Source organism: Peromyscus californicus, unplaced genomic scaffold (genome assembly GCF_007827085.1).
Source record: "Peromyscus californicus insignis strain IS unplaced genomic scaffold, ASM782708v3 Scaffold_10__1_contigs__length_136768540, whole genome shotgun sequence".
NCBI classification, from domain to species: Eukaryota; Metazoa; Chordata; class Mammalia; order Rodentia; family Cricetidae; genus Peromyscus; species Peromyscus californicus.
In genome coordinates this window covers 35,167,391-35,239,479 of record NW_026294391.1, presented here as the reverse complement: position 1 = coordinate 35,239,479, position 72,089 = coordinate 35,167,391, and the positions used below count along the sequence as shown (strand labels likewise).

Here is a 72,089-nt window from a genome sequence, read left to right as displayed (position 1 = left end):
ACGAGGTGTTATGGAATTACTACCTTTTGAATGAACTGGCTGTCTCTTGTTGTAAACTTCTTATGCAATAACAGATATGATTCTCCCCATTTACCATGCATTTCCATGTTATGTGTTCATGTAATCTCACAAATGCACCTCAATCTTGGGCACAACTTTCCCTATACATTTGGGGTAATTGGACAACTGTCCCCAGCTGTGTTTATTTTTCATTAACATATATCTGGCCAGGGCCATTCTCCAGACAAAAATATTTCAGCAAAGATACCTTTTTCCAAGGACAAAACTGCACATAGATAAATATTAGCTCATCTTGTTCACAGATAGAGAAAAGAACCACTAACAATTAAATACTCAACCCCTTACCTTCACCATGGGTTATTTACACAAGACCCTAACTTAAGAGATTTACTGCTCACATTCCTGGGATGAAGTTTTAGCCATTTGCTAGATACTGAGTTAAGGCAGTTACTTCCCACTGACCCAAGGAGATTGCCTACAAGGCCAGGCAGGCAATAGGTGCCAAGCTTCTTTCTTGTGCAAATTAAGTTTTTATTCCTTCTCAGCCAGGTGCTATTCCTAGATTTTCTCCTCAGCAATTACTCTGAGCGAAAGTGCTTTTACTAACCAAATACTACATGCTCTGACATAGGTTGCTTAACCACCTAGCATATGTCCCCCTCCCTATCAGAAAGCATCTGCAGCCAGGACGAGTGAAAAAAGCAGCGCCAAAGACAGTTTATTTTCTTGTGACTTATTGACCCCTAATATTCTACCTAGCCATTTCTAGATTATAGTTTGAGCACATAGGTCCCCTAATTGATCTTAGCCTTTAGTTGACCCTACCAGAGAACTCCCCTTTAGTCACTCCCCTTTTGGGTTGTAATTGGAAGCTGACAATTAATTGCTTTATGTGTGGGTCCTTATCACTTCTCTCTGAGACCCTGAAAACTTCAAGCCTCGCATTGCTTTACCAAAGAATTACTGTGTGGGTATATATACTGGTTCTCTGAGAGCACTGGGAGGATTGATGGAGAAGAACAAAGATGAGGACAGAGAGGGAAAGAACTAGGTAGAATGATGAGAGAACAGCAGAAGGGACTGAAAACAGGAGGGACCCAGAGGAGCTAAGTAAGAGAACAGAAAAGAAACTGTGTACATAGAATCGCCATGGAAGAATAAAATGAATGGACTAAAGAACTCAGTGTGCATAGATTCATTGAATATCGCTCAGATTAGGATCCTCAGCTGGTTGGTAGACTCTTCTGTGGACCCTGGGAGCAAACAATATAGGCTGGACCTATTCCTGTTTGCATTACAGTACAAAGTTCAGCTGTAACGACTCTCCCTAGGAGAAGAGCAGGATTGCCACATCTTGAGGGGAGACCATTCCCCACCACACCCCAGATTCAGGTATAGCCTGACTTCCCAATAAGTCAGGATACCTTTCCCTCCAGAGCTGTCCTGTTACAGCTCCACCCTCCAGAGCTGTCCTATTGCAGCTACAGGTATAGCCTGACTTCCCTCCAGAGCTGTAACACTCACACAGGCTCTGTGAATTATTATTTGGAAGGACATTCCTCACACTAGATCTTATCTTAGACACCAAGACCATTAGGCTACTTAATACATAATAAACCTAGATCATGTCCAGCTACCCCTACAGGAATATGGATATAAGATTATACCCAATCTAAAGTATGAAGCAACAAAGATCGTAGACCCCAGGGACTGGGTCCTTCTAAAAGCCTAGAAAGAATGATCCATTAAACTAGTTAAGAACCAGATAAAAATAGACCTTATCAGATTGACTTGAGCAGCCTCATGGATGTCAAAGTGCTGGGAGTCAGCATTAGGGCTCATATATCGAGATTAAAACCAGAAAGTTCAAACCAGGGAATACAACCTGAAGACCTACAAGAAAATGCCTCTAAGTACTGCCACATGCAGACATATGCTATAGAAACCTTTCATGTCTCTTCACCTAAGTTTTACCCATAGAAGCTAATGGACAAACCTACCTTGCTTATCCAGGAAGACAACTAAAGTATTGTTCTGTGACAGTGTGCTGTATGTTTGTCTCTTCCTGATCTGTTTTCCATAGATGCACCTTTCAGAATTTTCCTCTGGAGCTATGATTCAGTTTCAAATGTTGGGTAAAAGATAGCCATGCTAACATATATAGAAGACCAATCACAGCTCCAGTGACAAGTTAGAGTTTTGTGACATCATGATCCCATTTTCATGAACTGAATACATTTCTAACTGTACTATTTTTAGGCACCTGTAGGTTACATGTGTTTTAGCAATGCATTAAAATCAATTTAAACCTAAATATAAGACCTTCAGAGGATGTTTCATAAATCTAGGATCTCAGAATTTTCTCATTCCTTTTAAATATGTTTTTTTTATGTGTGGAGAGCTGAAACAGTGTCTCAAGTAGTAGGCCAGGATGGTCTTAAACCATATTATTGCCCATGATCTTGGACTCATAGTGATTTTCATGTGTCATTCTCCTGGGTGTTGGGATTACAGGTATTTTCCAATATTCACAGCTTTAATGTATTTCAAAAGGCCATCTACAATGACACACATTTTATCAAAGCGAAAAAAAATAGACATTACTTCATGTGATTTCTGTCAGAGTTTTTGGCATAAACATTTTCGCTGACCTTCAAGGTACAAATGGGTATCAGAAAGAAGGAAGGAAGGAAGAGATTACTCAAAAGCAATAACTCTCTTGACTGTTTTACATGAAAACTCTCCCTTTCTAAGTGCTTTGAAACATGAAGGGATGGAAGAAACATTGAATTTTCCCCTCATTTTCTGTATCAGTGATTTTCAACATGGGGATTTAGGACAGCTTGGACCCTTAGGGGGTATGTGCTGTGATGATTAGTGTTAACTTTCAGTTTGGCAAAATCTAGAATCCCCTTGAAGATGGATCTTTGATTATCTGTGTAGGGAATTACCTTATTATATCAATTGAAGTGGTAAGACCCATTGTCTTAGGCTTCTATTTGCTATGAGAAAATATTATAACCAAAAGCAAGTTAGGGAGGAAAGGGTTTATTTCATCTTATAGGTTGCATGTAGTCCATCATCCAGGGAAGTCAGGGAAGGTACTCAAGCAGGGCAGAAACTCTGAGGCTGGAAATGATGCAGAGGCAATGGAGGAATACTGATTACTGTTTGCTCCCCATGGCTTGTTTACCTTGATTTTTTATAGGACCTAAGACAAGCAATCTCAAAGTGGATGCAACCACAATAGCATGGACCCTCCCATATCAGTAATTAATCAAAAAATGCACCATTGGCTTGAACATAGGCCAATAAGATGGAGGATTTTTCCTCAACAGAGGTTTCCTCTAGCTTATGTCAAGTTGACATAAAACTATCCATCACAGCTACAAACATGGATGGCATCTTTTTATAGGCAGGGAATACTGAACAATATAAAATGGAGAGAGGAACATAGGCAGTAGCATGCATATATTCATTGCTCTCTTCTTTTTCTTTCATGAGTCTTAGTTTTTATTTCACATACTTTTGATATATTTTTATTTCTTTTTTGTTGGAAATACATGCTTCTCTCCTGCAGTACATCCCAACCACAGTTTTCCCTCCCTCCACTCCTTGCAGATACCGCTCCCAGCTCCCCTGTACCCCAGATCCACTACTCCCCTGTTTCCATTCAGGAAGGAGCAGGTCTCCAAGAAACAACAACCAAACATGACAAAACAAGATACAGTAAGACAAGACAAAGGCCCTCATATTGAGGCTGGACAAGGCAACCCAATAGGAGGAAAAGAGTCTCAAGAGGAGGCAAAAGAATCAGAGACATACCCGCTCCCACTGTAGGAGTCCTATGAAAACACTGAGCTAGCAGTCACAATATATGCACAGAGAACCTGGTGCAGACCCATGCAGGCCCCATGTTGGCTTCTTCAGTTTGTGAGCCCATGTGAGCCCTGCTTACTTGTTTCAGTGGGCATGTTCTGCTGGTGTCCTCCATGTCCTCTGACTCCTACAATCTTTCCTCACCCTCTTCCACAAGGTCAGAGGGGAGGGACCCAATGGAGACCTCTAATTTAGACTCTCTCTCTCTCTCTCTCTCTCTCTCTCTCTCTCTCTCTCTCTCTCTTTCTCTGCATGTCTGGCTGTGGGTCTCTGAACTCACTCCCATCTGCTGCTAGAGGAGTCCTGTCTAATGACAACTGGACAAGACACTGATCTATGAACATAGCAGAATATCATTAGTAATCATTTAATTGATTCTCTCTCTCTCTCTCTCTCTCTCTCTCTCTCTCTCTCTCTCTCTCTCTCTCTCTTTCTCACCAGTTGTGTTTAGTTCTACCCTAGGTATCTTGGCTCTCCAGTCTCTAGTTCCTGGCCATCCAGACAATGACATAAGGCTTGGATTCCCTCTTGTGGCATGGGCCTCAAGTTCAACCAGTCATTGGTTGGTCATTCCAAGTTCTGTACATCTTGCAGGCAGGACAGATGGTAGGTCAAAAGTTTTGTGGCTGGATTGATGTCCAGGTTCCTCTTTTGGTAATCTGTAGAGTATCTTCCCACATCAAAGAAACTAGAATTTAGGGGTGAAGGCTACATGCAGTCACCACCTGGACCTTTCTACATTCAATGGGCTGTGTGGAAATTGTCCTCGTCAATGGGGCCCCCTGTCAGTTTTGGGGGAGCAACCCTCTGTCCTAGCATCAGCATGGGTTGTTTGTGGATCTCCATAGGACCCCTTCAACCAACAACTCAACCTAGCATAATGTCTGCCCACCACTGGAAGCCTAGCCTAGCTACAAAAGATTGTCAGTTCAGACTCTGTATTCTTCATTACTAGGGGTCTTCACTAGAGTCACTCTCACAGATTTCAGGAAGTTTCTACTGCACTAGGTTTCCACATTGACACCCAAATGCCCCACCCAATTTCAGTTGTCTTTCCCTGCACCATCTCCTTCTGTCTCTACCCCCACCTGATCCCTCCAGCTCTTGTTCCCACCTGCTCCAAGTCCTCTCCTTATGAGGGTGAACTTAATGTGAATGACTGCTTCAAGCTCCTATCTCTATTTCTTCCCTGATGTAAGGAATTGTACCTTGAATTGTAGTCCTAAATAAATCCTTTCTCCCTTAATTTGCATTGGACTGAGTATTCTATCAAATCACACAAAATTAAGATAGACATTGTTAGAATGAAGTAGGACCATTGTGATAAGCCTACAATGTGGATCTTAGGACTTTGGAACTGTTTTTTTTAATAGAATTTTGAATAATTTGGTACTTTGGGCTAGGGAGGCTGTTAAAGGTTGGAAACAGAGCTTAATGAGCCATTCTGGTGGGAATCTCAGAAGACAGGAATGCTGAGAAATGTAGACATTGGAGGCCAGGGTTCTGAGGTTTCAGAAGGAAAGAACTATTTCACCATCTCAGTGACTATTTTCAGGAATGTGGTGGTTTGAATAAAAGTGACTGCCATAGGCTTATATATTCGAATTCTTAGTCATCAGGGAGTGGTACTGCTTGAAAAGGATTAGAAGGTGTGGCTTTGATGGAATAGGTATAGTTACTTCATAGTTTAGAGGAAGTGTGACACTGGGTGTGGGCTTTGAGGTTTCAGAAGCCCAAGCCAGGCCCAGTGTCTTGCTCTTCCCACTGCCTGTGCATCAGAATGTAAAACTCTCAGCTTATTTCTCCAGCTATGTGCCACCACACTCCCTGCCATGATAATAATGGACTAAATTTCTGAAACTGTAAGCAAGCCCTAATTAAATTCTTTCCTTTATAAGAGTTGCCTTGGTTATGTTGTCTCTTCACAGCAATAGAACACCAACTAAGACAGGTTTGATACTGTGACTTAATTAGTCAGAGTAACTGAACATATAGACTGAATGTATATATCATATATATGATATATATAGTGGAGATATATATTTATATGTACTATATATAAACAATATATATATATGTATATATATATATATATATATATATATATATATATATATTTCAAACCAAGAAAAAATTTCTCACAGGTGTGCCCTCCATTTCTGGATTGTAGTTTATTCCAGATGTAGTCAAGTCAAAAACCAATAGCCATCACAGTGGCCAAGAAGCTGGTAGGCTAACTACAAATTTTCACCTCTCCCTCTCTGCTCCTCTAAGACCTGGTGTCATTCTCTTGATGAGAGCTGTTTGACTCTTCTGGTAAGTGTCTAGCTTTCATTCTTTGTCACTCTATCTGAGGCTAGAACTTTCACATTCTCTGGGTCCGATGCCCTCATGCACCCACCTGTCATTTTCACATTCTTAGTGCCTGTAGTTTCAGACCTTTTCCTTTCCTTGACATCCATCTTGTCAGTTTCACTGAATGATCTCAGTGGATTACCTAGATTACCATCCTCACCCCAATCCTTTAACATTGATGAGAGCATTTCTGGGATGTGAAGTCTCCCTCAATAGGATGTGAACACCGCTCACTAGGACTTGAAAATTAACACTTAAGATTGACTGAAAATCTTTATGGAGGGCTTGGGAATGAAAGTGATCTTCTGGTGTCCCAAGAAACCTCCTAGAGCAGTAGTTCTCAAACTTCCTAATGCTGCACCCATTTAATACAGTTGCTGTGACTATTTAATACAGTTCCTCATGTTGTGGTGCCCTCCAACCATAAATTTACTTCATTGCAACTTCATAAGTGTAATTTTGCTACTGTTACGAATTGTAATGTAAATATCTAACATGCAGGATATCTGAACTGTGACCTTCAAAAAGGTTGTGACCCCACAAGCTGAGAACCACTGTCCTAGAGTGAGAGAAACCTCAGGTTGCATTTAGAATAGCTGACTTCCCAGAGTGCCTCCTGTCAACTTTTTTTAAGGGGGCAGCTATGAAGAATATGGGTCGTAATATTTGGGAACAAGTAGCTTTGACCTCACACAGGCAAGTGAATATTTCCTTCCAATAATCAGACTGAAACTAGGATGGGGGTTTGTTTATACTACTACTCCCAAGAAAAGAGACATTGCCTCCTGTCCTTGAAGAAAAGGCCACACCCTCAGGTAGAACAGTTTTTATCCTAGCCCTAAAATGCATGGCTGACCTCTTTTTCTCCATGATGATTGCCAACTTTCTTTATGCAAGAGTGAGTAAAGTCCATGAAAAATGTACAACTCATTTGTTGAACATTGAGTACCCCACCAAAACCCTCACAAATGCCCTTGCTGCAGTTCCTTATACTCTTGGTTCATTCCTCATTATCAGCTAATCCTTTTCCAGACTGTTTCTTTCTCATTTAGGCCTCCACATCTTTCACCAGCCTTACTTCTTTTCAATGCAACCAAAAGAATGAAGACACAATGGGGTTATTACGGTAGCTGATAAAACTCTAACAGGTATTCATTAAAGCTGACTGGAAACAGTTGTTTCTGATAGGCTCTTGGAATATGGAAATTTCCTTTTCCAACTGGACAGCTCAGGGACCAGAGACTTACCCAACTTTCTCTTTCTCCGGGCAATCTTCTGCCAGATTAGTATTTATCACCTTCTATTACCACCTGTAGTCTTTTTTTCTGAAAAATCAGAAAATCTTTTGTTATGAGGGATGGTGCTACCAGGCATTGTTGCAAAAAGAGGAATGTTTCAGTTGGTTGTTTTTCCCCTTAACACAAGCTAGTAAGAATAAACTTCAATTGAGAAAATGTTTCCCATGAGATTGACCAGGAACTTTCTTGATTAATGACTGACTTTGGAGGGCTCAGCCTAAAGTAGGTAGTGGTACCTGGCTACACTGTTGGTGGGAGGTATAAGAAAAGTAGACGAATGAGAACCTGAAGACCTGATAAGTAGCATTCTTCTATGGTCACTGCTTTAGTTCCTAATACCAGGTTCATATCCTAACTTTAATGCATAATGAGCTGTCTACTAGAAGCTCTTATATTCCTTTCTGAAGAACAAAAACACTTTGCAGGGTATTAGAATGAAAATGGAAGGCCACACCTTTGTTTTTAAGGTTCCTTGCTATCTAAAATAAAAAAAAAACATGAAAAGGAAATAGGTAGGGAGCTTCACTGAAAACCTGAACTATTATTTATAGGCTTCCCAACAACTAAACACCCTCTATGACTAACTTGGAGAGATGTTATGCTAATTATAGACCATACTTCAACCTCAGTGGAGAAACAGATGGCAATAGAAAAAGCAATTGCCATAGATTAAAACTTCCTTGGGAAAAAATCCCAATGCAATAAACCCTACCGGTGCATAATTAGTATACCTAGTTAGACCTTTTTGGAATAACTCAGATCAGGTAGAGGCACAGAATAGGAATCATTTTATCTATTATATATTATAGATCCAATGATAGAGAAGAATGAAGGCCTTCAACTATTTCCAGCTTCCTGCTGTCTCCATAGGAAGTAGGAACCCCTCCTTATTTTCCTCCAGAGACTTAAGGATGCAATTAGAAATCACACTAATGTGGTCCCAGGGGCTTTGGTGGTAGAGGTTTACACAAGAGATAAATTCCTGACTCACTCTGCCCTGGATATCATCAGAAAACTGTAAGAGCTTGTGGATAAACCAGGCAAGAAATTGTACCAATTGGTCCAGACAACTACCTTGATGTATTATAACTGAAACCTAAAAAAGAAAAGAAAAATGAACAAATATTATCATGACCTAACTGGCCATTATGAGAGTCACTCAGAGAGACTCTCCTGAGAGGGTCCTCTGAGAAATATTTCCTTGGTAAACAGCTGGGGTGGAGTGATGCAATACTTTCTCATTGGAACTGTCAGCTCCCCAATAATAGCATGGAGACATTATTAATTATGAAAACTTGGCCTTAGCTTAGGCTAATCCCACTAGCTCTTATAACAAATTAACCTGTTTCTATTAATCTACATTTTGTCATATGGCTTTTTACCTTTCTTTCATTCCAACTTCCTCTATGTCCTGTTGTTGTCTCTCCCATTCTTCTTCCCAGAGTCCTCTCTGTCCCCAGAAGTTCTGCCTCACCTCTTCCTGCATAACTATTGGCCATTCAGCTCATTATTTAACCAATCAGAAGGCACCTTAGGCAGAGACACATCTTTACAGTGTAAACAAATATTATGCAAAATTTCTGTTTTTTTGCCTAATTAAAAAAGAAAGTTTTAACTCTAACATAGTAAAACTATATACAATAAGAAAAATAACAGGTAAGAACTACATTTATAATGTCCAGTCCATATGTACTTGGCAAATTTGGGGTAACTAATCTATTGTCTATCCAATCTTAGTGAGTTAAAAGTTTTATACTTCAACCACTTTCTGTCATAACTTGTATTATCATCCTAAAAATATCTTTTTAGACCTTAAGCCATCTTCTTATCTAAACAACTTAAGCTTTTATGTTTTTCAGCCTTATAAACTTTACATCTCTTACATAAATTTCTTTTTCTGAATTTGGTAACAAGGAAAACTGTAAAACTATATCTATTTTTCAACCCCATCAGAGACTCAATAAGGATCTAGTATTACCTGAGTAAACAGGAAGTATAGAACAAACAACTTCCAAAACTATAGAAATGACAGAGGCATTTGGCAACATGAATAGTCATCCAAGGTTCCTCTGGAATGTTGGGACATCTGTCTTTGGCCTACAGGCCTAGAATATCTGGCAGACTTTTCTCTGAAGCAGAAATTTTGAAGGACTGCCTTACCTTGTTTTGTCAAAGTTAAGCAGACACCTTCTTTTGTGTCCTGCTTGTCCAATTTGGACAGCATACTGTCAGCAGTTGAGGCAAGGGCAGTTTCTTGCCCAAATGGCTAACTTTGCCACAATAAAAGCAAACTCTATATGGAGGTTCTTTGATGCCCATCATACTTTTCTGAAGCAAATTGGTGCTGCCAGGAGTAGACATGTCTCACTGTCATGAAAAGCCTTGTTATTAAAACATTTTGAATGTCATATTCTGTAAATATTTGAAGTGTTTGAAGTCCATCTATTTATTTAAAATATGTCTCTGTTTGACCTTGAAAACATACCTAACATGACTATAAGTTTGATTGTTATAGATGACTAACTACTAACCTGTCTTTCTTTATTATCATAAATAACTTTCAAGAACTAAAACTTTACATTTTTAAATGAACTTCATAGGTACAATACCTTAAGTGAGAATAAAAACATATATACAGCATAACAAAAATAACATTAAATTTTTATCAATATACAAAAATCCAAACTAATGTAAAATATTTAAGTCCAATAGTTGCTTTTTTGGTTTAAAAGTAGATTCAATAATCTACCCTTTTATCCTATCATTCCTATATCCCCTTTTTCTTTTCAGAACAAGATCCCTGAATTTAATCTCCTTTGTTTAGTTTCCTCCCTGACCATGACCAATAACAACTTGCAAATAATCCTGCTAAATGATGACAAACAATTATAACTCAATGAATAACCAAAAATCAACCACCCCACATCTTTGGAATGTGGGCGTTGTGTTCTTAAAGTTACCTCCTGTTTGGGATCGGCATCTGTCCCTGGTGCATGGGCAGGCTTTTGGGAATCTGATGCCTGTAGTGTGACACCTTGTGCAGCTGTGGTGCAGTGGGATGGGGCTTGGAACTGCCTAGGCTCAGTGTGCTAGGCTCTGCTGACTCCCCATAGGAGACCTTGATTTGGGGGATGTGGGGACGTGGGATGACTTGGGAGGGAGGGCTGGGAGGTGGGAAGAGGAAGGAGGTGGGATCTGTGGGTAGTATGTAGAGAGAGTAGAAAATTTCTTAATAAAGAAAAATGAAAAACAAGTTACCTCCTGTTGTCTGGGGGTGAAGATATCTTTAGGGGACCCTGAGAAAATTGAGATAATGGTCAAGTCCTCTCAGCTAACAGCTTTGACATTGTCCTGTGCAGTTTGTAGTCCAAAGCTGATCTTTGGATGGTGTTTGTCAGCTTAATGGCATTATCAAAGTCTAAGTGTTGTGGGACCCTATCATTTTTTGGAGACTTCAAAGGTTGCTGCTAGGAATGGTTATAGTTCACTGCAAAAAACTTAAACATTTTAAATGTTATATGCAGCAGATCATGGAGAGGTTAAAGGACCACAATCTATTAAGTATATCTGGGGTACACAAACTTAATTCCTAGTTACCTATTTCAGACTCAAGCCCAAAATCACATACAGGAAGCTGGATGATGCTTATTTCTAGCTAGTACTCTGTGTGGCCATTAATATTACAACAGGATATATATATATATATATATATATATATATATATATATATATATATATATATATATATTCTTATAAAATTTGAGGTAATATTAATACCTTAAGAAATGTTCTAAAGAGTCAAAATAAAACCAAAAGATTATGAGATTAGTGACAATAGAATAGTCCCTTAATTTTGATTTTCTTCTGTTCCACATCACTGGAGCACTTCCATAAAGAATCACCCTAGAAGTAGAGGTTCACCATGAAATGTCTCTTTGTCCCCACACAAGCCTTTGCTTAATTGCAGAGTTAGTCACTGGAAGGACCGATGTTCCCAGATTTTTAAAGGCCTGAAATCATCTCAATCTCCAGTATATTAACTGTTCACAGGGCTTCCACTACAGGCTCCATAAATATCAGTCCAATTCTATGAACCCTGGATGACCCTACAAATAAGATGACATATTTTCAATTTCTTTGTCAATCCTGGTGCCTGATTTTCTATATTACCTTTTTCTATTGACCTAAGGTCCAGCCACACCACAACCTTACAGAACACATTAGAATATCCTCCAAATGGTATTTTGTATAACATCTTGCCCACCAATATGGGAGCTTCCTCTTCCAACACTCATTCCTCAAATTACCAGAGACTCATGTCCATCTACTCTGGAGAGATATCCTTTACTAATACCTGATCTAGGTGGTATTGCACAGGGTGTAAATTATGTCTCTTGTGGACTGATGTACATCCATTCATGCAGTAAGATGGAGAAACTATAGTCTGGGCTACAACTGCCCCACAATTCCTGATATATTTAAAGGGTCCCTCATATTTTTCCCATCAAAAATACTACCTACTCAAACTTAAAATCATAAAGCCTATTATTCTGTCCCTAAAAATGTGGGGATTCTTCAGAACATGGTCCAGTCCCTATACTTCTCCTATTTTTAGAGTTCAGAAGGACATAACAAATGGAGGTTCATGCAGAACCTCTTACTAATAAACGAGTCTGTGGTCTCTTTGAAGATCCAACTGCAAAAGGACAAGCTGCTTACGTGTCCTATCTACATAGATTCAGATATAGCCATAATTTATTTGGATTAGCCTTAGCCCAAGACCTCACAGACTAGTCAATTCTTTGTATGACCTTACTCCAATGTGAAGATAACTTATTATTTTGTGTGCATCCAAAGGGAAAATTTCCTGAAGAATTTAACCCTCTTTAACTTCCTAGTTTAAAGGTAATATAAGATCTGTCAGGAAAAGGCTTGACTATTCCAGTCTTGCTTCACATACCTAGTAATGATATTAGAAACACCAGAGCTCCAAGACCTAATAGTTTTAAGTGAACACCTAGTAGATAGTGCTCCAATGTTGTAGGATTTAGGATGGAAAGAATGTTTCCTGTTGTGTGGGAATATTCCCTGTATCCCATTAAAGTCCCTATTATACTATATTTGAAAGAGGCTAAGTCAGGGTTGACAAATGGACCATTACAGTCTGTGGCTTCTTCATTTTCTACACTGTAAAGTTTGAAAATTTCTCCATCAAATGTATCACATGAGAATGTAAAATTCTATTTAACTGGTTAAAAGAATGTTTATAGGGAAAGGAATATCAGAAACTATGACCCAAATAGTTAGGAGATGTGAAGTCTGACAAAAGACTAATCTCTTTAACAGTCATCTGCTTCCCTCTGGCATGTAACAATGGGAGAGATATACAAGAGAAGATTGGAAAATTTGACAGCCCACATAATAGGATGTGGAAGAAGGAAGCTTTTGCTGTTTACCTGTTTTCCCCCACTCTCACTGGCAAGTCCATCTATCCTGCTACTGGAGCATTGCTCCGTTGATATTGGAACCTACTTTTTGGGATTCCAACATAGACTGAAGATTAACTGAAGCATCCAGCTAGTGTACTGAACAACTACTAGATTCTGCCCTTTCCATTAGGAGACAACCATTGTTGGACTAGCAAGAAGACAGCCCATGAACCACTCTAATAAATTCTTTCTTAGTATATGTAGATTCATTCTTTCACTACTGTTCTTCTAGAGAACCAGGCGTAATATAGATTTCAGTACCAGGAGTGATGCCAGAGTGACAGAATTATAGAAATGAATTTTTTTTTTTGGTTTTTCGAGACAGGGTTTCTCTGTATAGCTTTGCGCCTTTCCTGGAACTCACTTGGTAGCCCAGGCTGGCCTCGAACTCACAGAGATCCGCCTGGCTCTGCCTCCCGAGTGCTGGGATTAAAGGCATGCGCCACCACTGCCCTAGAAATGAATTTTTTAGTATCTGGAACACTGTTGGCAATTTACTGATATCTATAGTTGCCAAAGACTCCCCTGGTTACATGGAGAACACTGAAAGCCCATTGTAAGAAATAATTGATGAGTTTGCTGCAAAGATAAGAGACCTATATATGAAACTTTTGACAGTTTGTGCATGAGTAAGGAAAATAATGATGCCTGACTGGTAGCTCCTAAAAACTCTTGGTAAATTGCAAAAGGAAAAGCACAAGCTCATAGAAAAAAAAATGACCAGCTTTAAATTTGCATAAATGATTTGAATATTTCTAAGTGTTTCCTGTAAGAGTTTCTTCTCTCCAGCAGCCATAGAGCTCAATTCTGGGAAATTAACCCATACTCTCATTTTAAGGTGTAATAACCTACAGTGAAAATTCAAACCCCAACATTGGAGGGTATTTGTAGTTAAAGTAAGGTAACCTATTGTCAAGGAATGGGATTCTGTATCTTAGGATGGAGATGGGTGGGAGGACCCTAATGAAGCTTTGATCTTGGAACCCTCAGATTCTGAAAGACTTTGCCATACCTGAGAAAAATTATCTCTATACTTAACAAAGGTTGCAAACCTTTCCTATCCATTGAAGCATTTCCAGTTCTGATTTTCTTAGGGGAAAATAATCCTTCTTTACCTTCTGAATAATCAGTGACATTCCCTGAGGGAGAGATCATTCAAGATAATACTGATGTCCCTCAGGACCTCTAGATACTTGGATCTAGAGGAAGCCATACCCAAGTTCATAGACTTATGACTTGGCAGTCCCCTATTGAGGTGATAGATCTTGCAGTTCATGAGGAGGTGTGTGATACCACTAATGAGCTTAATGAGTTTTCTATTTCATTCAAGCAGAATTCTGGGGTTATCTGTGGGAATGGGTTTTAACAGTGTGAGATAATAAGAGAAGGCACATAAAACTGCATAGTTATGAGTTTATTGATATGAGTGAATAGAGTGGAGAATCTAGGTTTAAAATGGAAGCTAATGCAGTTTAAAATCAGTGTCAACAATTTTGTTTGATTGGTACACTGAAGCATTTATTAAAATAAGGACTCCTGAAAAGGAGCTGGAGATGCCTGATATCCCTTGGCTTAGTGTTGATGAATGGATTATAAGACTCATAGAAATTGTATTGCTGCAGAGCAAATGCTGTGTAAAACCTAATCTTACACGTTTTGATGGCCTAAAAATGAGGCTCTTCATAATTTTTTTGAGACAGGGTTTCTCTGTGTAGCCCTGGCTGTCCTGGAACTTGGTCTGTAGATCATGCTAGACTTGAACTCAGAAATCCACCTACCTCTCCCTCCTGAGTGCTGGGATGAAAGGCGTGTATCACCACCACCTGGCCACAAATTCTAAAAGATGCAAAATGCTGAGATTTGCACCTGTACTTTTGAAGAGCTTTCTCTTTACTCTTTCCCTTGTACTGGACCTTCAGTTTATAGATGCTGTTGTTCAGTTGGATGAGTTAAATGCAGTGGGCTTAATTGGGCCTCAGAGAAGCAGAAGTCAAGTGGATGCACTGAATTCATCAATGGCAAAGTGAATCTAGTTATCACAATAGGCAACAAAGGCAAAGCCACGTTCATAAAGGCATAAGCAATCATGGGAAGCACGAAACAATTTTATAGTGGCATGACTTTTAAGGACCCTAGTTATTGTCTAAGCAATCTGGTGTTTCTAGAAAGGAAATAGAGAGGAAGCCTACTATGCTTTTGTTTGAGCAGCATAGTACAAAAAATTCTAAAAAAAATGAAGAAAGATTACATGGAATATTAGGAATACGGGATAAATTTACAGACTTGAGCTAGTTAACAAAGCCAGAAACCCCTGAATGAAGGAATAGTCAGATAGTTTAGAAAAAAAGACCTTGCTAAAATATCGAAGTTTTACTGTTTTCCTTTCTCCTATCATTCCCCAGAGACATCTGTGGTCTTTTACAAGGGTGCCTTGGCAGAAAAAACAATCAGACTTTTAACAGTATATTGGGTACTCTGAATCAACAATGTTTCCAGTATATCTCAAGCAGAACTGTTGCCTTCCAGAAAAGGAGGGGCTTATAGAGGTCAGGTGATTAATGGAATTTTGGCTGACATTCAACACACAATGAGTCCATTGTTCCCCAGAACTCATCTTGCTGTTATTTATCCAGATAGACTTAGAATTTGGCAGTTACCACATTGGTTCCCCAACCTGTGAAGTGAGAGCTATATTGGTTTGAAAATATGCCAAATGGAAACTATTGAAGTTGTCTCTAAGAGAGAAAATAGTGAACCCTAACCAATACTGAATATCTTGAAGAAATATAGAAATTATTGCCACCATTAAAGTCCTGAAAAATGTGAGGGTGGTGTTTCCCACCATACCTCATTTAAATTCTCCTATTTGGCCTGTGAAAAATACAGATGGATAGTGGAGAATAACACTTGTTTATTGAAAGCTTAATCAATTAGTGACTACAAATGTAGCTGCTGTACCAGATATGATGTCCTTACTTGAGCAGATGAACACATGTAATGGTTTATGGTAAATAGGTATTGATCTGGAAAAATATTTTTCTTCATAACTGTCCATAAGGATAATCAAAAGCAAATTATTTTCATCTGGCACTCTCAGAACTGTAATTTCACAATATAGCTCAAGGGTATATTAACTCTCCAGCCACATGGCATAACTTAGTTTAAAGGGATCTTGGATGTCTTTGTACCTTCCACAAAATGTCACATTGGTTCACAATATTATGCTGATTTGATCAAGTGTACTATAGATACCAACCACATTGGATTTGTGGGTATCACAGGTGCATCAAAGTATAGGGAATGAATCTGATCATATATTAAGTGCCTGCTACCTCAGTGAGATTTATGAGTCCAGTGGTGTGTCATGCAGTGATATCCCTTCAAAGCTGAAGAATAAATAAGTACACCTGGCCTCTCCCACCATTGTTTGGATTCTGGAGACAGCACATTCATCACTTGAGTGTGTTACTCAGGACCATATTGCAAGCAGCTTGGGAGTTGTGAACTTTTAAAGGAGACTGGAACAGAAGAAAGCTCTTCAACATGTCCAGAATTCTGTGCAGGCTTCTTTACCACATGAACCATATGATCCAGAATACCTAATGGTAATTGAGGTATCACTGGCTGAGAGTGATGCTGTTTGGGACATGTGTCAGGGCCCCTATAGGTGAATCATAGAAGATAGCATTGGAATTTTGGAGCAAGACTCTACCATCATCTGCAGACAATTATTATCTCATTGTGGGACGTATCTTGGCTTGTTTGGCCAAGTGGAAATGGAGTGTTTGAAAATGGACCACAAAGTTACCATGTGAAGTGAGTTGCCTATAATGAGCTGGGAATTATCTGACCAAAAATATCATAAGTTGGGCTACCACAGCAGCAATCCATTATCAAATGGATTAGTATATAGGTGATTGGGCCCAAGCAGTTCCTGAGGGCATGATCAAGTTACATGAAGGAGCTTCCCACTTGTAAAAGTGCATTGCGTTGCCCGTGCATCCATTACTATGCCTTCTACCACCAAGCATGCAATAAAATCTCTATTGTCTGCCCTATGATCACTTGACTTAGGAAGAGAAGACTAGAGACTTGTTTACTGATCATTCTGAATGTTATTCAAGAACCACCAAAAAGTGTGCAACTGTAGAATTACAACCCCTTTCTAGGACAATACTAAAAGAAAAGAAAAGAACTTCTGGCTCTACACATATTGTTTCTAAGTTGAAATGTTCATCTGTGCAATACTTCACTGATTTATGTACAATAGGGAATATATTGGCTGGATGGTCAGGGGCTTGGAAAGAACATTATTTAAAATTGGTGAGAAATACATCTGAGAAATAAATCTATACATATATATCTCCTAATGGGAAATGCTGTGAAGATGATATTTGTGTCCCATGTAATTGCTCAGTGGAGGACTTCAATAGTTAATTACATAAGAAGAACTGATAGGTAGAGAGTCACTATAATTGCCTAATGGACCCACAAGCAACGTGGCTATGGTGGCAGAGATGGAGGTTATGCCTAAACTCAGTGATATGGACTTCCATTACCAAGGCTGACCTCAGTACAGATATTGCTGACAGACAAATATGCAACTGCAGAGACCAACACTGAGCTCTTGATTTTGCACTGCTCCCCTGTGTAAACAGTCAGCAAACTAGTGGCATGTTAACTACAATGTACCACTTACTTTCTGGAAAGACCATGCTTTGGTCTTATTGGAGTAGACATTTATTCTGGTTATGGATTTGCTTTTCCTGTGCACAATGATTCTGCCAAAACTACCTTTCATGGACTTTCAGAATGTCTTATTCATTGTTATGGTGTTCCACATAGCATTACTTCTGACCAAAGAGTTCATGTCACAGCCAGAGAAATGAGACATTTGGCCTGCAGTCATGGACTACTCCTAGAAGGCTGCAAAAAAGTTCTCCAGAAGGTGATACATGCTGTGAGTTGGTGACAATATATTGTATGGTTTCTCCCACTTCCAGGATTCACTGATACAGAAATCTAAGGGTGGAGCTGCTCACTACAATCTCTAGTGACCCAGTAAGAAACTTTGTTTCCCATTCACACCACCTTTTGTTATGATGTACTAGAAGTTTTGGTTCCAGATGTGATAGTGTTCCTACTAATAGGCACAACAAACATTCCATTGAACTGGAAGCTCAGCTGTCACCTGGCAAGTTGGAGTTTCTGATGGCCCTAAGCCAACAGGCTAAGGAAATAATAATAGTGTTTGTAGGGGTGATTGATCTGGACTACCACAGGAAATTTGATTGTTTTTTACAAATGGAGGTAGAAAAAATACATGGTCTACTCAAAAGACACTCCACTAAATTGAAGCAGGAGGATTAAAGTCCCTGAAAACAATTATTTCAAATAGCTTTGGTACAGTTCAGGAATACCCAAGGGCTTTTGGGATTAACTCCTTTTGTGACTTTGTTTTCCAGAGGTCTGCTGCATGACTCCAATACTATGTAGCTGGTACCTGCCTTCACACTTATAGCCAGGTTCCACCAAATCCTCTCAGAGTTTTGTCTGGGAGCTTCTGAAGGGAGAGAGATGGGGCCTCCTCAATTTTGTTCAGGAGATCCAGTCCTGATCAATATTCTCAAGTAGATCCTACCCTGAGTCCTAATTTAATGGGTCTGAAATCTTGTCATTCTATCTACAACAATGACCATCAAAATAGCTGTCATGAATTTATCATACCAGAGTTAAGTTCAATTCTCATCACATACAGATTAGGACATCTCTTCAACAGCTGAGTCCTAGTCTTGTGAGACACTGAAGGCACTCAAACTACTATTCATGTGAGAGATAGTTAGATTGCTTCATATATCTATACTTGTTCTACTCCTGTCCCTTCTTCTTGGCAGCTCTGTCAGTAGAAATATTCTCTGCTGCACCATAAGCTGGACCTTATACAATTAACTGCCACTTTGAGTTTCCTACATAGGAATTCTGCTATAGGGATTATTTCTTGCAAAACCAATAGTATCTTAGAGAATCCAAAATCCTTCCTGGAATCCAGAGTTGGTCCAGCCAGATTCCCAGGAATAAACAGATAAGAGTGTTATCTACTGAACTACCACTGATATAGGTGCTGTTAAGGTCTATATTCCAGTACATGGTAAACAGCGTGTACCATTTCATCACCTTATCCATCATTCTTTGGAAAAGCCTCTCATTCTGAAATGCTTTGCACCTGTTAAAAGGGGAATCTTTCTCAGGAATGTTCTCCTATCTTGGCTTGAGCCCCAATAAGAGCATTCCTTTCTGTCTTTTATGAGACACCTGTATTAAAAATAAGTCATCAGATTCATACCTGAACTGACATTTGTATGATAAGTGCTCCTAGCCTAGAATGACTGAGATTGTAAAGTCCACATCCAGTCAGCTATGTAAACTTTATTTTAAGATAGAACACTGTCCCCCAAAGTTCTTGGCCTGCATCTATGGCATACACACACACACACACACACACACACACACACACACACACACACACACACACACACATATGTGTGTGTGTGTGTGTGTGTATATATATATATATATATATATATATATATATATATATATATATATGTAATTGTCTATTAGACAAATTCAACTGGTGAATCCACCTATGTTCCAAGCATTCCCAGAACAATATCATTTTTCAGGTCTGATTGAGCAAGATATACATTACCAGGAACTGGTTACATCTTTTTGAGTTGTTGAACAAAGGAATCCAATAAGCCCCCTATAGATTAGAGGATACTGCCAATCCTATTGGCTATCCTACTGCTGAAGATGCCATATACTTATGTCATAGAATATGAAGCAATCAAGCTAGAACTTGGCTATATGTTTCATCCCTACAAACTAGTTTTTGTAGTGATAGAAATTGCTACAAAAACTGCTAGTAGAGAAAATTGATTATCAGTCTCACCCAGCTACAAATCCTGAGAGCTATAATAAAGATCTGCCTTCAAGATATGCCCATTGTTACATTTTTTAGAATTGGATTTAAGGCCTGTTCCTTGAGATATAGCCTATACACGACATTGTTAAAGAGTTCAATAATCTGAGATTAAACAGATCATGGGGCCTAGAGTAAAACATATTACTGTTTTTCTGCTAAAAGAACATAGCAACATCCCTAATGACATATTGCTCTACACATAGACCAGTTCATTGCTCAGTCCTCATCAGAGAAGCTTCTTCTTGCAGTATATGATCAGTTATAGAGAGAACCACAACTGGACAATGTGCAGACTGAGATAACTTGTAGCATTCGGCCTGAAATAGGATGTTATTATCACCTCCTGCAAGACTAAGGAATCAATGCTAAAGCGGAGGTAGGAAGATTATTAGTGCCAGAGTAGGTGGACAGCCTCAAGGAAAATGTTTTCCTGATGTGACAAGGCAGATGCACATATGAACTCAGACAGTCTGTGACAGCATACACAAGAACTACAGAAGCTCAAGGCAGGCAAAATCCCAGAATGGACAAAGTGACACTCCTAACCAAGAAGCTATTTGCAATTGATAGCTCTTGGGAGAGGGAAAATAACTTTCTTCAATGGAGAAGCATTGGGTCTATCAACTATACTCTAGGGCAGGCCCCATGCTCAGGAGTAGTTGGCCAAGAAAATTCAAAGACCATGTTTTTTAAGCTTTTAAATTGTGTGTGTTTTTTGTGTTTGTTGTTTTAAGATGGAGAAAGAACAGGATGCTACATGAACATGTAGGTTGTAGAGGATGTAGAAGGATTTGGGAGATTTGAAATAATATAACCAAAATACATGAAATTCTCAAAAATAAAAATAAAAGAAGAGACATCTCCATTAACATAATATCATAATGTTTTCCATGAGTTGGTAATAGAGGGGACCCAGTGATCTGAAGTGAGATTCTAATTAGTCTTAAAAATAAAAACCTAGAGTCAGATAAAGAGGGTGAAAGCTGAAAGATCAGAGAAGCAGACCATCCAGTCACCAGACACTTCTTACCTCTATGAAATCTAAGACCAAATTGGGGGATTCTGTTTCTACAAATCCTCAGACTAAATGGGGCTGAGGTCTTGTGTCCACCCACTTTATATTCCTGTCTCTACCTCCCTAGTGTTTGGATGAAAGGCCTGAGCCTCCTATGTGCTAGAATCAAAGGCATGATCCTCCCAAGTGCTGGAATTAGAAGTGTGCACCACCAACACCCAGCTTTGTTTCTCTTTTAGACTGGTTCAATCTCCCAGAGCACAGGTGACCTTGAACTCCAGATCTTCCTGCTTCTTCCTCCCAAGTCCTGGGATTAAAGGTGTATACAACCACTGTCTGGCCTCTATAATTAACTAGTGGCTAGTTCCTTCCTCTGATTTCCAGGCAAACTTTATTTGTCAGAACACAAACAGAATATCATACAACAGTGACCCACTTCTGAACTTGAGTTGATGTATGAGAAACTTCTCAGTTACTTGCAAAAACTAGGGGCTTTCTCCAGTGTACATTTTGCAATGAACAAAAATGACATGGAAATCATCATCCTCACTGACACATATGACAAAGCAGGCACAGGTTTGGGGGATGATTTTCTTGTGAGTTATCTTTCTCTAGTAAGTACAAAGCAGCTCCAATTCTATTTTACCTGTGTTTACAATAGAAGTTATGGTTACTCTTAAGTCTTTGTGTGCTAGAGATGTTACCTCACCCACACAGCACACTATTATTGAAGGGATGTCAGGTGCCCTAGATCTATTCAGTTAGATAAGTATCCTCTGGATCAGCCCTAAAGACCAACTTCTTTGGGGCCTCCTCTCAGTGATAGTCCATGCTAAAACACCACTCAGGCTCCGCAGTATGGGGACAGAGCTTTAATTGCACATACCCCCAAAGGAGCCAGTGTCCATCTCTGAGAAAGGGACTGAAGAAGGGTTGTATGAACTTGGGATTATTAGGAAAAGAGCAATGGACCTCTTTTAGTAGGGCTGGGTCTTGCTCTCAGAAGTGTCATCCTGCCCCACCAGACTTTGGAACTCTTTTATAAATTACTGCAACCGTTACAAACTGCTAATGGCAGGGAGTGGGGACAGTAGCTGGGAGGATATGGTGGGAGGTAGGACCAATCAAGAAGATCTTGAAGTTACAGGCACAGTGAACTACCCTGCAGGTTCTGGGAGTCAAACCTAGGTCCTCAATAAGAGAAACAAGTGCTCTTTACCTTCTGAGCCTTCCAATCAGCCGAAGACTAAGTTTTATTTTATTATTATTATTTTTGTGTGTGTGGTTATAAGGATCAAACCCAGGGCCATTCCCACAGATGTAAACCTCTACCACTGAGCTATAGTTCTAAAACACTGATTTTTGCCTCTATTTTTTATTACTAAAACAGGTTCTGGCTATGTAGCACAGGCCTGCTGAGAAAATGTGAACCTTCTGGTTCAAATTGAATGCTAGGATTATAGGCTTCCACTACCTGCCACATACCTGGTTCAATTTTTTGTTGAAGTATGGTATTTGTTTGAGTGTGGCGGGGGGGGGGGGGGTTGATAATGTATGTCAAGACCAATGATTGATCAGGTTTTCTTGTTCACTCTCCACCTTAGAAATTGATGCAGTCTCTTTATTGAACTCAGATCTTGCTAAGTTGGGTAGTCTACCGGCCAGCTTTCTCTGGAGATTACCACGTCTCTCTCTCTTCTGAGTCCTGAGATTACATTCAGGCCTCTACAACTCAGCAGAAATTACCTGCATGCTAAAAATCTGAATTCAAGTCTTTACACTTGCAAAGCAAGGATTCTACTCAGTGAGCCACCTCACAAGCCCATAAGCATTAATTTTAAAGGAGAAAACTAACAAAAAATATTTAACTGTGTGTGTTGGTTAATGTGTAGCTAGAGTTTTCCTGCCTGGCCCACAGTCAGGACAAATCTCTGACACCCGCCAGTCCCACAGCCATTCAGACCCAACCAAGTAAACACAGAGACTTATATTGGTTACAAACTGTATGGCCGTGGCAGGCTTCTTGCTAACTGTTCTTACAGCTTAAATTAATCCATTTTTATTAATCTATACCTTGCCACATGGCTCATGGCTTACCGGCATCTTCACATGCGGCTTGTCATGGTGGCGGCTGGCAGTGTCTCTTTGACTCAGCCTTCCACTTCCCAGCTCTATTCTCCTCCTTGTCCCGCCTATACTTCCTGCCTGGCCACGGGCCAATCAGTGATTTATTTATTGACCAATCAGCAACACATTTGACATACAGACCATCCCACAGCACTTCCCCTTTTCTTTTCTTAAAAAGGAAGGTTTTAACCTTTACACATCTCCAAAGTCAGCTTGTTATATTTGGGAATTTGGGCGTAGCTTCTCTTACTACTTCCTGCTGGAGGGGGGCACTGTATCTTATGGGGACACAAAGAATATTTTAGGATTATGGAGTAGTCCATGAGGGTGTATCGTCTGAGCCAGTTGCCTTGAAACGGTTCTGGATGTTGGATCATCTGGGCCATGGTGTCATCAGAGACCTTTCAGGTGGTCTTGGCTGGTCAAACCTGATGTGTCTTAATCTGGAACAAATCCATAGCCTCTGGCTTTTTGGGGAAACAAAAGCAGAATCTCCTTTCCAAAGCAACATATCCTTATATCCAAATTTTGAAGTCAAGGTACCTTTAAAATATACATTTTGGCATAACTCAACAGCTTTTACAATCAAATGTTTTTCTGCAGTTAAAAATCCCAAAAACAACACAATCCAGATTCTCTGTGTAATATTCATCTTCACGTGGCTTATTTTTTATATTAATTTTACTGTCTCTTTAAAGACTTTATTTTTTAAAACTATGTATTTGTTTCTATAACTGTATATATCACCTTTTTTGTCTCTTTCAAGCCTACGTATATTTTACACACATTCTAAACTATTACATCTGAATATGTCTTATTGTGAGTCTATTGCTTTAAACTGTAGCAGCCGTGGCTGCTGGCTCCGCCCATCTCAGCTTCCCAACATGGCGGCGGTATTACTGCCAGCTCTGGGAGCCATCGTGGGTCCATGCCTTTATCCAAGCAGCGTGCAGCCCAAAATACTCTTTTTTTTGTTTTCTGCTAGCAAAGTCTAAATCCACCATGCAGCTTAATGTGCCACTTGCAGAGGCCTCATTCCCGCCATATGGCAGCAGGCCGAGCGCGCACGCTAGGAACCCGCCAGTAGCTCAAACCGGCAGCGGCCGCTCATTTGAGAGAGACAATTAGGAAGCTGTTTTTAGCTCCGTTTTAGAATCTTTTTTCTCAGTTTTTAGGTGGAAACTCTTGTCCCACATTGGGCGCCATTTGTAGCTAGACTTTTCCTGCCTGGCCCACAGTCAGGACAAATCTCTGACACCCGCCAGTCCCACAGCCATTTAGACCCAACCAAGTAAACACAGAGACTTATATTGGTTACAAACTGTATGGCCGTGGCAGGCTTCTTGCTAACTGTTCTTACAGCTTAAATTAATCCATTTTTATTAATCTATACCTTGCCACATGGCTCGTGGCTTACCGGCATCTTCACATGCGGCTTGTCATGGTGGTGGCTGGCAGTGTCTCTTTGACTCAGCCTTCCACTTCCCAGCTCTATTCTCCTCCTTGTCCCGCCTATACTTCCTGCCTGGCCACGGGCCAATCAGTGATTTATTTATTGACCAATCAGCAACACATTTGACATACAGACCATTCCACAGCATTAATGTCTGAAATCCTAGGGCTTAGGTGGCTGAAGAAAGAAGACTTTCACTCATTTGAGGCTATCCTGGGCTATATATGCAATTCCATGCCAGCCATAGGTAGATAGTCACATCCTATCTCAAAAATTTATATATATAAATTTTCATATATATATATATATATATATATATATATATATATATATATGAAAATAAGAAGGAACTGTACTGAGTATAGTACTGCATCACTGTAATCTTGACTTCTTGGGAGGCTCAGGCAAGAGAATCAATCATTTGAGGCCTGCCTGGTTTACAGAGGAAGTTCAAGGGCAGCCTGAGATACATAGGAAAATCCTTTTGAAAATTCAAAGATAAATAAATAGAAATCAAAAAAAGGGGCTGGAAGATGGTTTAGTGGACAAACTGCATGCTATGTTAGCTTAATGACCTACATTTGAATTTATAATGTACACAAATAAGTGCTGTAGGATAATGCTTTTGTACACTGGTTTAATAAAATGCCAATTGGCCATTAGCCAGGCAGGAAGTATAGTTGGGTTAAGCAGACAAGGAGAATTCTGGGAAGAAGAAGGCTGAGTGAGGAGATGCCAGCCCATTGTTCAGGGAGCAGCATGTAATGACATACAGGTAAATCCTTGGAACATGTGGCAACCTATAGATTAACAGAAATGGCCTGAGTTTAAATGTAAGGGCTAGTCAATGATAGGCCTGAGCAGTTTTAATCAATATAAGCCTCTGTGTGTTTACTTGTGTCTGAGTGGCTATAGACCAGATGGGACATAGGAAAACTTCCAGTTACATTTGGCACACCAACGCAGGGCTCTCAGATTTACATAAGACCTAAAAGAGTTTAAAAGGTTTTCTAAAAAAAAACAATGGAGCTAAAAATAGTTTTCTACTTCATGTCTCATGTGGGTCAAGATATAGAGATGCCAAGGTACAGAGATGCTGTGGCATGCTGACTTGAGCTACAGTATGGCAGGTTCACAGTGTATGGGCTTGAGTGCAGCATGGTGGATTCCTGCCACTGAACACAGTGGCATTTCCAAGCCACACATTGTGCTGCTTGGTGGATTTAGCCTTTGCTAGTATAGACCCCCCTATGGTGATATTTTATTTGTATTAAAATGTTATTTGTTTTTGGTAAGATTGCCATTTTTACTATGTTAGTCCTGCCTATCCATGAGCATGGGAGATCTTTCCATTTTCTGACATCTTCTTCAATTTCTTTTTTCAGGGACTTAAAGTTCTTGTCATATAGGTCCTTCACTTGCTTGGTTAGTGTTACCCCAAGGTATTTTATGTCATTTGTGGCTATAGTAAAGGGTGATGTATCTCTGATTTCCTTCTCCGCTTCTTTGTCCATTGTATATAGGAGGGCTACTGATTTTTTTGAGTTGATCTTGTATCCTGCTATGTTGCTGAAGGTGTTTATAAGCTGTATCAGTTCCTTGGTGGAATCTTTGGGGTTGCTCAAGTATACTATCATGTCATCTGCAAATAGGGAAAGCTTGACTTCTTCCTTTCCAATTTGTATCCCCTTAATCTCCTTATGTTGTCTTATTGCTCTGGCTAGAACTTCAAGTACTATATTGAATAAGTATGGGGAGAGTGGACAGCCTTGCCTCGTTCCTGATTTTAGTGGAATTGCTTTGAGTTTCTCTCCATTTAATTTGATGTTGGCTGTTGGCTTGCTGTAAATTGCCTTTATTATGTTTAGGTATGTTCCCTGTATTCCTGATCGCCCAATACCTTTATCATGAAGGGGTGTTGGATTTTGTCAAATGCCTTTTCTGCATCCAGTGAGATGATCATATGTTTTTTTTCTTTGAGTTTGTTTATATGGTGTATTACATTGACGGACTTTCGTATGTTGAACCACCCTTGCATCCCTGGAATGAATCCTACTTGATCATGGTGGATAATTGTTTTGATGTGTTCTTGGAGTCTGTTTGCCAGTATTTTATTGAGTATTTTTGCATCAATGTTCATGAGGGAGATCGGTCTGTAGTTCTCTTTCTTTGTTGTATCCTTGTTTGGTTTAGGAATTAGGGTAATTGTAGCCTCGTAGAAGGAGTTTGGTAATGTTCCTTCTGTTTCTATTGTGTGGAACAATTTAGAGAGTATTGGTATTAACTCTTCTTTGAAGATCTGGTAGAATTCAGGACCCCAAGAAAGACACAGGGATCACCCAATGACAGAGAAATGGAATGAGATCTACATGAACAGCTTGGACATGAGTGGGGGTAATGAAAGGCGAGGGTTGAGGGAAAGAGAGCTTGGGGGAGCAGGAGATCCCAGCTGGATCAACAACAGAGAGGGAGAACAAGGAATAGGAGACCATGGTAAATGAAGACCACATGAGAATAGGAAGAAGCAAAGTGCTAGAGAGGCCCACAGAAATCCACAAAGATACCCCCACAACAGACTGCTGGCAATGGTCGAGAGACAGCCCGAACTGACCTACTCTGGTGATGGGATGGCCAAACACCCTAACTGTTGTGCTAGAAACCTCATCCAACTACTGAGGGATCTGGATGCAGAGATCCATGACTAGGTCCCGGGTGGATCTCTGGGAGTCCAATTAGCGAGAATGAGGAGGGTTTATATGAGCGAGAATTGTTGAGACCAAGGTTGGATAAAGCACAGGGACAAATAGCCAAATGAATGGAAACACATGAACTATGAACCAATGGCTGAGGGGTCCCCACTGGATCAGGCCCTCTGAATGGGTGAGACAGTTGATTGGCTTGATCTGTTTGGGAGGCATCCAGGCATTGGGACCAGATCTTGTGCTCATTGCATGAGTTGGCTGTTTGAAACCTGGGGCCTATGCAGGATTGTTTGGCTCGGCCTGGGAGGAGGGGACTAGACCTACCTGGACTGAGTCTACCAGGTTGACCTCAGTCTGTGGGGAAGGCTTTGCCCTGGAGGAGATGGGAATCGGGGGGGGGGGGATTGGGGGGAAGGTGAGGGGGACGGGAGGGGGGGAGAACAAGGGAATCCGTGGCTGATATGTAGAACTGAATTGTATTGCAAAATAAATTTAAAAAAAATGTTATTTGTATGTTAATAAATAAAGTTGCCCGGGGGTCAGAGCTATTAGCAAGCCATAGGAAAGCAGGGCAGTGGTGGCGTATGCTTGTAATTCCAGCACTTGGTAGGCAGAGCTGGGTAAGTCTCTGTGTGTTCAGGGATACAGCCATTATTGGATACACATGCCTTTAATCTTAATACCAATCATGGCAAACCTGGAGGCCTATACAGACAGGGCGTGAGGAGGCGGTCATGTGGTTGGGTTTACAACCAATGAGAAGGCAGGACAGGAACTCTATATAAAGACTTTAACACAGGGGTAGCTCTGGTTCGGAGAGGTAGGACCACTGCAGGAGGAAGGGTAAGGTTTTAGCTCTTAGCTCTGACCTCTTGGCTTTCTTCTTTGCATTGGTTCTGTGTTTCTTATTTAGTAAGAAGGTTGGATACATCTACATTTGGCGCCCAACGTGACAAGAATTCATTAAAAACCGCTTGGCTTGGCTTGGCGGCAGGTCCGGTTTCCGGCCTGGGTGGCCTGGCTGCCTAGCTTGGGTCCAGGCCTGACTGACCCGCAGCTGGAGTTACTTGCAACTGCTACAAGCAACTCAGGCCTGCCCTGCCGAACAGGGCCCCTGCCTGTAAAGCCAAGGCTTGACTCGGCTCAAGCAGCTACTCTCTCTCTCTCTCTCTCTCTCTCTCTCTCTCTCTCTCTCTCTCTCTCGCTGGATTCACACCTCGAACACCAGGTGGCTGTGAAATTCCCTGGGATTCTACTGTTCTACCCAGACTTGGTAAGTCAATTAACATATCTATTTAAAAGAGAATTTTTTTCTACATTAAAAAAAATGGGCTTTATGTGTACATTGGAAGAAAATTGGGCTTTGTTTGAAATTTTAGGAACTCTGACAATGGAACAACTATATGAAAAGATTAATATTGAACGAATTATTCAGTTTATTACTTTTCTTATCCTCATTTTACTATTTAAAAAGATCGTCAACTTAAGTGCCAGGATAACAGTCTTAGAAAAACTTGTTAAACCGGTAAAAATGAATTATAGAGAAACTCAAATTCAGACAGAAGAAATAAATAGTGAAGTTGTTTCAAAATTGAATCATAAGGTTACAGAAAGAAAGCCAGTTTTCACACAATCACCCTTATTTTATCCAGTAGCCATACAGCAGCTACCTGATGAAGAGAATGAACAAAATACTTGGGTTCCAGTTGAAATGTTAGACTTACGAAGATTTAAGGAGGCAATAGCATCTTATGGCATGCACACCCCATATGTAAAGCAAATGTTAAACACCTGATCAACTTGTAATAGGACTCTACCAAAGGACTGGCGGGAATTGGCACAGGCTGTTCTTGAACCCAGACAAAATCTCCAGTGGAAAATGTGGTTCAATAATGAGGCTAAAAATATAGAAAGACAATGGAGGGATAGCGGAATACAAGTCTGCCAGGATCAGCTTATTGGAGAAGGCCAATATGCTTCAGTACAAACACAATGTTCATATGATGTCCAAACCCTAGTTCTATGTCGAACGGCAGCTTTGAATGCATGGGACAGAGTTGAAGAACCAGGAAAAAAACTGAGTCATTTACAAAGGTTATACAGGGCCCCAAAGAATCTTTCACAGATTTCTTACAAAGATTGACTTCAGCAGTACAAAAAATGGTCCCGAATTCAGAGGCTAGTCAGATAATAATTGAATCTTTAGCCTTTGAGAATGCAAATGCAGCGTGCAAAAGAATAATCAGGCCGTTAAAGGCAAGATCTGCACCTTTGGAAGATTGGATTAGAGATACAGTTAATGTAGAGGCTTATGACCATGATGATATGTGGGTAGGAAAAGCAATTTCAAAAGGTTTGAGCAATGTTAGATGTTTTGGATGTGGAAAGCAAGGACATTTGAAAAGGGATTGTAAACAGGTCATTCCTAGAAATAATGTTTCTTCAAGGAACACTGGCAACAGAATGCCCCTTCCTTCTGGAGTATGCAGAAGGTGTGGTAAGGGAAAACACTGGACCAATGAATGTAGATCAACAAGGGACAGACAGGGTAACCCTCTGCCTCGAGCTTCGGGAAACTCCCAGAGGGGCCTCAGGCAGGCCCCCATGGTAAATCCAGTTCAAACCTTTCCTGCAGTTGTAGAGGAAACCCCTACTCAAAGCAACTAAATAACCAAATGTCTATTGGAATAAATCATGTTAGTCGAGATGATGAAACAGAGAAAATAGGAAATACAGGAAAAAACATAAAGAAACTTTTTGGCAAACTTCTATTAATGAACAAAGACCAAAACTAACAATAAAAATAAATGGTGTTTTGTTGTCTGGTCTGGTAGATACAGGTACTGACATTACCATAATTGCACCAGAATTTTGGCATCCAACTTGGCCTCTTCAGGAGGTAAACATTCAACTCTTAGGAATTGGGACATTATCTAGAGTGAAACAAAGTGCAAGATGGCTTGAATGTATAGGTCCAGAAGGACAGAAAGGAAAATTAAAACCATATATGGCTAACATAGCTATGAACCTGTGGGGTCGAGACTTGTTACAACAATGGAATACTCAGATTAATATCCCTCCAATCTCAGAAACAAATCATAAATTAGTACATGTTTCTGAGAGAAATATTAAAAGATATTATTCTAATGAGTGCTCACCAGCCATGCATGTCATACAAGAACAGGGCACAACAACTGATAATCTTCCAAAAACACTAACAGCTCTACCTTTAAAATGGTCAACAGATAAGCCTGTATGGGTTCAGCAATGGCCTTTAACAACAGAGAAACTCCAGGCTTTACAAGAGCTGGTGGAAGAACAGTTAAATGCTCATCATATTGAAGAATCAACCAGCCCTTGGAATTCTCCTGTATTTGTTATAAAAAAAAATCTGGTAAATGGAGAATGGTAACAGACCTTAGAGCAATTAACAAAGTAATTCAGCCAATGGGCTCTTTACAATCTGGAATTCCTTTGCCTACTCTGTTACCAAAAGGATGGCCTCTCATAGTTATTGATTTAAAAGACTGTTTCTTTTCAATACCCTTACAAGAAAAAGACAGAGAAAGATTTGCTTTCACAGTGCCTAATTATAATAATTTTCAACCGGTTAAAAGATTTCAATGGAGGGTTCTCCCACAGGGAATGTTGAATAGCCCAACTTTGTGCCAATATTTTGTAAAAGAGCCATTAGAAGTGGTACGTAAAAAATTTCCTGAATCTATAATTTATCATTATATGGATGACATTTTATTAGCTGATTCAAATGCAGATACTTTAGAAAGAATGTTTGAAAAAGTAAAGAAAATTTTGCCTTGCTGGGGATTACAAATTGCTTCAGAAAAGGTACAAAGAGGAGATTCTATTAATTATTTAGTATATAAATTAGAACTTCAAAAAATTAGACCTCAAAAGGTGCAAATTAGGAGAGATCGACTACAGACTCTTAATGACTTTCACAAATTATTTGGAGACATTTCTCATCTAAGAACTATTGTTGGGGTAAAAAATGATGAACTGAATAATTTGTTTAAAACCTTAGAACGTGATAAGGACTTAAATAGTCCAAGAGAATTATCACCTGAAGTTGAGAAAGAATTGGCCTTGGTAGAAAAAGAAAGTACATGAAGGGCACGTAGATCGTATTGATCCAAAGCTGGATTGCCTTTTGGTTATTTTACCTTCTAGGCATTCCCCAACAGGAATATTAATGCAAAGGGAAGATATTATATTGGAATGGATATTTTTACCAAATAAACCAAATAAAAAATTAAAAACTTATGTGGAAAAAATCTCTGACTTGATTTGGAAAGGAAAATTGAGACTTCGTCAATTAGCAGGGATAGACCCAGCAGAAACTGTCATACTTTTAACTAAGGAGGACATTGAAAAATTATGGATAGAAAATGAAGCTTGGCAAAAAGCTTGTAGTAATTTTTTGGGAGAAATTAACAGCAAATATCCCAAAAGCAATAGAATTGATCTTATAAAGAGAGCTGATTGGATCTTGCCTCAAATTGTGAGGAAAAAACCCATATCTGGAGTTCGTACATTTTATACAGATGCCAACAAACAAGGAAAGGCAGGTTACAAATCAGAAAATTTAAGTAAAGTGGTTCAAAGTCCTTATAATTCAGTTCAAAAATCAGAATTGTATGCTATTCTGTTGGTATTGATGGATTTTTCAGAACCTCTCAATATAGTAACTGACTCTCAGTATGCTGAAAGAGTAGTATTACATATTGAGACTGCAGAATTTATCCATGATGCTTCAGAATTAACTTCATTATTTATTCAATTACAAGATACAATCAGAAAAAGGAGTCATCCTTTATATATAACTCACATCCGATCCCATACTGGTCTGCCAGGCCCTCTAGCACAAGGCAATGATGAGATTGATAAATTATTGATAGGAAATGTGCTGGAGGCCTCAGAATTTCATAAAAAACATCATGTAAATAGTAAAGGTTTAAAAAAAGGATTTTTCCATAACCTGGCAACAAGCCAAAGAAATAGTGAAGAAATGTCCTACTTGTTCCTTCTACAATCAAACACCATTACCAGCAGGATGTAACCCAAAGGGTACTCAGAGGAATGAAATCTGGCAGATGGACGTGTTTCACTTTGCAGAATTTGGAAAACTGAAATATGTACACCACACTATCTATACTTATTCAGGATTTCAATGGGCAACTGCTTTGAGTTCTGAAAAAGCTGATTCTGTAATCACTCATTTGCTAGAAGTTATGGCCATTATGGGTATACCTGCACAAATCAAAACTGATAATGCTCCATCATATGTCTCTGTTAAAATGAAACAGTTTTTTGCTTATTATAATATAAACCATGTTACAGGTATACCACATAATCCTACAGGTCAAACAGTTATAGAAAGATCAAACAGAACCCTAAAGGATATGCTAAATAAACAAAAAGGAGTAACAAAACCCCCCAGAAATAGACTACATAATGCTCTATTAACTTTGAATTTTCTCAATGCCAATGAGAAAGGAACAACAGCTGCAGAGAGACATTGGATAATAGAAAAAACTACAGAATTAAATCAACCTATATACTTTAAGGATGTGCTGACCTCAGAATGGAAACCAGGATATGTGTTACATTGGGGACGAGGTTTTGCTTTTATTTCTACAGGAGAAGATAAGCTGTGGGTACCATCAAAATTGATAAAGGTTCGATTTGAACAAGAGAGACCTCTTAATTAGAGGAGGTGATAGTTCATCAACTATCGTAAACATCCAATTTAAACTAACTTACACCAGTAACACATGCCTTTTCATTTAATCAGATAACTTGTCAAAAAGGAACATCCCCCAAAAAAAACCTTGGGGAAGGTTTTTGTTTTTGTCTTTTAGGAGAATGAAGGTTAAGAAATCTGAAGAACACTCAACAAATGAGACAACTGAAGAAAAGGGACAAATCATCTATCCTAAGAAACAGAGTGAAATGGCGTATGGGTATGTTATCTAAAAATGTTTGTTTCTGCTTTTCTTTAAAGATTTAACACTATTTAACTTCTAATAGTCCCAGTTCAATTAAAATTTGAAGCTGACTTTGGAGTTGGAGAATGGCTCTCTCCTTCTTTAAACTCAAGCATGTTGTTAAAAGGAAAATGCAAACTCCCTGTATCATGCCAGAAGAAAAGAGCCATCTTCTGCTATGGGACAGGAGAAAAGCCAAATTAATTAAGGGACTATTCTATTACTAATCTCAACTCTTTGATTCTATTCTGATTCTTTAAACTTTTCTTAAAGTATGAATTTTATATCAAAATTTACAAGATTAATATATATATATAGATATATATATATATACATTTTAAACTTTGTTAAGATATAAATGGTCATATAGAGTACTAACTAATTCTAAAAAGTCGCATATATAGTCTTTGTGTTCGAGTCTCTTATCAGTTTTTTGCAGGAAATCACGGTCAGGCCTAACATCAACTGAAGTTTCCAGGAAGAAGATGGGGCCCCACAACAACAATAATTCCACGTGGACAATAATAACATCACTAAGCTGACAAACATCATCTACAGATCAGCTTTGAACTACAAAGTGCTCAGAGCAATTTTGAGAGAGCTAGCTGAGATGATCCAGTCTCAAAGACTACTTGAATAAGGATTTGAGATAAACCCTGAATTTTGGCATTATACACAGACTGGATAACGAAGGATATATTTACCTTTCCTAGAATTTGACAATTAACCTAAAATTTTTCTTTCAGGATAAAGATACCTTCGCCCATACCCAGCAGGAAGCAATTTCAAGAATACGACGCCCACATTCCCAAAGAGGTGGTGTGGGGCGGTTGGTTTTTTTGGTCTTTTAATGGGTTTTGGGTCTGGGATAATTTTCATTGATTAGGGGGGTTGGTTACAAGTTGTTGTCAAGGGTTAGGAAAAAGGCTAAGCAAAGGAGATTAGATTTAAGGTTCTTATTAAAAAAAAAGAAAGAAAAGAAAAATGTAAATACTTTACATTGGATTGGATTGTTTTATATTGTATACAAATTATATATATTGAAATTGATATTGTTAGAAAATGTTATATATATTTTTCTAATTTTACCGCTCATCTAACAATGTAATGCAATTTTCTAATCCTTGAATGTTATTACCAACTATTAGGATATAAAGAAATGAAAGTTAGTAGTTAGACATTATAATAGAACTTGTAGTTATATTAGGTATGTTTTCAAGATTGAGTAGATATATTTTAGATAGACAGGTTATCTTCAAACCCTTCAGAGATCTACAGAATATGGCATTTAAAATGTTTTAATAACTTAGAAAATTTTTCTTTTTTGTTATGACTATGAGACATGTCGGCTCCTGGCAGTACCAATCTACTTCAGAGAAAATATGGGCATTGAAGAAACTGCATATGGAGTTAACTTTCATTGTGGCAAAAGTTAGCCACTGGACAACAAAGTATCCTCGAATCAACAGGACAAAATGGACAGACAGGACATAAAACAAAGGACTATTGATTCTTGCCAAAACAAGTGTGGTTATGGCTTTATCAAAAGGCATCTTCAGAGGCCAGGACAATATGGCACCATCCCTGAAGTGGCCTTCACAATTTGGAAAAGGTACAGTGCCCTTTTCTTCGAAGGCAGCTGAACAGGCAGTGGGCCGATGGCCTCTGATGTGCAATGGAACAGCAGCTGAAACAGTTATTCTTGAAGAGTAACTAAGCTCACGCCTCTCAATAGTAGACTGGCATTTGATAGAGGGATGTGGAGAAGAATGGGATGCTGAGATGAAGCCATATATACACAGCCAAGAAGAATGGACAGCTGAATTAAAAAACCATCAACAATTTCCAGAATTTAAAATCCTGAATCATGACATGACACTAGTGGAATTCAGGTGTTTCTGGTACATGGACTACTCTCACTCAATGTGAGGTTGAACTATTGACCTTGTGTACATCCTACTTCACAAATGAGTCTGTCAGATATGCTAAGCCTATAGGCAAGATGATGCCCCAGCACTGCGGAGAAACCTCAGGTGACTGTTCAGACAGCTGGCTGTTTCTGTCAACTCACAAATTTTTTGGAAGTTGCTTGCATGCACTTCCTGTTTTTATTTTTGTTAGCTAATATTATTTCCTTCTTGGGTCTCTGAGGGAGTTGAAGATTAGTTAGTTATAGTTGAAGGTTAGTTAGTTATAGTTGAAGATTAATTAGGATACATTTTGGACTTACCAAAATAGGATAGATAATGAAATTATTTTCTCTGAATTTGTCAAATACAAATGGACTAGACATTGTTTAGGTATTTATTACTTGTATATATTGTATATAGTTATTGTACTTTTGTATATAGTTTTCCTTATATTAGTTATAAGCTTTTTCTTTTTTTTTCCTTTTTATTAAAATAGAAAAGGGGAAATATGGTGATATTTTATTTGTATTAAAATGTTATTTGTAGGTTAATAAATAAAGTTGCCCGGGGGTCAGAGCTATTAGCAAGCCATAGGAAAGCAGGGCAGTGGTGGCGTATGCTTGTAATTCCAGCACTTGGTAGGCAGAGCTGGGTAAGTCTCTGTGTGTTCAGGGATACAGCCATTATTGGATACACATGCCTTTAATCTTAATACCAATCATGGAAAACCTGGAGGCCTATACAGACAGGCTGTGAGGAGGCGGTCATGTGGTTGGGTTTACAACCAATGAGAAGGCAGGACAGGAATGCTATATAAAGACTTTAACACAGGGGTAGCTCTGGTTCGGAGAGGTAGGACCACCGCAGGAGGAAGGGTAAGGATTTAGCTCTTAGCTCTGACCTCTTGGCTTTCTTCTTTGCATTGGTTCTGTGTTTCTTATTTAATAAGAAGGTTGGATACATCTACACCCCCCCCCAAAAAAAAAAACAAAAAAACCGAGGTTTCTGCACTACATGCTGCTTTGATAGAAGCATAGACCCATTGCCTCCCCAGAGTCAGTGGAGAGCATGGCTCCCAGAGCTGGCAGTGAATTATCTCCACTATGTTGAAAAGCTGAGGTGGGCAGAGTCAGCAGCCAAGGCTGCTACTTCTGTACTAACCACTACAATTTAAAGCAATAGATTCACAGTAAGGCAGATTCAGATGGAATAAGACTTTAAATGGTTTACAGTGTATGTAAAAATGTATGTAGGCTTGGAAGAGAAAAGAAAATGAATATAGACAATTATATAAAGAAATAGTTTTAAAAAATAAAGTCTTTAAAGAGACAGTAAAGGTAGTATATAAATAATCCCCATAAAGATGGATATTACACAGAGAATCTGTATTATATTGTCTTTGGGATTTTTAACTGCAGAAAGACATTTGATTGTAAAAGCTGCTGAGCTAAACCATGTTTTAAAGGTATCTTGACTTCAAAGTTTGGATCTAAGGATATGTTGCTTTGGAAAGGAGGCTTTGCTTTTGTTTCCACAGGAAGCAAGAGGCTATGGATTTGTTCCAGATTAAGATACATTATGTTTGATCAGCCAAGACCTCCTGAAATGTCTCCAATGACACCATGGCCCAGATCATCCAATATCCAAAATCAACATAAAGGCAACTGGCTCAGAGAATACAGCATTACAGACTACTTGAGTAAGGACTTGACCATAATCCTAAAATTTTCTTTGTGTCCTCATAAGATTACCAGCACCCTCTGTCAGCAGGAAGTAGCCTAGAACACTACCCCTACATCCCCAAAATATGGATTATGGATGTTTGTCTTTGTTTAGATTGTTGGTTACAAATTGTTGTTGGTCATAGTCAACCTCTTTCTAAAAGAGGAAAGGGAGATATGATATAGAAATATAGGATAAATATTTTGCATTGCTGTAGATTTTAGTTTATTGATACAAATTTAGAGTTGATTTTGTTACACTAAATATATATATATATATATATATATATATATATATATATATATATATGTATTTACTCTCGTTTAAGGTATTATGTTTATGTAACTCATTTAAGTTGTAATGGATAATTAAGAAATACAGATTAATAGTTAATCATCTATGATAACCAAACTTGTAGTCATGTTAGTTAAGTTTTCTAGATATACATAGATATATTTCAATTAAGTACGTAATCTTCAAACACTTCAAAGACCTACAGAATATGGCATTTAAAATGTTATAAGAACTTTGACTTTCTGGACATTGAGACATGTCTGCACCTGGAGTCACCAATCTACTTCAGAGAAGATAATGGGCATTGAAGATATTCATTACGGAGTTTGCTTTCTTTGTGACAAAAGTTAGCCACTGGGCAAAAAAAGTGCCCTTATGTCGACTGCTTGATAAAATGTTGTATAAACTGGACATGCAGGACCCATAGGAAGGTGACCACTGAACTTTACAAGGTGAAATTGTCTTTCAGGTTCCTGCTTTGCAGAAGAGACTGCCAGACATTCTACAGGACACAGAGAAAAAATGACTGAGAAACTAGGCCTATGGCCTGAAGACGGATGCCCCAATGTTGCAGAGGAACTTTGGGTGACTGTCCAGGCAGCCAGCTGTCTCTGTCATTTTCAGAATTTTGGAAGTTTCTTACAATGCTCTTCCTGTTTACTTGGATAATATTATATCCTTCTGAGGTCTTTGATGTAGTTGAAGACTAGATAGTTATACTTTTCCTTGGTTATGATAAGAAATAAGGTAGATAGAAAACTTAGAGTCAGAAATATAAGATAGATAGGATATCTTCTTTAATTTTTCCAAATACAAATAGACTAGATAATTGTAATTGTAATTCTTGTTTGATAACTGTTCTATTATATGTAACTTTACTATGTTAAAGTTAAAACTCCAAAGGGACATCAGCTTCATTGATGGATGCCCAGTGTTCACTGACAATAGATCCACTCAAATGACACCAGAAATAGTCAGGTGCCAATGTTACTGTTGACGTGGCAGATAACATTTTTAAGATTATTTTTATTTTGAACATTTTTTTTGTTTAACTGATAACCCAAGATGCCGTTCAAATAAACACATGCATTAAGTAGCATTAATAGAAACTCCAAAAACTAAATTAGTGCTTGTCAAGCCCTTCCTTGGCATTCACTCAACATGTGACAGAAAGACAATACATATTATTAGAAATGCTCACTTAAAAGGCCCAGCCATGAAGTACTTAAAATAATCATGATGTTTAGAAACTTCAATAGCTTAAAATAATGCATTGAAAATATGTTACTTCTTTCTCTGTATTTTTAAAGTGATAATTTGCTATTAATGACAAATGTATACAGTAACATTTTTAATATTAATATTGAAATTATGATATAATTACACTTTCCCCTTCCCTTTCCTCCCTCTAAACCTTCCCATATACCTGTCTCTACTGTCTTTCAAATTCATGGCCTCTTTTTGAACTATTAGTTGTTACATGTGTATGTGTATGCATATATTTTTTTCTGAATATAACTTGCTTAGTCTGTATAATTTTTAAAAAATATTTTATGGTAAAAATAGAAAAAAATGATTCAAGAATATGGCTTGCAGGGCTGAAGAGATATAGTTCAGCATTTAAGAGTGCTTTTGGCTCTTGAAGACCTGAATTCAGTTCCCACTACCCACATGATGACTCACAGCCATCTGTAACTCCAGTTCCAGAAGATTTGACACTTTCTTATGAACTAAGCAGAAAGAAGTTATGTACATGGTGCACATACATACATGAAGGCCAAACACTCATGAACATACTATTAAGTTGATGGAATCTGTATTAAGTGAGTAAATAAAATCATTGTGACTTATCATAACTTTAGTCATGTCACACTTACTGATTTTAGTTGCCTGCAGCATGTAACTTGGCCAAATGAAAACCAGTCAAAACCCCAGAAAAAATTAGGAAAGGCCCCTTTAAATTTCTAGGTGTATGTATTTTGCAAATGGCTTTGCACTCCTGAGTGCCTATGTCATCTTTATAATTGGAGATAAACTGTAGTTAAAAGAGTGAATGGGCAGATGGTCTTGGAACCACAGCCTGATAAAGACAGTGAGTCTAATCTGTAGGTACAGTTGTTCCCTTGTTTACAAGCATGCAGTCTAGGACACAATGACTACTGCAAACCCCACATAGTATTTCAAATGTAGGGGGAAAATTCATGTGTCAGTGTTATTCTTTCTATTCTTATGGGTATCGAATAGTTATGACCAAAATATAGGTCAATATATTATAGAATATTTAAAAACAAATACAATGGTGATTAATCTCACAATAAAATGTTAAATACTTATGAATGTTGAAAAAAGTTATGGTGGATCCCTGACTTTAAGCTCTACTATAGAGTTAGAGTAATAAAAACAGGTCAGTATTTGCATAAAAAGAGATATGATTTGAAGATCCTGACAGTAATCCAAATACCTATGAACACCTGATTTTTAACAAAGAAGCTAAAATTATATAATGAAAAAAGAAAGTATCTTCAACAAATGATGCTTGCATAATTGGATGCAGCATGTAGAAGAATACAAATAGATCCATATTTATCCCCATGTACAAAACTCAAGTCCAAATGGATCAAAGACCACAATATAAATTCAACTACACTGAACCTGATAGAAGAGAAAGAGGGAAGTAGCCTTGAATGCACTGGCACAGCAGACTACTTCCTCAATATAACACCAGTAGCACAGATAATGAGAGCAATAATTAATAAATGGGACCTCCTGAAACTGAGACGTTCCTGTAAGGCAAAAGACATGGTCAACAAGACAAAAACAACAGCCTACAGAGTGGGAAAAGATCTTCACCAACCCCACATTTCACAGAGGGCTGATCTCCAAAATATATAAAGAACTCAAGAAACTAGAAATCAGAATGCCAAATAATCCAATTAAAAAATGGGGTACAGATCTAAACAGAGAATTCTCAACAGAAGAATCTCAAATGGCTGAAAAACATTTAAGGAATGGTTCAACATCCTTAGCCATCAGGGAAATGCAAATCAAAATGACTCTGAGATACCATCTTATATACCATCTGAGATACCATCAGAATGGCTAAGATCAAAACCACTGAAGACAGCTTATGTTGGAGAGGATGTGGAGCAAGGGGAACACTCCTCCACTGTTGGTGTGAATGCAAACTTGTACAGCCACTTTGGAAATCAGTATTGCAGTTTCTCAGAAAATTGGGAATCAGTAAGTCTTCCTCAAGACCCAGCTATACCACTCTTGGGCATATACCCAGAAGATGCTCGATCATACCACAAGGTCACTTGCTCAATTGTGTTAATAGCAGCATTATTCATAATAGCTAGAACCTGTAAACAACCTAGATACCCCTCAAGCAAAGAATGGATAAGAAAAATGTGGTACATATACACAATGGAGTATTACTGAGCAATAAAACAATGGCATCATGAAATTTTAAGGGAAATGGATGGAACTAGAAAGAATCAACCTGAGTGAGGTAACCAAGACACAAAAAGACAAACATGGTATGTACTCACTCTTAAATGGGTATAAGACACAAAGCAAAGTATAATCAGACTATAATCCAGAACCCCAGAGAAGCTATGTAAAAGTAAGGACCCTAAGAGAGATACACATGGAGGGCTCCATGAAGGGAAAAAAGTTAAAATCTCGTGGGTAAACTGGGAGGGTGGGGGATAAGGGAGGGGAATGGGGATGGGAAAAGGAAGGACTGAGATGGCCGAGTGGAGGGAGGGACCAAAAGGGAGAGCAATGAAAGAGATATCTTGGTAGAGGGAACCATTAAGGAGTTAGGGAGAAACATAGTACTAGGGAAATCCCCAGGAATACACAAGGATGACACTAGCTAAGACTCCTAGCAATAATGGAGAGGGTGCCTAAATTCACCTTCCCCTATAATCAGATTGGTGACTACCCTAATTGTCATCATAGAACCTACATCCAATAACTGATAGAAGCAGATGCAGTGATCCACCAGCAAGCACTGGGCTGAGCTCCTAGACTTCAGTTGGAGAGACAGAGGAGAGATCAAAGGAGCAAGTGAGGTCAAGATTATAATGGGGAAAATCACAGAGAGCTGACCCAAGGTGGTGGGAGCTCGTGGACTCTGGCCTGTCAGTGGGGGAACATGCATGGTCCCAAACTAGGCTCTCTGAATATGAGTGACAGTTATGTGGCTAGATCTGCTTGGAAAGCCCCTGGAAGTGGGACCAGGACTTATCCCAGGTGCATGAAATACCTTTTTGGAACACAGTCCCTAGAGTGGGATACCTTGCTCAGCCTTGATGCATGGGGGAGGGACTTGGTTCTGCCTCAGTTTAGAATGCCAGACTTTGTTGACTCCCCAAGGCAGGCCATACCCTCTTTGGGGAGTGAATAGGGGTGGATGGGGAGAGATGGGTGCTCGGGATGTCTTTCTGTATGCTGTGAATGCGTGTTGCTCTGATTTGGTTGATAAATAAAACACTGATTAGCCAGTAGCCAGGCAGGAAGTAGAGTATAGGCGGGATAAGCAGAGAGGAAAATTCTGGGAAGAGGAAGGCTGAGTCAGGAGTTGCCAGACAGACACAAAGGAAGCAAGATGTGAAGGCAGAACTGAGAAAAGGTACCAAGCCATGTGGCTAAACATAAAGAAGAATTATGGGTTAGTTTAAATGTAAGAGCTAGTCAGTGGTAGGCCTGAGCTAAAGGCTGAGCAGGTTTGATTAATATAAGCCTGTGTGTGTTTACTTAGGTCTGAGCATCTGTGGACCAGGTGGGACATAGGAAAACTCCAGCTACAGATGGGGGGACAGGAAAGGGGAAGGAGGGGGAAGTGGGGTTGGTATGTAAAATGAAAAAAACTTCTTTAAAATTAAATAAGTTAAAAAAAAAGAATATGATGGGACATGCCTAAAACCCCTGCCTTCTGCAGTGGAGTAAGGAATGTCACATCCTCAAGCTATATGGTGAGAATGCCTCAAAAATCATGAACAAAGACAAAGAAAACATTATATTGCTATTTAATCCATCACTTTATATCAACCTTTACATCATTTTCTACCTGCATCTCTTCTTTATGGTAAAATTAAAAACATGGTTATACTAATGTGACATTTTTTTTAAAGAATAACATTTAAAAATATATTTTTCTTTGCATTGTTCTGTTGACTGTATGCGTATCTACGCACCACATATCCAGACACCCCTGAGGGCCAGACGAGGGCATTGGCTCATATAGTCGGACTTTCTTAGGACTGCCAGCTCCTAAGTAATGACAGAGATTTTTTATTAATTATGAAATCTTAGTTTTAGTTTAGTATTCTTCCCATCAAGCTCTTAAAACTTAAATTAACCCATTTATATTAATCTATGTTCTGTCATGTGGCTCATTACCTCTCCTCAGTACCATATGTCCAACTTTCTTGGCATCTGGCTGGCAAAACTCCCCTCCTCAGATTCTCTCCCCGAGTTCCTATCTCTGTTCAGAAGTTCTACCTATCCTCTTCCTGCCTAGCTATTGGCCATTCAGCTCTTTATTGAACCAATTAGAACCTTAGGCAGGTGAGGCAAAACAGAGACACATCTTCACAATGTGCAAAAAGATTATCCCAAAAGGATCCCCTTGAAATGAAGGTACAGATATTGATATGCCTTGTCAGTGTTAGGAATAGAAACCAGATACCAAGGAAAGCAGATGCTATTAACCTCTAAGATACTTCTCTAGCCCCTAAAATTTTAAAGTTATGTGTAGGTATGTGTGTTGATGTGGGTATATGCCATGTATGTGGATATACCTTCAGAGACCTGAGGAGAGAGTTGGGTATCCAAGAGCAGGAGTTAGAGGTAGTTGTGAGCCATGTGACATGGGAGTTTAGAACTCAAATCACATCCTCTAGAAGAGAGGCAAATGCTCCTAATCTCTAAGCTATCTCTCCAGCCCCAAATAGACACATTTTGAATATCTACATTTCACTAAGCAATATGAAAAACTTTCTTCCAGTATATTTCTTTTTTTAATTTTGAAACTTTTTTTATTAATTTCAAGTAACAATAATTTAAAACGTATAAACTATCTCATAGTACAAAACAATAATGAAAGGGGACCAGGGATCAAACAGCTGATACGCATCAGTTAACAAACACACTTGCTTTCGCTGTTTTGATGTAAGACAATTCCACTTATGTACCCCTAACCAGCCTCTCAAACTCACTAGGTGAATTCTAGATTATTCCCTAAACACAAAACAGATCAATGCACATAAAAGCAGATTAATTTGCACTAGCTGTTAGCTGCATTTACTGGTCTGCATTTCAGCCTGACAATCTGAGTGGAACACACATTAACAGCCCATGTAGTACTGGTTTCTGGTGTTTAGGAATTCCCCAAGTAAAGCCAGGTATGGTGGCACAAACCTTAATCCCGGTGTTTGGGAGACTTAGGCAAGTTTAAGAGACTAACATAGTCTACACAGCAAGTTCCAGGCCTAGTCAGTTAATAAGTGGATTAAATTTCAACAGTACCTGTTCACACAATCAAAAGTCTCCTGGATCTTTTAGGATAGCCGATTTCAGTCACAGCTTTACTACTGACAAAAACCAAGAGTGTGTGTGGGTCACTATTGAAAATCCTACCTATAAAGCCCTTTCAGTACTCCATACTAAACAGAAATGGGGCAAAGTATAACTTGTAAAAAGAAAGATACTGCTTTTCACACAAATGAAGACCAGGACAAGGCACCAGCAAGTGTCCCAAATCATGCCTAAGTTTCTAGTGACTCAAAGTTGGACGTTCTATGAAGCAGATGTCCTGGTCTCTGGGATAACATACACCCTGTACATGACTAGCACCAGCAGGCTAATGCCTAGATCTCACAGGATTGACTTCAAAGCTGATGAAAAATCATTTGAAGTCACTGAAGAACACAAAGCTTGGAAATGACATGCTTACCCAACACTAACTTCTTAGTCACTTTTTTTTTTTTTTTTTTGGTTTTTCGAGACAGGGTTTCTCTGTGTAGCTTTGCGCCTTTCCTGGAACTCACTTGGTAGCCCAGGCTGGCCTCGAACTCACAGAGATCCGCCTGGCTCTGCCTCCCGAGTGCTGGGATTAAAGGCGTGCGCCACCACCGCCCGGCCTTAGTCACTTTTTAATCAGCTGTAATCAGTGGTAAATAGAACACTTGGTGCTTGGTCTAGAAACCAAATAAACCAGGCTTTCCCCCTTGACTGTGTGAAAAATGCCAGGTTTATTTACAAACTTAAGTAAACTCTATAGAGTCCGCAGGAAGCAGTGAATGAGGCTGACAACTTTAAATGGCCTTGTGGCAACTAAATGTTTAAATCGTGCTTGCCTAGATCAATGCTGGTAGTGCTTTGAGGCTAAAGGTGACCAAGTACAGGATCTCCCCTAAGAATTCAAGTACCTTTTGTTGATAAACATCCTTTCTTCTTCTAGTGACCCAACTAGCAAAAAAAGCACCGACTGAGGTAGCCACACAGTTTTTGGACACCGGTTAACAAATTTAATGACAATTTATGGTGTAGCCAGTTGATTGTCTTTTTGCTGATTTTTTTTATGACATGGGGAGGAAAATCAGCAAAGAGCACAGTCAGTTTACTTAGAAATCAGTATCCAAGGTAAAAGAATTCTCTGTTGAATTTGACATCACCCTCATCCTCTGGTACTCGCTCTCTCGCTTCACAAAGAAGTTTGTCTTTCCTTCTAGTGAAATATTTTCCATGAATTCAAATGGATATTCTACTTCGAAAATCTTGTTAAACCCCAGCTCCAGCATCAGCCTGTCCACCACAAATTCAATGTACTGCTTCATCAGATTGTGGTTCATCCCGATGAGCTTCACAGGCAAGGCCTCCGTGAGGAACTCCTGCTCTATCCTCATGGCGTTGGTAATTATTTCTCTTATTCTCTGCTCCGATGGCTTGTGTACCAGGTGCTTGAACATCAGGCAGGCAAAGTCACAATGTAATCCCTCATCTCTGCTGATAAGTTCATTGCAAAATGTAAGGCTGGGCATCAGTCCCTGCTTCTTCAGCCAGAATATTGATGCGAAAGAACCAGAAAAGACGATGCCTTCCATGGCGGCAAAGGCCACAACACGTTCTCCATATGTAGCCTCTTTGTCCCCAGTCCAACGCAAGGCCCAGTCGGCCTTCTTCAAACAAGGCATCGTTTCAATAGCATTGAAGAGATACTCCCTCTCCTTGGAATCTTTAATGTAAGTGTCAATAAGGAGACTGTACATTTCAGAATGTATGTTTTCTATGGCAGTTTGGAAGCCATAGAAACAGTGGGCCTCTGTAACTTGAACCTCTTGGCTAAATTGTTTCACCACGTTCTCATTGACTATACCATCACTCGCTGCAAAGAAAGCCAGAACGTGAGATATAAAATGTCTCTCATTGGGTTTCAGAGCTTCCCAGTACTGAATATCCTTGGGAAAGTCTACCTCCTCAGCAGTCCAAAAGGAGGCCTCAGCTTTCTTGTACATCTGCCAGATATCATGGTATTTGATGGGAAAGATGACGAAGCGGTGGGGGTTTTCTTTCAACGGCTCATCCTCAATGCTGGGGTGAGTAGATACATTTTCAGTTCGGCTGGGTCCTGTAAGACACTCCTCACAACCTTGCTGTCCAGGACGCAGGTCTCGCTGAGGATCAGGGAAATGTTCTCCTTGTCAGCCAGGCTGAGTTACTTCAATGGCAACACCTTCAGCTGATGCTGGTTCGTGATGGTGGCGAGCAAGACATGGACAGAGAGCATGGCAAGCAAGAGCAGAGGCTGAGGCAACGAGAGGAGAGCAAGGCAGCTGGAACCCGGGGCCCCAGTATATTTCAATGCAGTGCAAAGTTGCTCTATAATACTTTGTACCACAAACTATAATTGTTTATTCATTGTAATTTGTAAAGGTATTTGAGGAGTTTTTCCCTTTCATTGCAGCTATAATCTCATTGGCTATAGAATTCACCTGGACCTTTCTGCACATCTCTGATGTATTAGCTGGGTGCTTTCTTTGACTGTTGATACCAAGTCTGTTATTCCAATAACTAGGGACAAAGCATTAATACATATGAGCCTATGGTGGCCATTCTCATTCACACCACTGCATTCCACTCCCTGACCTCCATAAGCTTTGCAACAATATAATGAGGCAAAATACATTGCATCCAATTTCAAAAGTCCCTGGAGACCTTTACAGTCTCAACAGGGTCTCAAAGATCATAGCCTTTCCTGATTTTCAAGGGAATCTCCTAACTGTAACCCAATGTACATTCAGAAAGCAAATCACATATTTCCAACATAAAATGCATCTCTAAGTGGCAATGAATTTTCTAAAGTATCACCTCTTCCAATGACAGGGGATAGAAACTATTCTTCAAAGAGGGAGAAAGGGAAAGCAACTGACGATAGGTCTGAATCAGTCAGGTATATAAAGACCACGAAGAGGGAATCCCATTGGTAAACACCAAATCCTGCAAATGTTGACAAGAAAGTACATCACAAAAGAGAGCACAGACAATGCCACAGTCTCCCCCCACCCCACCAACAGTGTCAAGACTCAAACATTAGTGACAGCAAACAGGTAGGTGAGATCAAGTGAGGCTTGGAATTTGATGACACAATAGAATTCTTAGAACTAGAAGTAGCCAATAAAAGGCCAAGAGCCCAGAGCTCACTGTGAAGTCAGCAAGGAGCCTCAAAAGACAAATGAGAGGAGCAGATTCCTTGCCAGCTCCACTGGTCTATATAGCTGGCTGTCCTGTTACATCACCTACCATCAGTTCACTTGACGACAGCATCTCTGGTTAGTAGAGCTTCCATCTATCTTTATTGTATACTCTAAATAATGAGGTTAAAATTTCATTCCTATCAAAATTCACCACTGACCATTTTCTGTATATAGTTCCACAACAGAAAGATCATACACTGCTGTGTTGGGGAACCATCACAACTTTCTATCTTCTCTAGCTAAATTCTAGAATTATCAAGTGTCACCTCTTATTTCTCCATGCTCTGGGCCCTAGCAACCATCATTATGTTTTTTTGACTCTGTGGGGTTGAACCCCCTAGACTTCCTTAGCAGAATCCCATGGTATTTGAGATAACTTCTGTCTTATTTACTGTTCTATTACTGTGGAGATATATTGGTAAAGGCAACTCTTATGAATGTAAACATTTAATTGGAGACTTGCCTACAGTTTTAGAGGGTTAGTCTGTAATATCATGGTAGCAAGCAATGAATCCATAGCAGAGAACTCACACCTGATCCACAAATTGCAGGCAGAGAGAGAGGGAAAGGGAGAGAGAGAGAGAATGAATGAGCAAAAGAGAGAAAAAGAGAGAGGGAAAGGGAGAGAGAGGGAGCCTGGGCCTTGTATGGGCTTTTAAAACTTCAAAGTCCACCACAGTGACACACTGCCTTCAACAAGGTCACACCTTCTAATCCTTCTCAAACAATTCCACTATCTAGTGACAAAGCATTCATACATATGAACCTAAGAGGGTACTTCTGTTTCACATCACTACACTAATTCCCTGGCCTCCATAGGCTTTGTAGCATTCTCAAAATGCAAAATGCATTCCATTCAGCTTCCAAAGTTCCTGTAGTCCTTCCCCAGGCTCAATACTGTCTCAAAGTCCAAAGTCTCTCCTGAGACTCAAGACAATTTCTTAACTGAAACCACATATAAAAATCAAAAATCAAATCACATAATTCCAATATACAGTGGCATAGAATATGCATTACCATTCCAAATTAGAAGTAAAAGGGCACAGTGGGGAAATACTGGACCAATCCAAGACAAAAAACCATCAGGATAATTCCAAGTCATGTCTCTCTATGCACTATGGCAGAGGATATAGATGACTCCTCCTTTCCAGCTTTATTGTCTGCAACTCAGGTCTCTGTCTTGGGCTGGCTTTCTACCTTGTCTGCAGTTCTTGGCAGTTATCCCATGGCTTTTCATCTCCAACATGTTGGGGTCTCCAATGCATGCCAGGTTTCATTTTTACAGCTTCACAAAGTGGCCCCTCTGGAGCTCCATGCAGGGATACTTCTGCCACAGAACATGCCTTGCTGGCTTTTCTTCACCACGTAGGAGATTCCACAACCCCTTTCCTTTATCTCTCTTGACTCTAAATCCAAAACGATGTGTCTGGTATTTCCAAGTTTTGCTGGTTGTTGGGGGTTGAGCTAGGTCCAGTCCTTGAATTACATTTTCATAAGATTTCAATTGCTTATGGCTTTCTTTTCTTGTTAAGCTTCCCTTTAATTCCTTTCTAAAATTGGGATCTCAGCTGGATGGAGTCTTTCCCTGAGGTAAACATTCCTTTTATTCAATTTTTGATCAGGTTTTTCTTTAAACTTCTCATATGCTTGAGAATATGACTTGGATCCAACCATGTATTTTCTGATTCTTTTTTCCCATCTAACTGCACAGTCTGTATTTCTATTTTTCCTGTCTTTTTCATTGTAGATCTGCACAACCATGATCACCAATAACCATATTTTTAAATCAATATTAGGCTGTCATAAATCTCCTCTTTCAAAGACATTAATCCAAAAGTCTTCAGTTTAGCCTCTGGCAAATTTTTAGAAGGGCAAAAAGAAGCCACATTCTTTTTTTTGAAATCATTTGTTCATTTATTCATTAATATGTTGTCAAATTCAGTATTCTATACACTATGATGTTTATTCCATTTTTGTTGTATTAGAGTACATATTTATAAAAATATCCAACTTATTTTTATGAAGATATTAAATATTTTTGAAAAAGAATCATTTTATTACTGCTCTCTAGCAACAACCCTGAAAACACTCTTTCCAATTAAGTAGCTACTTCAGCACATTTGCTCAGTGCCAACTTCTAAAGTCTAAGTTTACATGGTTCTCTTCCACAGAACACCACTTCACTGTTACATGGGATGCAAACAACATTTTTGTAATAAATATGTTTCTCTTTGATATAGAACCTTTTTTTACCCTTCCCAGCAATCACGCAAATAGATTAAAAATGCAACCTTCAAAAGGCACACAAATTTACACTTTTAATTTTTTATTGTCTTAAAATTGTACAGGTCCTTTACAGTACACTATTTTATTATTTAAATGACCTCTAAACATTAATGTACAATGAATATCTATTTGGAAGTTCAACCATGAATTCAGAGTTCATTAAACACTGGTATCTATTCAGCTAATATTTATTAACAGGCAATTGATGAGGCTAGTCACAAGCCACAGTGCAGGCTTTGCCCTTGGAGAACATTAACTAGTTTGGTCTACATTTCTAGTTATTTGGGTGGAAAAAAAAAAACAAAACCATTTTGATTCAATCAAGAATTTCGATGAATTTATTGTTCCTAAGATGTATCCACTTAAAAGGTAAGTGCAGTCCACCAATGAAGCATACTGTCATGTTGACTTTTGTAAAAAAGAATGGCTGATTGTTTTGGAGTGATTTATTAGCACTAGAGGACAAATCAGAAAATGGTATCAGATTTAGATTTCTTCTGTGACTATACTTTCTTATTCCAGGACACAGCTTTCACTCTGTAAAACTTTGTCCCCAAAGGAAATTTAAATCTGTTTTGTGCCTTTTTAGCTTGACAATATTCCTTTTCCATTACTTTTCCAAGGACCCAGGGTCTTCTAGATGCGCCTGGAGCTCCCTCACCTGGTTTGAGGTCCAGAGCAGGAAGAGACTCTGAATACAGGAAATACAAAGTAGGACTAACAGTAAATAATTGTCATGCCACTCATCTAGGATTATGAGAACCAAATCTCCCACCTGAAAATCTCGAATGGCTATATTTTCAGAATGCCGTGAAGACATTGAGGACATGCTCTGAGACATCAGTCTTTGATTTAACCACTTGTTTTCTTCTTCTTTCAACTGCAATGTCCATTCTAGAAGCATGATCCTCTGTTTTTCTTCAGATAGCTTGCTTTCTTGGACAGACATCATGCTTGTCTCCATTGCCAAGCCCACTTTTCCTTCATCTGCTGTCCCCACGGCTGATCTCTCTGTCTCACCTAGGAGCTCAGGTGCACAAGCTCCATAAAGCTCTGGGGCTGCAACCAGAGGTGCCGAGGGAATAAAACTGCTAGTACACAGTTTACTCACTTCTTCAAGTTTTTTTTTTCTTCAAGCAAACGAGCTCGATCTTCATAAAGTGACTCTATCAAGTCTTTATCATGCTCTTGTTGTTGCATTGTACTTTTTAACATATCACTAAGATCATTTATAATGTTTTCTTTCCTCATTTTCTCTCTTGTTAAAACAGTGTTAACATTGGTCTGTTGTTCAGCAATCAAAGTTGTTCAAACATTTTACCTTTCTTCATTCTTTCTTTTTTCTTATTCTTCAAGCTGTTCTAAAACCTTAGCTTTTTCTTCCTGAAGCTTCTCTTGAAGTTCAGAAACTAAGCTTGAAGAATCTTCTCTGGATCATTCAAAGGCAGGACTTTTGGCTATTTGATTCTCAAGATATTTAATTTTTTCTAATAACTCTTTCTCAACAAGTTCTCCCTCCAATTTAAATTCATCTAGCGCAGTTTGAACAGCTTCATCTTTTTCACAAGTAAGCTTCTGAATTAGCTGTTCTTTGTCTTGTTCGTGGCTCGTGATCAATTTCTCTTTTTCTCACACCACATCCAAGTCAGCAGATCTTCAGGCCAAGGCCCACTCTGTCAAACATAATGCTTTTCTCCAAGTATTGTAAACCCGAGTACACTGTCCTTATCTTGAATAACTGTCTTCGTCTTGTCTTGTATATCTTTGCAGTTCTCGAGTATTCGCTGTCATCATCATGTTGAAAAACTACAATCACCAAATGGGAGGTTTTGCTTTGACCATGGTCGCCTGGCTACTTTGCTGCATCTCCATGAGGCTCCCTCAGTGGCAAGTATGGCACTATGAAGATCCTATGACTTTCAAGCCTACAGTAGCTTTTGTGGGCATATGGAGAGCCTGTGTTTTCCACAATGGCAGCAACTCCAGCAACATCAGAATATGTCATCAATACAACTACCGTGACTCCTTTGTTCCACTGTATATTCGAATAAACCAGCACCTGTTGCTGGTGTCTAGCTTGCTTGGGCTCTTTGGGAAAATCACCACCATTATTGCTCTTTGGACCATGTGTATGGGAAGAGTACGGCGGAATGCCATCTGCAATCCATTCAGCCTTTCAGGGATTCTGAACATGATCGCTAGCAGCTTACTTTACCTTGCTGTTTTATTAAATTACGTATCCACCATTCGCAAGTGGGGGGTTGCCTTCCCACCATCTTTCAATATGCCTTCCCACCCTGACACTCAGAAGATTGGCAGTGCCATGGCTCTGGTAATTATAGCTGCTGTTTTCTTTCTATTCAGTGGCACAATTTTCCTTTCTTCGAATTTAGCCATAGGCAAGACACCCCATTCCAAAATTTAAAAGTAAATTGCTGTCTTATACCACCTTGAAACTCCAGCAAAGATAACATTCATCATGTGTTTACATAAGTTTTCAAAGAACTCAAAATGATGCCAAATGTGGCCTGTGGGAAAACAAATGGTCAAGTTGACCTCATATTTTTGTCTTTTTTTGTTTCCTTAATTCATTATTTGATATGGGCTTTCATTAAAAATCTTATTTGAATTGTCATATAAAAATCTGTGTTTTATTTACTGTCAACAAAAGTAAATAATAAGCTTAATCCATATTGAAGTGAGTGTCAGAGTACATTAATCTCTCACATTGCTCTTGAATCCAAGGCTCAAAAAAGAACCTGGACTGTTTCCCCCTTCCCTCTTATCCATCTATATCTGTCTACTCTAAGACTCTTTCCTAGGGAAATTCACCTCCCCTCCCTGGTCCAATACTCTGTAGCTAACCTCTGTGGTTCTATGGATTGTAGTCTTCTTAATGAAGAATTAAAAGCTAATATCTACATAAGCAAATATACTCATTCATAAAATGTTAGTCTTTCTGTGTCCGGGTCACCTTACATTGATTATTTTCTAGTTCCATCCATTTACCAGAAAATTTAATCATTCCATTTTTTTAACAGCCGAGTAATATCCCATTCTGTAAGTTTTTTTTCCACATTTTCTTTTTCCACTCACCCATTGACAGACATCTAGATTATTTCCAATTAATGGATATTATGAATAGAGCAACAATGAACTTGTTTGAGCAAGTGTCTTCTTGAGTAGTGGTTCAGAAGGGTGGAACAATTCTTTGTCCTTCTCTTCTGGCACTTTCTTTGGAATGCTGACCCCAGCCTACGTATGCTTTCACCCCCTCGTACTGTGGACTTCCTGACTCTCTGAAGTTCCCCTCTTCACTGTCCCTGCCTGCTGCCCTTTGACTGTGCTAGTCTCACCTCAAACTGCATATTTTATTTTGTTCCCTTCTCTTCTTCACTCTCCTCCTCTGGACAGTTCCCAGATTTATACCTTGCCTACACCTGTATAATGTTCTGAATTATAGTTATTTGTCTTTGAGTTTGAATTTGAGTCTGCTTTTGTTCTGGCTAGTTTTATGTCAACTTGACACAAACTAGTATCATCAAAGAGGAGGGAGCCTTGATTGAGAAAATACCTCCATATGATCCAGATATAGGCAATTCTGTAGGGCATTCTCTTAATTAGTGACCAATGGGGGAGGACCCATCCCATTGTGAGTGGTGCTATCCCTGGGCGGTAGTCCTGGGTTATGTAAAAATGCAGGTTGAATAAGCTGTGAAAGCAAGCCAGTAAGTAGCACCCTTCATAACCTCTGCATCAGCTTCTGCCTACAGGATTCTACCCTGTTTGAGTTCCTGTCTTGACTTCCTTTGATGATGAACTATGATGTGGACTTATTAAGATGAACAAACCCTTTGCTTCCCAAGTTGCTTTGTTCATGGTGTTTCATTGCAGCAATAGTACCACTACAGCAGTCCTTAAATCATTTTACTAATGAGTCTAAAAACCACAAGGGAGAATTTCCTTAGTGATGTATGTTGGTTCTATTGGGGTACTCCATGATTCCCAAAACATTCCTTTTCTATTTTTTATTTCTGTAATGAGAGGAGAAAATAATCTGTCCCTGTGCTGCTAGATAGTGTCACGTTGGGACACATCCTGGGTTTTATTGGAGAAGCTGCTCAATGGATCCTTCAAACTGAGATTGTAACTTCTCCAACAATTTTCAATGTTTTTGAAAGCATATCTTGGGTTCATTGCTCTCTAGTCTACACTTAAAGATCAAAGAAAAAAACACAGAATGGATGTTCTTGTGACCTCAAGGACATTCTAATACTTTGATTTGAACATTAAAACAACCTTCTGTTCTGTCTTCCATGCCTACAGCTTATTATTCTAATAACTATTACCATGACATCTATCTCACCTCTGTGTCTACACATAGGCTATGAATATCCTTTACCTCTTACACCTGGCTGTTATACAAATGGAACTGCCAGTGTAATTTTGGGTCTTCTACTAAGGACTACTGAATGGGTAACCCAGGTACCACATCAATTACTCCACTCATCAGTAAGATGTCATCTTCAGTCATTGCCCTAAGTCCCTGAATGGCAGTTGGGGTTACCTCTTGAGAAGTGGGGAATGTTTAGGACATGAGATAGACATAAGACAGGCAGCTCGGGGGAAGGAATCTAAAATCTGCAGTTCCAGAAATGTGCCTGGTTCTGAGCCCTGCAATTGCCAGAAGGGAACTCTAGTTTCTTGTCACCTCCTTGTCTAAGGGCTGTAAGTGAGAGTAGGGTCTGAAATTCAGTTCAGACATCGACCTGTTTTGCTGATCATTGGAACTGGATCACTAGATTTTCAGGGTATAAATGAGTTGTATCTAATCTCTAGTTTTATTCCATGTTCTAAATAATTTTAAGGTCACCTCTTTAGATAGAGGACTCTCATAGGAAAGAATAGACTCTAACTCTAGGTGGAGGCATGCTTTTTTCCCTCTCTGAATAGTTTATCTAGATGGGCAGGTCAAGCACATGGTTAAGGGAACATTTCTAGAGGAGCAGGTTCACCTGGAGATAAGGTGATTTTCCTTCTCAGAATACCTAGTGCCCAGTGTAGTCCCTATGAGCCACCATGAGGTTCGGTGGCTCTACCAGCCTTTCTGGATTCAAAGACATAGTCTTTTTACTTTTCATTTGGATGTTTTCCTGAGCCTAAAGATGCTTTGTGCTCCCTGGTACTTTTAGGCTTCCTGACTCTTTCTCTAAATCTCCCCATCACACCATGCAGCTGCCTGCTGTCATGTGGCTGACCTCAATGCAAGCTTATCTGAAAAGGAATGTTTTTTTCCCTCCTTCTCATCTCCATTCTACACAGTTGCCATATTATACTTTACTTGCATTGTGTATTTTTTTGAACTCTGATACATTGTTCCTCAGCTTATAAAAAGAGGAGGCATTTTCTTTGTATACTATACCTTTAAAATGTAGCAATTATCCTTTTAAAAGATTTGTATATTTATTTTGTAAGTATAGGAACACTGCATGAGGTATGTATTTGCACTACTTACATCTTTTATAAGTATAGGCCAGAAGAGAATAATAGATCTTCTGGGACTGTAGTTACGTAGAGTTGTTAGCTACCCTTTTAGTGCTGGCTATAGAACCTGGGTCCTCTGCAATAGTAACACGGGCTCTTAAACACAGAGCCTTTTATCTAGCCCCCTAGCAATTTTTCTTTGACATCAAATCCTCATAATGTTTCAAGCTCCATCACCATGTCTAGTAAATTGTATTTGTTTTTTTCTTGATTTTTGTTTTCCTTATTTCTTTGTGAATACCTGATTATTACCTGATGCTGCACTTATATGATTACAAAAGTAGAGCTGGTGCATATACAGAGCCTTCACACCTACAGGCTATTGTTAATGGTACTGGAAGTTACTCTGCATACTACCAAAGGAGTAACATAAACACCAATCCAATTAGAAACCTTTGTTCTACAATAGAGTCCAGCCAGCAAAAAAAAAAAAAAAAAAAAAAAAAAAGGCAATGCAATGTTGGCATAAAGCCTATGGGAGTAACCAAGCAATATCTGATTTGATTTAAGGCACACTCATGAGGTGGTACTCATATCTGACACTCCTTGAATGACCAAGAACCTGAGTCTACATAGCCTAGGGACTAAGGGAAAAACCAAATATTACTGTTCTACTAAAGGAACTTAGCAATAAAATTACATTCCGTTATGCTCATAGATCAATTCCTTGATAAGTCATCATCAGAAAGCTTCCTCCTGCAGCAGATGGGTAGAAATAGAGAAACTTACATCTGACAAAAGCCAGAGTGAGAGATATCAGATTACTCAGCCCTAAATGAGATGTCTCCATCAAATCCCCCACTTTAGGGCTCTGGGAACCCTACAGAAGAGGAAAAAGGAAGTGTAATAGCCAGAGGTGATGAAGGACACCAATAAATGAAGGCCTTCTAAACACAACAGAATCAACACACACATAAGCTCATAGACTGAGCATGCAAAGGGCCTGCACAGGTCTGCACCAGGTGGAGTCCTAGAGCTGAAAGGAGAAGTGATACAATGTCCCCATCACTAACATGGGAGTTACTTCCTACTGATAACTGCTTGCAAATGAAAATCTAATTTTTGTCAAGGGAGTCTCCATGAGGGAAACAGTACTTTTAAGAGTATATCACATATCCACCAGTAGATGGCCAATAGAAAATGAATTCATCTGCATCTTTGGAGGCTCCTTGTCTCATAATATCAAGTCAGAGCTCGATCTTTTTTTTCTTTTCCTTCCTTCTTTCCTTCCCTCCCTCCCTCCTCCCTCCCTCCCTCCCTCCCTTTCCTTCCTTCTTTCCTTTCTCTCTCATTCTTGTGTTTTATTTTTATTTTTTGCAGGTCTTTTGAATATTATTACTTCCAGTTTTGTGATTTTATGATATTTCTGAGTATGCAAACAAGTGGGTCTCTGTGTCTATATCTGTTTTTTTTTTGTGTCTTTTCTTGGTTTCTTCTATTTTGTTTATCCTATTCTTATTTTTATGTTTTTGTTTTATCTTATTTTGTTATTATCCCTTTGATGCTTGTTTGTTTTTTATTGAGAGAAATAAAGTGGGCTCATCTGGACAGGAGGGGAAGTTGGGGAGGAACTGAGAGGAGTCAAAGGAGAGAAAGAAAAATATATTGTATGAAATATTTATTATCGATTACAAATTAATTTCTCATATGAATGTTTATATATTTATAACAGGTGGAGAAATAAAAATTAAAAATTATAAGAGCCTCACTCCAGGATGAACTACTTCAACTGATAATACAGTAAAAAATAAAATAATTATATGAATCATTTTATTTCATGTATGTACGTGCACCAAAAGCATGCTTGACGCCCACAGAGGTTTTCATCCCCTGGAACTGAAATGGTTATAAGCTGCCATATAAGTGCTGAGAACAAGATCCATGCTCTCTGCAAGAGGAGCGAGTGCTGATCCATTTTTCTAGACCAAAGACAGAAGAAGTAAAGCACAGAAACATTTTTAGTTTGCATTGTAACAGTAACTAGGTACAGAATTATCAGAAAAGAACTTGGCATTATCTAGTAATATTGATAATAATAATACTCATATCTACCATGTTTTCCACAAAGCTGCACAACCTGTGTTTGATCCCTGGAACCTATATGGTGGAAGGAGAGAACTAACTCTCACAAAGTATTCTCTCCCTACGCATATGTGTTTTGACATAGCTGTGCTTCTGACTCATCTCCCACATATAGTTACACAGGTGACTTGAATCCTTTCACTGATTTTTTTCCACTGTTTGTTAGTGTTTACATTAATTTCTTTAAAGGATTTATTTGTTTCTTCTTTAAGGACTTCTATCACATTCACAAAGGCTATTTCAAGGTCTTTTCCTTGTGATTCAGCTGTGTTGAAATATCCAGGGCCTGCTGTATTAAGACTGCTGGTCTCTAGTGGAGACATTTTGTCCTGGCTATTATTGATTGTATTTTTATGCTGACATCTAGACATCTAGGATTGGGAAGATTGTAATTCTAGATGCTGATGTCTGGTCTTGTCTTTGTTGGGTGGGTGTTTTGTTTCTTTGTTTCTGTTTTCTCTCTTGTTCTTAGTAGAGTATGGTGGCTGTGTGTTGCCTGGTATGAAATTCTTCTGGAGTCCCGATAGGTATGGCCCCTGGGTTTTCAGTTAAAATGTGTTTCTGGGTATTGGGAGCTGATATTGAGGAATGGGGATGGGCTAGTAGTGGAGCTGAAGGGGTTCCCAGGAGGGAAGAGAGCAAAGTGGTCCACTAGGATTTGTTCAGTCTCCTGGGAATTTGGGCGGAGGGAGGAGAGGCCACAACAGATAGTTTGCTACAGAGCTGGGCATGAAAGTAGGGAACTAGACTAGAAGGAGAAGAGGGAAAGGTCCAGAGCTGCAGTCAACCTAACTGCTTACCTTGCCAGGGAGATCTGAGGATTCCTAGGTTATGCCAACTTGAGTTGAGGGCTGAAATAAAGTAACGAGTGAGTGGAGGTAGGAAACTTAGGATGGAAAGATCTGCATGAGCCACTGGAGATGGTGACAGTTGGAGATAGAGAGCACAGTAGGTGGTCTCCATATCTGGGGATGTGACTGAGAATTTGGATTTGGAGGAGCAGAGGAAAAGGTGAAGATCTGCAGTTAGCCTGCCTGGTTCCCTGGCCGGGGTGCTGGTTTTTGTTTGGTTGCTTTTTGGTTGTTGGGTTTTTTTTCTTGAGAGGGGGGAGACAACAGAAATATGGATAATTAGGAAGGTGGGGGAGGTTATGTGAGAAGTTGGGGAGTTATAAGAAAATGATCAAATATATGAAATTTTTAAAAGCATCAAAGAAGTGATATCTATGTTAATGTTATATCTTAGTGTTCTTCCTGAGTTGGTTATAGAAGATACCTAGTGGCCCACCTCTGAGCTTGAGTAGATTATTGACAATTTTCTATAATTTCTTGTGAAACCAAGGGTCTTCTCCCTGGTATACACTTCACAATGGACAAAAAGGTAGTAAGAAAATCATCAGCCTCACTGACGCTCGGTGACAAAGCAATCGTAAGTTTTTCTTTCGATTTTCTTGCATGTTCTCTTTCTCAGATAAGGGCGAAGTGGTTCTTTATTTTAATCATGTTTTCAATGATGGTTAGTTATTTTCATTATTCATATGTTACAGATGTTACTTCACCCACATTGTACACTATTACTGAAGGACTGACAGTCCGTCAGGTACTTGTGGTCTATTCAGTCAGGTAAATTTTACCAGTTACCTCTGGGTCAGGCCCAAAGACCTTCCTGCATGAGCCCTCTCTCTATGATCAGCACACGGAAGCACCATTCACTACCAGCAGTAAAATGCCAGACTTTTCATTGCATAATCTCCCAAAGCAGACAGTGTCCATCTCTGAGAATGGAGTACTGAATGAGGGACACGTGAATGTGCTATGGTCAGGAAAACTGTAATGGGCCCTTGTATGACAGACTAATTCTTGCTCCTAGAATTTTCACCCTACCCCATGTGACTTTCAATCTGTTACAAATTGCTGGAACTGTTAGAAATTGCTAATGATGGCAGAAAGGAAGGACAGGACCTGGAAGGATATGATGGGAGGTGGGACAAATCAAGGAGAAGAAATATTCTAGAAAGGGAGGAATTCATGAGCCAATAAAATGTCTTTGGCAGAGCTTCTGGAGCTCTGGGGCCCTTCCCATTCCCCAGTTTCTGCACAAATGTAACACTTTTCTCCTAGTACTATAACTCCTCATTATATTATTATTCCTGTCCTGAGTACCCATCCTCATCTTGTTCTGTATTTCTTTGTAGTTCCCAAATATTCAGTCACTATACTAGTTTCCGGGTTTTACTCTCTTCTTTTTCTCTGGTGCTGGTGTTGTCACATTCTTTCCGTCTGTGGCCCTTGTACTTCCACCTGTCACTTCCACTTTCATGGTACTTGCAATTTTTCCTTCATTCTGATTTCAGTTTCCTGTATTTCCCAGAAGTCCAATGCTTTGACCCACTGAGTGAGCTTGCTGAATTCTCTAGATGACCATTCCTTACCCCAAGATCCTCACAAAAATGGAGTCAAATGTATGGTCTCTTTATTAGTTTTACACGCATATATATTCCTAAATATAACCTGTACAGTCTGGGTAATGGTACTTGTATGTATATAAGATGTATACAGGAAGGTTGGAGGGAGAAAAGGGAAAATGATGTAATTGTATTATGATTACAAAAGTAAAAGTAGTATTTTGTAATTAAAAAACAGGACTTCAGATCCTTTTGAACTGAAGTTATAGGCAGTTATAAGCCTCTATGTGGGTGTTGGGAATCACAGTTCCTGTTTAAGGGAAACAGGTGCCCTTAACTTCTGAGCCTTCTCACCAGCTCAGGACTGGTTTTATTATTTTTTTCTTTTTTTATCATTTTATAATTTGTAGATATAAAACCCAGGGCCATTTTAACCTATCTAAACATTTAATGCTGAGTTACAAATATGTCAATCATTTTGTCTTTTTCTTTTCTTTTCATTTTCAATTATTTATTTATTTACTTATTTATTTTCAGGACAGGTTCTGGCTGAGCAGCACAGGATTACAAATAACATGTGATCATTCTGATTAAAATAGAGTCCTAAGATTACAGGTTTCACTAGTTGCCTCATGTTTAATTCAATTTTCTGTAAGTATGTGTGTTGTGTTTGGTAACTGTGTATAGGGGTGTGTGTGTGTGTGTGTGTGTGTGTGTGTGTGTGTGTGTGTGTGTGTGTGTGTGTGTGTTTTGAGGGAGCCTGTTAGCATAATGTGAAGGCCAGAGAAACACAAGAAGTCTTTCTTGATCTCCCTCCACCTTCTGTATTGACGCAGGATCTCTTTCTTGAACCTAGATCTTGGAAAATCGGGTAATTTACTAGCCAGCTTTCTCTGGAGACTCCCTGTCTCTGTAACCTGAGTGCTGGGATTGTAGCCAGTTCTCTACATCTATTTGCAATTGCCTACATGCTGACAATCTGAATTCTAGTCCTAATGCTTTATCAATTCAAACATCTGCCTAACCCTAACTAATTTTTTTTTAATTTTGAGATTATAATATAATTATATTATTTCCCCATTCCTATCATTCTTCCACCTCCCCAAGTACCCCTCTTTCATCCTTCAAATTCATGGTCTCTCTTTTCATTAATTGTTGTTATATGCATGTATATATGAATATAAATAAATATTTCTAATCTGCTCCATCTGTATAATGTTACCCCTATATATGTTTTCAGGGCTGTCCACTTGGTATTGAACAACCAATTGATGTGCTTTTCCCAAGAGAAGACTATTTCTCCCACTTTTAGCATTTTTTAGTTGCCTGTAGTTCTTTGTGCATTAATGAGACCTTATGAGCTTTCCCCAATCCAATTTGAGATAACTATTGTGTTTGTCTTTATTCAGCACATGTTTCAGCAGTCATATTGGTGAGCATTTATGTGTGTATCTTCTGACATTGCTAGGAAACACTGTCTCACAGCAAACTTCCAGAGTCCCTGGCTCTTATAGTCTTTCCTCTCCCTCTTCTGCAGTGTTTCCTGAGCTTTGGGTGCAGGAGTGCTTTTAGATGTATTTGTTGGGACTGGGCTTTGCATTGCTACAATTTTGGTTGGTTATGGTTTTCTGTAAGAATCTCCATATATTACAAAGAAATTTTTTCTTTATAGTGGGTGGATATAAGAACAGATGTTTAGAATATAGTTAGAGTTTATCCTGGTTTAGTAAAGTGGCAGCTGTAGATTTTCTTATAGATCCATGACTTCAATAACCATGAGTACTTGGCTAGGTTTCAAGTATAAGGCATGTTTTCTCTCTTGTTTAGTGGATCTTAAGTCCAATCAGAGAGCTGTTAGCTACCACCAAGGTGTGCATGCCATTGCATCCTTAGGGATATTGTGCCATGCTGGTCATTATGGTGGTTGATATGAATCATATCTACATAGGACTGTTCGTTTCTTCCTTACTTTGGAAGCTTGCATGGCATGTTCTGCTTGTATGAAAGCTAGCCAGGGGAGGTATTCAGGTCAATTACAGCTCAGGGGCCTCTGGGCACTGTCTCTGAAGTGCATGATATTTTCAGCAAAAGGACTTACCTTTTGGCTCTGGGTTTCGGGGCAACTAAAGACCAAAAACATAGGCTAAATGTTTTGGGAATCTCTTCAACAACCTTGACTAACGATTCAAAAGAGGCTTCTTTTGCCAAATGTTGGTGAATTTTTAGGTGGCACTTGGCTCTTAGATGGAGCATTGTAAACGCAGATGAGAAATTTTCTATATTTTTTACCATAATTTTCTGAATTTTAACTATACATTTATACATTTATATTTATACACACAGTTACATGTGTTTACATTTCCCTTTTCGATAAATAATAAGTTGTATGATTCCTTATGACTCAGACATCCTTATAGTTAGTTAACCCTCAGTCCTCCTTCTTTTGTGTTTACCTTCCTCACTTCTCCATAAAGAAGTCCCCATTTTCCATTTCCAAAATCAGATCAGGTGGACACTGTTGTTCCCTTCTCTATTGCTTTCCAACCTCATACACTAGCAATGGTCCCTTCTTACTTTCCTGATTTCTGCAATTATTGTGCAGCATGTACTCACATATGACTATTTGGAGCTTGGAGCCTCAGATGAAAGAATCTTCCTTTATCAATCTAATGTATCTCTCTCAAGATGATTTTTTTCAAGTTCTATCCATGTATCTGTAGAGTTCATAATTTCAGTTTTCTTTACAGCTAAAGAGTATTCCATACTGTATATGGAATATGCTTGAAATATTCATTTGCTAATTGAAGGACATATAAGTTCTTTCCATTTCCTATCTGTTGTGGATAGAGTACCAATGAACATGGCAAAGAAAACATCTGTGGAATAGGATATCAAATCTTTTGGGCATATGGAAAGGAGTAGTAGATCTAGGTCAATGCTCAATTTATTTTTAGGTTTTTGAGATTTCTCACACTGATTTACACAGTGTATGAACAATTTTTCAATTCTAAGAGTAGCAAAAATAAGGGTCTTTTTTCCACACACCCATTCCAGCATTTACCACCAGTTTTATTGATCCTTGTCATTCTGACAGACATAAGATGAAATTTTGAAGTTGCTTTGATTTGTATTTCCATAATTTCTAGGTATGACATTTTTTTGAGACACTTCTTAGCTACTTTTTTTTCTTTTGAGTATTTTTTTAAATACCAGGCCCATATTTAAATAGGTCATCTTTTTTGGTTCTTTGTTTTTTAGTTCTTTGGATATCAACCCTCTCTCAGACATGTTGCTAGCAAAGATTCTGTACCATTCTGTTGCCTTCCTCCTCTTCATCTTCTTCTTTATTTCCTTAGCTGTGCAGAAGCATTTTAGTTTCATAAAATGCCACTTGTCAATTGTCAATTGTTGACCTTAATTCTTGGGCAATTGGATTCCTTTTCAGAAAGTCATTTCCTACACTTATGTCATCTAGGTTATTACTTATGTTTTTTTTTCAAACAATTTCAGATTTAGGTTTAGGTTTGGATCAACTACGAGATCAATTTGAAGTTAATTTTTGTGCATCATGATAGATATGAGTCTAATTTCATTCTCCTTAAGGTTGGTATCCAGTTTTGCCAGCACCATTTGTTGAAAATGCTTTCTTTTCTCCAATATATATATATATTTTAAACGGTTGAACTTATGTGTACTCATGGTTGGGTCAATTGCCTTCTACTGGTCTTTATGCCTGTTTTTGCACCATTACCACATTGTTTTTATTTGTGTGGATCTGTTTTATATCTCGAGATCTAGAATGGTAATCCCTCAAATGTTATAAATTATGTCAATCATTGTAAATTTTATTCAGGATTGCTTTGGCTATCTGGAGTCTTCTGCTGTGCTATATGAATTTTATGATAGAGCTCCTGTTTCTGTGAAGAATCAGATGGGAATTTTGATTGGATTTGCAATGAATTTTAAAATAGCTTTTGGTAAAATGCTCACTGTCACATTTTTTTTTTTTTTTTTTTTGGTTTTTCGAGACAGGGTTTCTCTGTGTAGCTTTGTGCCTTTCCTGGAACTCATTTGGTAGCCCAGGCTGGCCTCGAACTCACAGAGATCTGCCTGGCTCTGCCTCCCAAGTGCTGGGATTAAAGGCGTGCGCCACCACCGCCCGGCTTCACTGTTACAATTTTAATCTACCGATCCATGACATAAGTTGTCTTTCCATTTAATAGTGTCTCTATCTCTTTCTGCAGAGATTTAATACTTTCATTGTAGAGATTCTTCATTTACTTGAGACATGCTTCATTCCTAGCTAACTTTTTGATATTATTGTGAATGCAAGTGTGTTCATAAATTCTTTATCTGAGTGTTTATTGTCAATGGATAGGAAAACTATTAATTTTTAAAGCTGAGTATATACCTTGACATATTGCTGAATTTGTTTATTGTTTCTATACATTTTCTGGCAGATGTTTTGAGATCTCTCTTGTATAGTATCACATCATCTTCAATAGGGAAAGTTTGGCTTATTTTTTCCTGTTTATATCCTTTGAATTTTCTTCTGTTGCATTATTCTTGTAATTAGTACTTTGAACACAATGTTTAAATGGAGCAGGGATAGTGGACATTCCAACTTGTTCCTGACTTCAATGTGATTGCTTTAAATTTTGGCCCATTTAAGATGAAGTTGGTTGTGGGTTTTTTATATATAGCTTTTTTTATGTTGAAGTATGTTCCCTCTAGCCCTATGTTCTCTAAAACTTTTAGCATGAAGGTATGTTGGATTTTGTCAAAGGCCTTTTCTGCATCTATTGAGACAATCATGTGATTTTTGCCTTTAAGTCCATTTATGTGGTGTAGACAAATTTTTCTGTCCCATCTGTCAGCTCCCAAATTATGACACAGAGACTTTTTAATTACAAAGGCTCAGCTGTATCTTAGGCTTCTTACTATTTCTTACAACTTAAATTAACTCATTTCTATAAATCTACTTTTTGTCTTTATTACCTTCACTCTGTACTGCCCATGCTGCTTCCTCTCCATCTGGCTGGTGACTCCCCATGTCTCTAGCTTTCTTCCCAGTGTCCTCTCTGCCCCCCCCAAATCCTGCCTAGCTGTTGACTGTTCAGCTTTTTATCTTAGTGAACATTCTTCACATTGTACAAAAGATTATTCACAACATTTCCCCTTTTTTGTCTAAATAAAAAGGAAAGGTTTTAATTCTAACATAATAAAACTATAAACAGTAAGAACAATTATCAGGTAAGAATTATATTTACAATGTCCAGTCCATTTGCATTTGGCATATCTGGAGAAAATACTCCGTTATTTATACTGTCTTGGTGAGTCCAAAGCTCTGTACCTAATTTCTATCGTAACTAAGAAAAATTGTGACTATCTAGTCTTCAACTCCATCAAAGACCCCAGAAGGATAATATTTCCTTAGAAAACAGGAAGTGGACAGCAAGCAACTTCCAAAATTAAAAGAAACAACAAAAAGAGCTGGCTGCCTGGACAGTCACCCATGTTTCCTCGCAATGTTGAGGCAGCCATCTTAGGCCTACAGGCCTAGAATATCTGACAGACTTTTCTGTGAAGCAGAAAGACTGTTCTGCCCTGTCTTGGGAAAATGTGGCAGCCACTTTTCTTTGTCCTGTTTGTGCAGTTTGCACTGCACACTGTCACCAAAGGAGGCAAGGGCAGTTTTTTGTCCAAACTGCTAGCTTTTGCTGTAAAGAAGCAAACTCCACATGGATGTCCTTTTATGCTTATCATCCTTTTTTGAAGTAAATTGGTGCTTCCAGGAGCAGACATGTTTCACTGTCAAGAAAAGTCTTGTGTTATTAAAACATTTTAAATGTCATGATTGGTATGTCTTTGAAGTGTTTAAAGATCACCTATCTATCTCAAAAATATCTCTGTATGACCTTGAAAACATACCTAATATCACTATAAGTTTTATTGTTATAGATGTCTAACTACTAACCTATATTTTAATATCCTAAATAGCTTTTAAAGACTAAACTTTGCATAACCTTTTAAATGAGCTACATAAGTACAATACCTTAAATAAGAGTAGAAATATATATACAATATAACAAGAATAACCTTATATTTGAATCAATATACAAAAATCCATACCAATGTAAAATATATGAGAGTAGGTAGTGGTTGTTCAAAAGTATACTCACCAATCCACCCTTTTATCTCATCATTTCTATACTACATCCCCCTTTTTTTCCTTAAGAAACAGTCTTGTGACTCTAACTCCTTTGCTTAGCTTTTTCCTGACCATGACCAATACCAACTTGTAAACAACCCCCTAAGAGATTACAAACATCTATAATCCATCGAATGACCAAGAGCCATCCACCCCACCTCTTGGGAATGTGGACATTGTGTTCTCTAGACTGCTTCCTGTTGTCTAGGGTGCTGGTATCTTTAGGAGATCCTGGAAAAATTGGGTAATGGTCTAGTCCTGGGAGAGTTAGCTATGTTATTTGTTGTCCAGTCTCTGTGCAATGGAAAAATACAAGTCAGGAATAGACCATAGCAAGTGCGTGGCGGCGGTGGTGTACGCCTTTAAGGACCTGGAGGGCGGTACATACAGGCAGTGACGAGGCAGTCACATGATTGGGTTTACAACCAATGAGAAGCCAGAACAAGGAGACTATAGAGACAGACACACAGGAAGTAGGGCTCTCTTTCGGAGAGCTCTCTTGGCTGAGGAGGATCCTTGAATCAGGAAGGGTGAGGCTCTTGGCTCTGACCTCTTGGCTTTCTTCTCTGAATCGGCTCTGTGTTTCTTGTTTGATAAAACCGTTGGCTACATCAACACCGAATTACATCTACATGTCTCTCCTCTTTTTGCTTCCCAAAAATCCAGATGTAGAGCTCTTGGCTACCTTTCCAGCACCATGTCTACATGCATGCCTCCACACTTTCTGTCTGATAATAGACTAAACCTTTGAACTGTAAGACAGCTCCAATTAAATGTTTTCCTTTATAAGAGTTGTCATAGTCATGGTGTCTCTTCACAGCAGTAGAAACCCTAACGAAGATAATGGAATAGAGAAGAGAGGGAGGAAAAAACATGACTTTTGAGATAAGCCTGTAATGATGTCAGCCACACAACAGCAGACCATCACATGGTGTAATGGGGGAGCTTTAGAGTCAGGAAACATCAAGTACCAGGGATCTTAAAGCATCTTTTTAGACTCTGGCAAACATTCAAAAGAAAAAGACAGAAAAGAAGAGAGACTGGTGGATACATTGAACTTTGTAGCAGCTCACAGGGACTGCACTGGGCACTAGGTATTCTGGAAGGAAAAGCACCTTATCTCCAAGTGAACCTGCTCATTTTTGAATGATCCCTTAACCATGTGCTTGACCTACCCACCTGGAGAAATTGTTCAGAGAGGAGAAAAGGCATGCTGCCACCTAGGAGTAGAGTCTATTCTTTGCTGAACATTCTACCCTCTGAAAAGTTAACCATAAAATTATTTAGGATGTGGAATAAAACTAGAGAATAGATACACCTCATTTCACCCTGGAAATCTAGTGGTCCAGTTTCAATGCTGTTCAGTAGATAAGACCAGTGTGTGGACTGCTTTTCTAGACCCACCCTCATGTAAAGTCTTTAGACTGGGGTGCTCATTTAGGCAGTGATAAGACTTTAGAGTTCCCTTCTGACAATTGCAGAGCTCAGGATCAGGACATTTCTGGAACTGCAGATTTTGCCTTCCCTTCCCTGAGCTGCCTGTCTTGTTTCTATCTATTGTTCACAACATTTCCCTCTTCTGAAGAGGTAACCCTAACTTCTATTTTGAGTTTGGGGCAGTGACTGAATCTGACATCTAACAGCTAGAAGGCATAATTCAATGTGGTACCTGGGTTACCTGTTCAGTGGTCTTTATTAGAGGACCCAAATTTGCATTGGTAGTTCTATTTGTATAGCAGCCAGGTGTGGGGTGGAAAGGAAATCCTTAACCTGTGTTTAGATGGAGATGTGAGATAGAAGTCAGAGTTAATGGAATTAGAAGTTATTTTAATTCTACCAGGAAAGTGAGAACAAAGGATATTTGTAAATGTTCAAATCAAAGCACAATAGAATCTCCTTGAGTTCACAAGAGTAGCCACCCAGTGGGTTCTTTCTCATTTTTTTTCTTTGACCTTTATGTTTGTGCTCCAGACTGACAAACCCCAAATATGCTTTCAGAAATATTGTTAAAGTTAGAATCACAGTGTGAGGTACCCTGAGACAGTTTCTTCAGCAAATTCCAGGGTGAGTTCCAAATGATGCTGTCTAGAGTTGCAAGAACAGGTTATTTTCTCCATTTATTACATTAAATAAAAGGCAGGGAAAATATAGGAAATATTAGCGCATACCGGTGGAACCACTGTTCAATATCAATGAAATTCCCTCTGTGGTTTTTTTTTTTTTTTCCTTTTTCGAGACAGGGTTTCTCTGTGTAGCTTTGCGCCTTTCCTGGGACTCGCTTGGTAGCCCAGGCTGGCCTCGAACTCACTGAGATCCACCTGGCTCTGCCTCCCGAGTGCTGGGATTAAAGGCGTGCGCCACCACCGCCCGGCCCCCTCTGTGGTTTTTAGTCTAGTTAATAAAGATGATTTAAGGACAAAGTTTAATAGAAACTCAAAGTTAACTTATTAGAGCCTAAAAAAAACCTCTCATTGTGGACAAGGTGTAAAACTAGCAGTTTCTCAGAGGTGAAGAATGTAGAACAGAAGGGAAAAAGCATGCTATTTGAGAGGAGACAATATCAGTCAAGTGGCAGCAGGCAGTCACATGGTGAGGAGCTTTAGACAAATAGTAAGGAAGCCCATAGCACTAGTGAGTTTAAAAGCATATATTGGTTTTAGTCAGCATTCAAAAAACTGACAAAAGAGAAGGACAAAGAAGTGTTCCATCATTCCAAATCAAGACTCGAGAAGACAGGTCGACTATGCCAAACCACACAACACCTTTTAGTGACAGCCAGAAGTATCCATATTTAGATAATAGTATTAAGAGCACATAGCAAATGTGAAAAACAGAGAATAATCTCAGTGTCACACAGAGGAACCCACAAAGTGAACATAGCTCAGCAAAGCAATTCTTTTTGGTAAAACTGTTGCACCAGACCCCAAGCTAGGCTAGCCAGCACAATAGGACAGGAAGCTCACTTGGTTTATATTCTAGTAGAGGTGGTGAGTAAATCTCCCTATTGGCTAGTGACTAACTTCAGAGTCTTTTGAAACTGGCTAGTGGTAAAAGAATAGGACAAAGGAAATGAAGGAAAGTAGGAAGGATTTGGCTACTTAATTTCCAAGAATGTAGCAGGACCTTTCTGTAAGCAAAGGATTTCTTACAGCAATTTTGCAACATTAACACATTTTGAGAAATGTCATAGAGTAGAGAGAAAATATCACGGCATGGTAAATAGTTCACATTCTATTTTTAGCCTTGGATACATAGAGCAATGTGAGAGATTATTGTACTTTGACTGACACTCATTTCAATAAGTACTAGATTTTTTGGTTATTTACTTTTGTTGACAATAAATAAAACTCAGATTAGATAAGACCAAATGGATTAGATTTTATTCATTGAAAGGTCATATAAAATAATGAAGTAATGAAACAAAAGGAAAATACAGAGAAGATAAGAGACCAATTTGGCCATTTTCTGTCACAGGCCACATTGAACATGGTTTCGAGTTCTTTAAAAATTTATGTTTATCTACATGAAGGATATTGCTATCACTCATGGTAACTTTAGATTTTGAATGATATGTTAAATAAAAATTGACTTTTAAATTTTATTATGTGCTGGTTTGCCTGTGGGAATATTTGAAGAAAGTAAAATTGTGCCACTTAATAAAAACAAAATTGCAGCTATAATTGCCAAGGCCACAGCACTTCCAATTTCCTGAGCATCTGGGTGGGAAGTCATATGGAAAGATGGTGGGAATGCTATTCCCTCCTTGAGTAGGATGGATACAAAATTGAGCAATATAGCAAGACAAATAAAGCTACTAGCAGTGACGTTCAGCATCTTCGAGAGACCAAATGGATTATGGATAGCATTTTTCTCTACTCTTCCGACACATACATTCCAAAGGGAAATAATGGTGGTAATTTTTCCTACTAGCCCAAGAAAGCTAGAAACCAATAGCAGTTGTTGGACCACTTGGATATCTAAAGGAATGAATGTGTCATGGTAGTGGTATTGGTGACATTTTCTGATGTTTCTGATTCTGTCATCATGGTTGAAAGCACAGACTCTCCACATGCCCACGAATGCTGTGGTAGGCTTAGAGGAAATAGGGTCTTGGAACTACCACACTCGCCACTCAGGTAGGCCTATAGAGATGCAGCAAATTATCCATGCCAGTGTGGTCAATGCAAAACCTCCCATTTCACAATTGCAACTTGTTTTATTATCATGATGGTGACAGCGAATAATCAGCAACTGAAAAGAAATACAAGACAAGATGAGGACAGTGTACGCATGGAAAAGATTTGTTTGAGAAAGCGGCCCTTGGGCCTGGAGATCTGCTACTGGGAAGGTGGTCTGAGAAAACAGAAAGGCCCCCTTTGGCAATATGTCTAGGCAGGCTGATAGTCCACTAATCCTTTAACATTTGTGCTTCTGACATTTGGTCTAGCCACAATGGCATTTGGTCACAATTATCTAGTCATCAAGATGGTCATCACAGCATATATCATTCTACAAATGGGAGATTGCTGGAAATTCAAGAGTTGAATAAAACAATTCATGCTATATCCACTCTTTGCAAACATATGGCAATATTAAAGATACAAGTGGCATTATAGAGACAATGTCAGATGTTTGGGGTTTACCAATTTCACTTAGTATAATTTTTTGAAATATGATATGCTCTGTATGAGCTTGTGGCAATCCTGCTACATTTCTATCCCAAGGACTAGTATTAGAGGCATGAGCCTTGACATCTGATCATTAACATGACATTTTTCAAGGGACACCAATGGTCAGCATGTGAGAAAGTTTGTCCTCTTTCATACTGGCTTGTTTCCCAGGGGAGTAAAGAATAGACTTTGCCTACTGATTTACTGGTCTTGGACATTTGAATTAACCTAAAGCTTTGCCTGTTAAGAATATCACCATATGAATGAGAATGCATTTATGAGACTTTGTGTCCATACTTCATGTTGTCATTTCTCTTGAGTAGATACTAAGGCATTCAACTTGTGGGAGACTGTGTCAGGTTCCTACAGTTTGCACTATGGAATTTATAGAACTGTTTCACACCAGTTGCATGAGTCTTTACATACCCAGTAGCAAATATGGAAATTTTCAGCTTCTTTTTAACTTCCTTCTCATTGGCTGAGTCCAATACACCAAAATATCAATGCTGAAAGATAATAAATGAATGGAAATGAATAAAGTTATAGAAAATTAACTTATTCTGGTATATGCAAAATAATATATATTATGCATTATCTTAATGCAACCTATTTCACTATAATAATTAAAATATGTCAAATCCTAAGAAAATTTGTGAACATGGGTAATGCTTACCCTTTGGAATTTGTAAAATACAAAGAAACTATAAGTACACTCATAGTTTTATGGTTTGCTTTGATTGTCTACTTGAAACAATATAAGAACGGTTAGAGAAGGGAGTCTCAATGAGGAATTATCTGGATTTGGTTGGCCTGTAGGCCTGCATGTGAAGAATTATCTTGATAATGCTAATTGAAGTAGGAAAAACTACTTAGTGTGGGTAGTACCATTCCCCAAGAAGGGGATTATGAGCTGTATGTGAATGTAGAACTGCATCTGAGTGCTAAAAGGAATGCATTAATTCATTGTTCCCTCTTCTGGACTGTGGATGTGATGTGCCTAGCTGCTTCAGGTTCTTGCCACCTTGACTTCTCCAAGTTGAAAGGTCTTGACCTGGAAATGTGAGCCAAATAATCCCCTTCTCCAGTAAGCTACTGTTTTTTACAGTATTTTCTTCCAGAAACAGAAATAAATTAAGACACATCACATAATTTGTATCTATTCATTCATGTTTGTATTTACTTCTATCTTAAAATATGTTGGGTAGATATAACATATGATAAATCTGACTCTGAGGAGTAAGGGTGAATTTAATCCACCTTTATTTGAAGCAAAAAATCTGTCACATTGTTTTCTTTCAATGCTGTCTTTTGTTTTGTATTTTTGTTTTTTACTACAATGTAAGCCAAATTTTTCTCTAACTTCATATGTAGCCCACCCACATTGGTTTCAGACATGAGGAAACAACTCTGTCAGACTCTCAGTGCTGAGGTTAAAATATGACCACTATACATAGCTTGTGATTGTTGTATTGTTTTGTTTTTATATTGATGGTGGTTGTTCCCCGCCCCCCCCCCGTGTGTGTGTGTGTGTGTGTGTGTGTGTGTGTGTGTGTGTGTGTGTGTGTGAGAGAGAGAGAGAGAGAGAGAGAGAGAGAGAGAGAGAGAGAGAGAGAGAGGGAGAGGGAGATCCAGGTAGAATTCACCTACTTTTGCTTGTTATTGAAATACAGTTCCACTGATCTACATTCCTTTATATCATCTTAAGTGTGTTTTTAGAGAATTTACTTTTAGGTAGTCACACATGTATGTCTCTCCTTATTCCCTGAAGAAGAAATTTTGAGGATGTATTTCAAGGTATGCCAAAGAGTACTCAGATCCCTGAAGTCCATCCACTGAATCAGTAGAATTCAAGCACTAGAAACAAAGATGTTAA

The 72,089-nt window shown here is 38.8% G+C and overlaps 1 protein-coding gene and 2 pseudogenes across 1 annotated transcript; 1 reads left to right on the top strand and 2 right to left on the bottom strand.

Moving 5' to 3' along the window:
* Window positions 1–44,889: 44,889 nt before the first annotated feature.
* LOC128114722 (ribonucleoside-diphosphate reductase subunit M2-like) lies at window positions 44,890–46,208 on the bottom strand (annotated as a pseudogene).
* A 4,760-nt stretch (window positions 46,209–50,968) lies between these two features.
* Window positions 50,969–51,896, top strand: LOC128114716 (claudin-34-like). The gene has a single exon (XM_052744909.1). It carries the CDS (start codon window positions 51,101–51,103, stop codon window positions 51,728–51,730), a length of 630 nt encoding a protein of 209 aa, XP_052600869.1. The 5' UTR covers window positions 50,969–51,100; the 3' UTR covers window positions 51,731–51,896.
* Window positions 51,897–69,089: 17,193 nt separating this feature from the next.
* Window positions 69,090–72,089, bottom strand: part of LOC128114196 (claudin-34-like) — a 12,239-nt pseudogene continuing 9,239 nt past the window's right edge.

Excerpts from the sequence above, each read along its gene's own strand:
- LOC128114716 (XM_052744909.1), top strand. The coding sequence starts at position 51,101 with ATGTTGAAAAACTACAATCACCAAATGGGAGGTTTTGCTTTGACCATG.